A 72,089-nucleotide genomic window follows, 5' to 3' on the forward strand; every position below is an offset into this window, starting at 1 on the left:
AAGAGAATAATAAAAACGGGAAAAAGAAGATAATGATAAAATTATTTTTAAGAAATGACAAAATAGATCAATACATCAGGAAGATCTAATATATTGATCTTGGATCAAATGTGCTTGAATCAAAACTATTTGAGAATACATGGAGTAAAAATGGACAGAACTAATAGATAAGTAAATAATGTTTGGCATATAAACACCACCTCTCAATAATGAATTAAGCAACTACTAAAAAATCAGCGAGTATGTAGAAGATTTGAACATAACTAAACACCTTTATTTAAATTTCATTTATAGAATGTTGCACCCAATGGCTGAAGAATACATATTATTTTCTAGTGAACATGGAACATTTACCAAGATAAACAATATTTTGGGCCATTAACAAGTCTTTATAAATTTCAAAGCATTGATATCTTAGAGAGTATGTTTTCTGGCCACAACAGAATTTAATTAGAAATCAATAATAATATTATGACTGGGAAACCTCAAAATACTTGGAAATGGAAAACAGACTTACAAGTAAGTAATCCATGGGTCAAAAATATTTTTTAATTATAAAATATTACTGAATAAATGATTATAAAATGCAATATATCAGATTTTGTGGAATGCAGCTAAATCGATACTTTGGGAGAAATTTATAGCTGTAAATGACTATATTTTAAAAGATTAAAAATTAGTTATATTCATTTTTTCCTTATGAAGCTAAAAAGGAGACAAGCAAATTAAAATCAAAGTTAGTAGAAAAAAGAAAAGAAAGCAACAGAAATCAATAAAATAGAAAGCAGATAGGCTAGAGAAAATAAAATCAAAATGCCTAGATACTATCCTACTGAAGATAGGTCTGGAAAACTGTTGAGCCATGGCAAGAAATGCTTCCGTCACCACGTGAGAAAACTACGGGCCAGCATCACTCCCAGGACCAGTCTGCTCATCCTCACTGGACGCCACCCAGGCAAGAAGGTGGTTTTCCTGAAGCAGCTCAGCAGTGGCTTGCTACTTGTGGCTGGACCTTTGTCCCTCAATCGAGCTCCTCTGAACAGAGCATGTCAGTAATTCGTCATCCCCACCTCCACCAAAATTAGTATCGGTGGTGTGAAAATCCCCAAACATCTCACCGATGCTTACTTCAAGAAGAAGCTGCAAAACCCAGACACCAGGAGGGTGAGATTTTCAACACAGAGAAAGAGAAATATGAGATTACAGAGTAGTGCAGCTGATCAGAAAGCCTTGGACTCTCAAATTCTGCCAAAAATCAAAGCTGTTTCCCGTCTCCAGAGCTACTTCCGATCTGTGTTTGCCCTCACAGATGGGCTTTGTTCTCACAAACTGGTGTTCTAAATTTCTTGCAAAGAACCTAATTAAATAACATCTGTTAAAATTAAAAAAAAAAAAAATTCTAATCTCACACAAGTTCTTTCAGGAAACAGAGAAGGAAGGAACACTTTCCAGTTGATTTTGTGTGTGTGTGTGTGTGTGTGTGCACGCACGCGCGCGTTTTTATTGATTTTTTTTAGAGACAGAGAGTTAGAAACATTGATGTGAGAGAGAAACATCAACTGATGCCTCCTGCACACCTCTCACCGGGGATCAAGCCCACAGCTTGGGCATGTGCCCTGATCAGGAATTGAACCAGGACCTCTCAGTCCATGGGAGGACACTTAATCCACTGAGCCACATTGGCCGGGCTATTTTTTGTTCTTATAAAGACACTAGTCATTGGATTAGAGCCTGCATTAATCCAATATGACCTCATCTTAATTAATTGCATCTTCAAAGACCCTATTTCCAAATAAAACCACAATCAGAGGTTCTAGGGAGACATGAAATTTTTTTTCCTTTATTGATTTTAGAGAGATAGGAAGAGGGAGAGGGAGAGAGAGAGAGAGAGAGAGACATCAATGAGAGAGAACATCGATTGGCCACCTCCTGCATGCCCCCCACTGGGGTTTGGCTCACAACTTGGGCATGTGCCCTACAGGGAATCAAACCAGCGACCTTTTGGTGCATGGATCAACACTCAACCACTGACCCACACCAGCCGGGCTAGACATGAATTTTTGGGGAGAGGAAGACAAGATTCAACTCTGCAAAAGTGGAGTATAATTCCCCACTCCTTAAGTGAGAGATGCACACAGTGAATTTCTTCCCAAAAGTACCATATTATGGAAAAAGAGAAAAAAGAATAACTTTAGAGTGGAGAAACCTGACATACCCCACCTAAGCCAGGTGATAAAGGTCAACATTAGCAGTGATAAGCATGTTGATAGTATGTACCCTTAATATATTATGATGAAAATGGCATTTTATGTGTGTTCTTCCTCCCCCAAACCCATACTTCTAGTTGAATCATGAGAAAAATAAGACAAATTTCAGTAGAGAGCCATCCTACAAAATGCATAGCCACTACTCCTCAAAACTTTCAAGGTCATCCTGGCCTGTGTGGCTCAGTTGGTTGAGTGTCATCCTATCCACTGAGAGGTTGCAGCTTGATTCCTAGTCAGAACACATGCCTGGGTTTGGGGTTCAATACCCAGTAGAGGGTGTGCAGGAGGCAGCTGATGGACATTTCTCTGTCACTGATGTTTCTCTCTCTCTCTCTCTCCCTTCCTCTCTCTCTAAAAAATCAAGAAAAACATATTTTTAAAAAAACTAGCAATGAAGCCGGCCAGTGTGGCTCAGTGGATGGAGCACCATCCCATGTACTGAGAGGTCCCAGGTGGATTCCTGGTCAAGGCACATGCCTGGATTTCGGGCTCGATCCTTCGGGGTTGGGGAGGGAGGAGAATGCAAGAATCTGCGGGAGGTAGCCGATGGATGTGTCTCTCTCACATCGATGTTTCTATCTCTCCCTCCTTTCCTCTCTCTCTAAAATGTCAATAAAGCCCGGCCGGTGTGGCTCAGTGGATGAGCATCAGCCTATGCACCAAGAGGTCGCCAGTTCGATTCCTGGTCAGGGCATATGCCCAGGTTGTGGGCCAAATCCCCAGGGCATGCAGGTGGCAGCCAATCGATGTTCTCACTCATCGATGTTTCTTTCTCTTTCCCTCTCCATTCTTCTCTCTCTAAAAAAAAAAAAAAAAATCAATAAAAAAATTAAAAATAAAAAGTCAATAAAAACATATTTAAAAAATACTATCAAAATATGATACATTCTTATAATACTATGTTGCTATTAAAAATTAAAATATAGCCCTGGCCGGTTTGGCTCAGCAGTTAGAGCGTCGGCCTGCGGTCCGGAGAGACCCGGGTTCGGTTCCCGCTAAGGGCATGTACTTCGGTTGCAGTTTGTCCCCGGCCCTGGTTGGTCGCGCGAGTGGCAGCCACTCGGTGTGTCCCTTCACATCGATGTTTCTCACTTTCTCTCTCTTCCTCTCTCTCCCTCCCACTCTATCTGTACAAAAAATGGAAAAATATCCTCGGGTGAGGATAAAAAAAAAAAAAAAAATTAAAATATAAAATAATACCAAAAAAACAAAAACAAAAAAACTATCAAGCCCTGGCCTGTTTGGCTCAGTGGATAGAGCATTGGCCCGTAGACCAGAGAATCCTGGGTTCAGTTCTGCAAAGGGCACATACACTTAAAAAAAAAAAAAAAAAAAATCAAGGTCATCAAAAATAAAATAAAGTCTGAGGAATTCTCACAGAAAAGAGAAACCTATGGAGATCTCATGACTAAATGTAATGTAGTACCCTGGCTGGGATCCTGCAACGGAAAAAAGATATTAGGTAAAAACAAAGGAAATCTGAATAAACTATTGACTTTAGTTAATAATAGTGTAAATATATTGGCTCATTAATTGTAACAATCATACTATGCTAATGTAAGATATTAATGATAGGGAAATTTTTAGTTGAAAAAAATTAGCAACTTGCTACCAAAAGCACAACATCTAAAAGGAGAAACTGATAAATTAGTTCTCATTGAGTTAAAAACTTGTTTTGTAAAAGATTCTATTCAAGTTTGAAAAGATAAATTATAGACTGGGGGAAAATATCTGCAAATCTCACATTTTAAAAAGAATTTGTGCCCGGCTGGTGTGGCTCAGTGGTTGAGCGTTGACCCTTGCATCAAGAGGTTGCTGGTTCGCCCTGGCCAATTTGCCTCAGTGGTTGGAGCATCGGCCTGCGAACCAGAGAGTTCCGGGTTTGGTTCCCGCTAGGGGCACGTACCAAAAAAAAAAAAAAGTTGCTGATTCGATTCCCGGTCAGGGCACATGCCCAGGTTGTAGGCCAAATCCTCAGTGGGGGGGGCATGCAGGAGGCGGCCAATTGATGTTCTCTCTCATCGATGTTTCTATCTCTCTCTCCCTCTCCCTTCCTCTTTCTCTAAAATCAATAAAGGAAAAAAAAAAAAAAAAAGCCCTGGCCGGTTTGGCTCAGCTGTTAGAGAGTCAGCCTGCGGTCCACAGAGACCCGGGTTCGGTTCCCGCTAAGGGCATGTACCTTGGCTGCAGTTTGTCCCCGGCCCTGGTTGGGTCGTGTGGGTGGCGGCCACTCGATGTGTCCCTTTCACAGCGATGTTTCTCTCTCTTCCTCTCTCTCCTTCCCGCTCTATCTGAGTAAAAAATGGAAAAATGTCCTTCGGGTGAGGATAAAATAAATAAATAAATAAATAAATAAATAAAATGACACGCCAAGGTTGTGGGTGTAATCTCTGTTCAGGACACATATAAGAAGCAACCAATGAATGCATAAATTTATGGAACAACAAATCAATATATTTCTCTCTCTCTTCCCTTCTTGCTCTCTCTCTCTGTAAAATAAATAATTTTTAAATATTTAAATACAAAATAGGGGAAAAATTAATTTTAAAAAGTGGGTCAGATTTCAGCCTGTGTTGCTCAGTGGATTGAGCGTCATCCCACAGACTGAGAGGTCCTGTTCGATTCCCGGTCAGAGCTCAAGCCCAGGTTGTGGGCTGGATCCCGAGTAGGGGGTGTGCAGGAGACAGCAATGTTTCTCTCTTACATTGATGTTTCTATTTCTCTCTCCCTTCGTCTGTCTTTAAAACATCAATAAAAACATATATTTTTTTTAAAAGTGGGTCAGGGAATTTACAGTAGATAATATTTTGAACATAATGATTAGGAAAATATATTAAAACTTGTGTGATACAACTAAAACTATGCTTTAAGATAATTTATAGCTTTAAATATATAGATTAGAAAAGATGAAAGGCTGAGAATCAATGATCTCAAAAAGTTAGAACAGAAAAGTAAGCTCAAGAAAATAGAAAGGAAAAGTTAATTAGTTGACATCTGACCACTCTGCTGGTGAGAGAATCACTTAATTGACCAGGAATTTAGAACTGTCCACCTACCCATTAATCCCCAAACAATGTAAAAAATTGGGGGTACAGCCTTTATTCTAGACAAATATTTGAGTGGATTTTACACATTAAGGTTTTCTCTTATGAAATATGGTACCTCGTACCAGGTAGTTCAGGCTCTTTTGGAATGGATGCTATAATCAATCACTGGTTTATACGATGTACTACCTGCCTTCATCAAGAAAACCTGATCAACAAGATTGATATGGAAAATGACAATATCCTCTCACTACCCAGCCAGGGCCTGAATCCAAATTTTACCTCATACAACTGGTACCACCATTGACATGTTGCTTAAGCTGTTAGTTTCTTATTTATTTATTTATTTATTTCTATTTATCTTCAGATAGAGTGAAAGGAAGGGAGAGAGGGAGTAAAACATCTGACATGAGAGGGACACATCAACTGGTTGCCTCCCTAGTTTTTTTTTTTTTTTTTATAAAAATGGTTATAATATCTCCCTAATGAGAATATTCAGAGGAGGATGGAAGAAACTTATTACACATTGATTGCTCAATACGAGTAGTTAATATGGAAAGCTGTTGAGATGTCTTGGCTGGTTTGGCTCAGTGCTTAGAGCGTCAGCCAGCAGAACAAAGGGTCTTGGGTTCAATTCCAGTCAAGGGTGAGTACCTGGGTTGCAGGTTCAATCCCCAGCCCCAGACAGGGTCATGCAGGAGGCAACCAATCTATATGTCTCTCTTACATTGATGTTTCTCTCTCCCTCCCTTCCACTCTATCTAAAAATTAATGAAAAAATAACCTTGGGTGAGGATTAACCAAAAAAAAAAAGTAGAAGAAAAAAAAGCTGTTGAGACGGCAGTGAAATTTCCATGAGAATTGTGGTTACCATTTACTGAGTGCCTAATTTCAACACCTAGCAAAACAAGTATTTTCTGTTTTTTTAATCCTCACCTGAGGATATTTTTATTTTATTATTTTTTTCTTTCTTTATTGATTTGAGAGAGAGAGAGAGAGAGAGAGAGAGAGAGAGAGAGAGGGAGAGGGAGAGAGATACAAACATCGATGAGAGAGAACCTTCACTGGGGATTTGGCCCACAACCTGGGCATGTGCCCTGACTGGGAATCAAACCGGTGACCTCTTGGTGCATGGGTTGATGCTCAACCACTGAGCCATACCGGATGGGTTGAGGGTATTTTTCTATTTATCTTCAGTGGGAGGGAGAGAGAAACACGATGTGAGAGGGACACATTGACTGGTATTTTTCCACATGACTTAGACCAAGGCCAGGGACGAACTGCAACTGAACTATGTACCCTGGACCAGAATCCAACCCACAACTCTTTGGTTCTCGGGTGGACACTCTAACTGCTGAGCCAAACTGGCCAGAGTGAGACAAGTATTTTTTTGAATGAACTAATGAAGGATAAATTTTTTTATTTTTATTTTTTAATCCTCACCCGAGGACATTTTTCCATTTTTTGTTCAGGTAGAGTGGGAGGGAGAGAGAGGAACAGAGAGAGAGAGAGAGAGAGAAACATCGACGTGAAAGGGACACATCGAGTGGCTGCCACCCGCACGACCGACCAGGGCCGGGGACAAACTGCAACCGAGGTACGCGCCCTTAGCGGGAACCGAACCCGGGTCTCTCAGGACCGCAGGCCGACGCTCTAACCGCTGAGCCAAACTGGCCAGGGCGAAGGATAAATTTTGAGATGATTTTAATTTTGTATTATTTTTTTATTCCTCATTCGAGGAGATTTTTCTATTTATCATCAGATAAAGTGGGGGAGAAAGACAGAGAGAAGCATCAATGTGATAGTGCCACATCAACTGATTGCCTTTGTGTCACATGAGCCGACCAGGGCCGAGGACGATCTGCAACCGAGGTACTCGCCCTTGACTGGAATCAAACCCGTGACTCACTGGTCCGCAGGTCGATGCTCTAACCGCTGAGCCAAACCAGCCAGGGCTTGAGGGGATTTTAAAATTTTAGCTTCATTACAATGGCTTGTTAAGAACAGAAAATGGATTACAGTGCATTGAAGAGGGATAGAGCAGTTTCTCAATGGAGATGGGTTATAATCAACTCAGACTGTAAAGGGAAGGTCACATAACCACATTGGATGTGTTATTTAAACTTCCCAAGGAAGAGATGGGCTGGGGGGAAAAAACTTTCTGATCTTTAGTTTCTTTACATATAAATGATAGTTAACCTCAGAGTCTAGTTTAATAAAAATTATCATTTTCCCATGTAAGACAAGGCAGGGAGTCATCAGTCAATGCAGCGGGTCCTGAGGCAGCCAGGACATCTGACATCCCTTGTTTGGTTTTGCTGCTGATCTTCTAGGCCTGGAGCTGAATACAACTGAGCCCTAGATGTTATCTTTAGGGAGGAAATGGTCATGGGTTTAAACCACATGACTTTATATGCAAGGGGAGGATAGGTTACCCTGGGGCAAGGTTCTTGTTTTCCCAGTTTCTCCCTTTCTAGGCATCCAGGCCTTTCTGCCCTGGTGAGTGTGTGTACCTGCCCATTGTCTTTGCTCTGCTCATTCCTGCCTAACTGCCTATACCATAACCCACAACCTAGGTATGTGCCCTGATCAGGAATCAAACCCTCAGTGTTTTGGTGTACAGGACAATGCTCCCAGTCAGGGCTGTAAAGTATTCATATAAGTATTTTTCTCCACATTGAAAACCACTTTATTTTTAACTGTTCTTTTGGAAGGTGTGAGTAGCATGAGGAAAGACACAGGAAAGAGCCACTGACAAAGTTAAGAATTAATTATATTTCTCTAACCCTGATGAAGACTGATGTAGCAGATATTTAAACAAGGGCTTTTTCCGACTGGTGTGGCTCAGTGGTTGAGCATTGACCCATGCACCAAGAGGTCAGCAGTTCGATTCCTAGTCAGGGCACATGCCCAGGTTGTGGGCCTGATCCCCAGTGGGGGGCATGCAGAGGCAGCAAATCAGTGTTTCTATCTCTCTCTCTCTCCCTAATCAATCAATCAATCAATAAACAAGGCTTTTTTTTTTTTTTCAGAAGGTAGAGTCTCAGTAGAGAAACAGAACTGTTTTTATTGGCCTAATGAGACAGGAATTGCTCAGGGAACCAGTAGAAATCAACACACTTGTGTCTGATGGCTCATTGAACAGCACTGATGGAATCTGCAAAGCCTTACATAGTTTGGGGAATACTGAGTATGACTGTAGGATGAAGTGGCTGACAGAGGGTAAGAGACTTAAGGAGTAAGATGCAGGGTCTTGGGGAGGCTAAGAATTAGGAAAAATTTGGGGTTGCAGAAAGGACAGACTGTGTGGCTAATCCAGTGCAACGTGTGTTCACTATGTGGCCTGAGAATGCTCACTCTGTGGAAGAGAAAACATGAATCTATGTAACATGAGGTACATTAATTGTAGATAAATTAGTCATCAGAAAGACATTAGATTTAGATAAGTAGACACATGTACACACAACACAGAGATGGAAGGAGCAAGAGGCACCCAACCCTCTCAAATTCCATAACTCTTAAGATGGCCATCCATTGGTGACACCCATGCCAGCCTCACATGTATTCTGACCGACTAATGAAAATAAATTTCACAGCTGCTCATCAGACTAAGGAGAGCTGCTTTTGTGTCCAGAAGTACTTGTCTTCAGTGTCTCTGATAGTGCAAGCCTATGTGATTATGTCCAAGTACCTTCCTTTTGCAGAACCCTGGCCCTACTTCAACCTCAAGTTTTGGTCCTCGGTCCTTGTCCCTAGTCCTTGTCACCACATAATGCATCAGATAGATGGGCCATATGAACATTGCAACCCTTTCTACCCCACCTGCACCCTATCCTAAGTGCATTAGCATGACCAACCTCATTCCCCATGCTTCATGCCTTGTGCTTATTTTATTTGCTTCTAGCGTCTTAATTTGATCTGTAAGCTTTTATTATTCGATAGCTTGTGTAATTGTGTACATGAAGGTTAGTGCTACCTTTGCATTAAAGTCATTTTCCAGGCTTTTAACCTTCTAAAATTCTCAAGGGCACTTCCTTCTAGGACCACAGAATTTCTATCAACCACCCAGATACCAGGAATTGCTTAAAGAGAGACTGACCACCAGCTGCTGCTTCTTTTCAATCAGGTTACACTTCTACCTCACACCAAGGAACCTATTCAAATGCCTACTTTTTGGTATCCTTAGTCAACCAACTTCCTGTGCTGGAAGCTTTTGTCTGCCCCAACTGGCTTCTTTATTTAACAAATTCCCTTTATCTCCCGCTTGAGGCAAAGCTCACTTGGCCTTGGGAGCAATATTTACTAAAGGCCCTCCCCCACTTTCCTGCCTCTGTCTGGCAGTTGTCTGCCTTTACCTTGAGTTTGCAGGCATGGCCTGACTTCTCTGTTGATGCCAACTTTTCTGAGTAGTACGATTTATTTGAAACAGAATTAAATGTGTCCTTTACTGAGAGAATTGAGTGCTTGAAATGCACTTTTGAGTTTTGAATCAGACTATGCAATTCAGAAGACCCAGGCAACTCAATCCAATGTGCTTCTTTCTTTCAGGCACAAACTGAAATGGAAATGTGAGCTGAAAATGAAGGCAGTGATTTTTGAAAGCTAAAATATAGGGTGGGACAAAAGTAGGTTTACAGTTGTTTGTACAATAAATAATAATACAAAAGTAAACTCCATTTTGAGTACTCACAACTATAAACCTACTTTTGCCCCACCCTGTATAATGGAGTAACTGAAATATGGCGTTGGAAGTAACAGGGCCCGCTTCTTGGGAGGAGAATAGAGAGAGCAAGATTTTGAAGGGAAGGGATGTGAAAAGATGGAGAGGCTGGCAGGTGAATTTATAATTAATTTCATTTTTGCCTTATCTCATTCTATGATACTAGTTTATATTCTTGGTAATTCTGTGACCAAAAGAGAGAAGCTGAAAAGCTTTAAAATGGGTTCATACCTCTCCTAATTCTTTTTGGCAGCCTCTTTCAGCTTTTATAATCTTATTTACACAGATGGTGAATTTGGCTCTAATATTTATTAGCTTAATTCTCAAAGAGCAATCTTTTAGTTTCTTAGGTAGTAACTGTACGTTTTTAAGTTTTTTAAAACATAGATTATAACTTGTTTTTAAATCACTATTATCTAATCATACTTTAATAAATTAGCCAATTAATGAGTTCTCATTTAACGATGAAATCTGCAAAAACAAAAGGAATGGCTAATCCAAAAATAGTGTGAAATTTTAAGTATGAATTTAAAATTTAAAAAAATTTTTTTTTCTTTATTGATGTTAAGGGTGGGGTGGAATAGAAACATTGATGAGACATTGATGAGAGAGAACATTGATCGGCCGCCTCCTGCATGCTCCCCACTGGGGATTTGGCCCACAACCTGGGCATGTGCCCTGACCGGGAATCAAACCAGCAACCTCTTGGTGCATGGGTCGACACTCAACCACTGAGCTACACGGGTCAGGCTTAAGTATGAGTTTTAATTTCTATTGTTTATGAAAACATTTTTTTCATATTTTAAAACATCTGTCTTAACATGTTTAAAATGGCAAAATGTTAGTAGCAACAGTATTTGTGGTAGCACATAACCCAAACAGAAAAACTTAAGTGGTAGTACATCTTTAATAGATAATATATAAAGAAAATAAGTCAGATCTAAATATACTGGTGTAGCCCTGGCCGACTTTGCTCAGTGGTTAGAGCGTCAGCCCGCGGACCAGAGAGTCCCAGGTTCGATTCCTGCTAAGGTCACATATCCCGGTTGCGGTTTGTCCCCGGCCGCGGTTGGAGTCCTGTGGGTGGCAACCAGTCAGTATGTCTCTCTCACGTCGATGTTTCTCTCTTTTCCTTCTGCCCTCTCTCCCTCCCGCTCTATCTGAAGATAAATGCGAAGCCCTGGCCGGTTTGGCTCAGCGGTTAGAGCGTCAGCCTGCGGTCCGGAGAGACCCGGGTTCGGTTCCTGCTAAGGGCACGTACCTCGGTTGCAGTTTGTCCCCGGCCCTGGTTGGGTCGTGTGGGTGGCAACCACTCGATACGTTGCTTTCACGTCGATGTTTCTCTCTCTCTCTCTCCCTCCCACTCTATCTGAACAAAATATCGAAAAATGTCCTCGGGTGAGGATAAAAAAAAAAAAATTTAAAACAAAAAAGAAGATAAATGCGGAAATGGCCTCAGGTGAGGATAAATAAATAAATAAATAAATAAGCTCTAAAAACTAAATAAATAAATATACTGATGTGGAAAGATATTTATGGTATGTTCCTAAGAAGAAAAATCAGGCTACAGAACAAAATGTATATAATCCCATATTTGAATAGGGAGACATGTGTTATAATTCTATTCATGTCACGTGTATGCATGAAAATGTCTCGAAAAACATCCAAGTTAACAGTGATGTTATCAAAGTTAACTGTAATGATCTTGTTATAGTATTTTATTAGTAGATTTTTTTTTTATCCTCACCTGAGGACTTTTTTTTTCATTTATCTTCAGATAGAGCTGGAGGGAGAGTGGGAGGAAGAGAGAGAGAGAAACACTGATGTGAGAGAGAAACATCAAGTAGTTGCCACCCACACGACCCCAACCAGGGCCGGGGACAAGCTACAACCGAGGTACGTGCCCTTAGTGGGAACTGAACCCAAGACTCTCTGGTCCATGGGCCAACGCTCTAACCTCTGAGCCAAACGGGCCAGGGCTATTAGTAGATTTTTTTCTTTCTTTTTTTTTTTTTATCCTCACCCGAGGACATTTTTCCATTTTTTGTTTAGGTAGAGTGGGAGGGAGAGAGAGGAATAGAGAGAGAGAGAGAGAGAGAGAGAGAGAGAGAGAGAGAGAAACATTGACGTGAAAGGGACATATCGAGTGGCTGCTACCCATGACCAAATAGGGCCGGGGACAAACTGCAGCCTAGGTACATGCCCTTAGCGGAAACCGAACCCAGGGCTCTCTGGACTGTAGACCGACGCTCTAACCACTGAGCCATACCAGCCAGGGCAATTTTTTCAAAGGGAATGACAAAGTCACATGGAGATGTTAGGAAGAACCAAAACATTTAATCTTTCTCTTATTTTGCTATATGAATTCCACTCTTTTTTTCATATAGAAATGCTTTGGTAAAGAATATGAGAAACTGCCCTGGCCAGTTTGGCTCAGCGATTGAAGTGTCGGCCTGTGGACTAGAAAGTCCCGGGTTCGGTTACCGCTAGGGGCACATACCAAAAAAAAAAAAAAAAAGAGAATATGAGAAACTGTCAACTTTGGTTATTATATTTAGGAAAGATTGGGAATCTTACTGTTTTTTAATGTAATTATCAGTTAAGATTCTTTCAAATAAATATATTTCTAAATTCTGACACCCCAAGAGGTTGAAGATGTGATGCTAAGTGAAAAAAGTTTTCAGAGAATGTATAGTATAATCCTGTTACAATGTATTTATGAAAATTCACACGTTGGGTGGGGTAGGGGAATTGAGCAAAAAAATTAAAAAATAAGAGAGAACAAAAAATCCCACAAAAAATAGATTAAATAAATAATTTAAATTAAATTCACATGTAAAATTACCCATATACAAAACTGATGTGGGAATAGTGTTTATCACTGAATAGATGTTTTCACTAGATTCACTACATTATTTCTCTATTGCTTAAACTTGGTTTTAATAGTAACTTCTGGTTTTGCACTCAAAATGTCCAATTTTATAAAAAGATAAATCAAAATGTTCTTTAGTTCCTTGACTGTGGATTTTACTATCCTTTGTCTTAGGTTTTTTCACCTTAACTCTAATAAAATCCACCTGTTGGGTATAAGAAACAATAAATGAATAACATTTTCATAAATGGCTAATTTCCAAAAGCGACCAGTGAATGTCAGAAATCATCAATTTTTTTTTTTCATTTTTCTTTTTAATCTTTCTTTTCTTTTTCTTCCTTGCTTTCCTTTTTCTTCTCCAATATCTAACATGATACTCTTTTTTTAGAGAGAGAGAAGAAAGGAGAGATAGAAACGTGGATGAGAGAGAACATGCATTGGCTGCCTCCTGCATTCCCCTCACTGGGTATTTGGCTCACAACCTGGGCATGTGCCCTAACCGGGAATTGAACTGGCGACCTCTTGGTGCATGGGTGTATACTCAACCACTGAGTCACACCGGCTGGGCTAGCATGATGCTTTGAAGGTAACAGGTACTCCTGTCCTTTTTGCCACTCTAGATCTTTCATAATTCTTAGCCATTTCTTGCCTATTCCCAGTGTTTTATAAACCAAACTGAATCCAAAGCAAACACAAACAGTCATCAGGGACGTAAAAAATTGTTCTATGGCATGGTTCAGTACTAGAGAGTTATTCTTGGAGTTTCCTGGGCTCTATCACTTTGTAATAATAGCTGTGTTCCCAAAAGTTTCTGGACTCTGGTTTATCACTCAGTGTATTTCCTTATATTTGTTGTCTATTGTGTGCATTTAGTTAGAGCCAAGAGTTTTGTAGAAATGTCAGTGACAAATTATCTGTTTTAAAAAAACCTCTAGCCCTGGCCGGTTTGGCTCAGCGGTTAGAGCTTCCACCTGCAGTCCAGAGAGACCCGGGTTCGGTTCCCGCTAAGGGCATGTACCTCAGTTGCAGTTTGTCCCCGGCCCTGGTTGGTCGTGCGGGTGGCAACCACTCGATGTGTCCCCTTCACGTCAATGTTTCTCTCTCTCTCTCTCTTCCTTTCTCCCTCCTCCTCTATTTGAACAAAGAATGGAAAAATGTCCTCAGGTGAGGATAAAAAAAAGAAATATCTCTTATCCTTTGAGATGACATGGAGGGGTCTGGAGAGTATTATGCTAAGTGAAATAAGCCAATCAGAGAAAGACAAATACCACATGATCTCACTTATTTGTGGAATATAATGAACAAGGTGGGCTGATGAACGAAATAGACCCAGAGACATAGAAAGGAGTATGGTTCAGACTGACAAACCTCATAGTAGGAAGGCCGGAGGGGGGGGGGTGCGGGGGAGATGAGATAAACCAAAGAATTTATATGTATGTAAGAGCAACCAATGGACATAGACAACAATGCTGGGGGGACCAGGAAGGCGAAATTGGAAGGTGTCTAGGGGTAAAAAGGAGAAACATCTGTAATGAAAATAAATTAATAAAAACTGGGGACAAAAAGCATTTTATCTTTTAAATGCTTAAAGAGCAGACATAACCTTTTGTGTGTTACAAGGTGACATTCTAATATTTGTCTCTCCACCTGCTGACTTTCAGAATTCAGCCTCTACATATACCCAGGATCTTTGCTTATTACTTTCCAAATCTTCCAGATATGTCCCCTTCTTTAACGGAAAATAACTACAAATTGTGTTGTTTCAGTGATATTACACACACAGGTTGGCAATAAGTTTGCTTAGGTCTAATTCATCATATCCTTGGTGATGTTTCCTTTACTCATTTCTAAAATAGCCATCTCCTCAATGGCTAGAGAAGATTTCAGTTAATACCCTCTGTCCCCCCACCCCTTGTCAAAAATGCAATAAATATCCATGTTTAGCAAATTTTTACTCATTACACCACTGGGTGAAATCAGGGTTGAGACAACTAACAGTAAAACATAAGTTTTATTTATTTATACTTAAACTTATAAACCAATCAGCCAAACTGGTGTTATTACCATGATAAAGCAAAATACAAAACATCTTTTACAAATACTTGAGTAATAAACAAATTAGGGATTGCAGTAAACGGCAAAAGGGGCAGAGGAAATCAGTGAAGAATATTATAGCTCAACCATTCACCTGAATTGAGGTTTTTAACAAGTTTCCCAATCCCAGAAAACATGAATCCCTTTATCACACATCTTTGTACTTTTACTATTTTTGTGGTTAAGATTTTTAGATCCTTTAGTTATCCAAAATAGTATTATATCTAATTATCTACAGCCAGAGACATCTTTTATCATTTGTCTACAGCAGCAAGGCTGCAGAAACCTCTTTGATTAGACTCCAGTCACACCCCACCCTACCCCTCCAAACGGGCACAACAAGGATAAGGAGAAGCAGCGTACCAAGGCAGAGACACATAGATAGAAAACTCCTAGGAGAGGTAATACAGCCACTGCCCAAACTCAGATTGAATAACATACCCATCGTCACACTATATGTTCATGGCTGTGTGATCATTGAGTCAGGCTGTATGTTTATGGAGTAATCTGGAAATAAATCCATGCTTTGCTGGGTACTACAATACTTAGGGGTTTGCAGTATTGCATCATAGCTTTCCCCAGCAGTTTCCAAGGTGGCCTCCAAATCACTGAGAGGATTTTGCTGGAATTGGATCTGGGGCTGCAGGGATTCCTCTCCATAACTATAGAACTGGCTGTTCCAAGCCTGGTTGTTCCAGGCTTGGGGGCACCAGGTCTGACTATTCCAGGAATGGTAGTTCCAAGATGGGCTGTTCCAGGAATGGTTGCTCCAAGTTAGATTACCGCAGGTCTGGTTGGTCCACATGGAGAGGTTTCCAGAAGCATTCACCAGGCACCCCTGGTGACAGGAAGAGAGGCCCAGGTACTCTGTAGTTGCTGCGCTCATCTGAAAGAGAAGGGTGGGTTAGCTGAAAGGGTACAGGAAAATCAGAACTGGCTCTGGCTGGGGATGTATGCTTCACTGAAAGGAAAGAGCAGAATAAATGTGTCCTGTTACCTGGGTCACACGGTTGTTATTCTTTGGCCAGTTGTACTTCTGCCACCTCTTACATTTCATTCTCTGGTTCTGGAACCAGGTCTTAATCTGCAGGAAAAAGGTGACAGGACCACATAAAATAATAGCAATGCAGATGCGCTAAGGATCAAAGAATATTGTTAACACCCCACCCACCCACCCACACACCCCACCCACCCACACACACAATTACACTATCTAAAGCTCAGGAACAAAATTTTATTTCTAGAGTCTTTTTAAAAATCATGAACCAATATTCTATGAATGGATTTAAGCCCCTCAAGTCAGTTGGCAGCTTTTGCATAATAAACCTAACCAAGTTAGACAGACTGCAAATCTACTAAGTAGGAAGTGCAATGCATTTAAACGTCTGCTCATCTCCCTTCAGTTTACCCATCCCATTTGCTATAGTTAACAGTAATCTGTTTGCAATAAAAAGCACCCCCTATATGAGCACATTACATATTTCATGATAACAGTGGTATTAATTCAGAAGTTATGAAATACTCAATTAAGACAATTATTTAGAAAATATCAAGTTAGAAAATGAGATCACAGAAGGACCACAATATATTTAGAATGTATATATATATACACACACACACTTAGAAAATCCTCTATTCCATGATATATACATGTCACCAATGATAGAAAACTATAAAATATTTTACTGAATAAAATGTCAATAAATGTATAAAAAAAGGAAATGTATGAAATATGACTAAGCTCATTAGTAATGGAATGCACACAGATTAAAAACAAAAGATGCAATTTTCACTTAAAAATCTTTTTTTCTTTATTAATTTTTAGAGAGAGAGGAAGGGAGAGAAATAGAAACGTCAATGAGAAAGAACAAGGATTGGCCACCTCCAGCATGCCACCCACTGGGGATCGAGCCCACAACCTGGGCATGTGCCCTGAACAGGAATCGAACCCGTGACCTCTTACATGAGTCGACCCTCAACCACTGAGACACGCTGGCCGGGCGCAATTTTTACTTTAATGAGAACCAGTGTTAGTTAGGGATTCTCCTAACCTGGAAGATGGGGGTATATACCTCTTTTGTTAAGGCAAAATTGGAAACATTCTCACAATCTTGGTTTGTGCAACAAGGAAAAATGTTAAATGAATTAAGACATTCACACAATAGACTTTAATGAAAGGAAGATGGTTATGAAACATGTTACAAAAACATCCTTTCATATTAAATTATTTGTAGGGAGGGCTGCATAGAAACAGTGCATAGAAAGATGTTAGCAATGCTTATCTGCAAATTAGCCTTATTATTTTTTATTTGTAATTGCAAGGACAATAACAAAACAACCTTACCTGTTTATAGCTAAGGTTCAGTATGTGGGATAGTTCCTGCATCTGCTGGAGGCTGAGATACTTCTGTCTCTGAAATCTCTCATTGAGTACACAGAGCTGCGTCTGGGAAAAGACGGTTCTGATCTTCTGTTTCTTAACCTGGACTTTCTCCTCCTTCTTCCCTGTACTGTTCTCTACAGAAGTGGGTAGTAGTACGCTGGGACTGGTGGAAGAATCAGGGCTGTTCTGAATAAGCAGATCCATGGAGGAAGGAAGAGGAGAGACTGTTGGGAATAAAAACGACACTTTGTCTCAGGTTTTTTAAATATTAAATTTGCTGTTTTCAAAGTCCTCACAACCTCAGAGCTAGGTAGTAACAATTTCTAAGCAACCTAAATAATAATTTTGCCAACCCTTGTACAATCCAATGAGTGTACCAGTGTCACCATTTTGCATACAGTGGACAAGGCTTCTGTTGCTGGGGAACAGAGACTCGAACCTCTTTGACAACACCCTCGCTGTTCATTAAGGTCAAAACAGATTACTTGACTCCCACCTACTCTGTCCCTTTGTAACTTCCTTTTGTAATCTTAATTATTACCTACATATTTTTTTTATAATGACCAGCTCTTTCCAGCCAGCACTAAGCCAGGGACATCTCTTGGGACAACTGGCACAAGTGCCCCAAGACCAGGGGAAAGAGAAAGCCCCACAAGAAGTGAAAATAATGAGCGGGACGCCCTGCCGCATACACGCAGTCACCTCGCCTCGAGGTTGGATCTGGGCAGCTTCTCCTGGGGCTCGGCGTATTGTATATGCAAAACAAGTATTATTGATGTTGTCTACAATGCGTCCAACAGCTAAGACCCTAGTAAAGAACTGCATCGTGCTCACGGACAACACACCCTACCAACAGTGGTATGAATCCCTGAACCGCAAGAAGGGGGGTCAAGCTGACTCCTGATGAGGAAGGAAATTTAAACCAAAAAATGATCAAAGAAAATTTCAAAAAAATATTACGAAAGGAAAAAGAATGCCAGAATCCGCCGTCTTCCAAAGAGCAGTTCTAGCAGGGCCAGCTTCTTGCATGCATCGCTTGACGACCAGGTCAGTGTGGCCACGCTGTTGGAGGGCAAGAAGCTGAAGTTCTAACTGAGGGAAGTCAAGGCCCAGAACAGCAAATCATCCTCCTTCCTATCTTAGTGCACGTAAAAAGGTAAAAATATAAACAGATGATCAAATTCTGGGAATCCCATAGAATCAACAGTTAACTGGCCATTTCTAAATTCCAGGACTAACAGGACTTGTAACTTTCGACAGGCTTCTGTTTCAATCCAGACTTTGTCTTTATGATTAGCTCTGAAACTTCATTTCTAAAATTATTCATCCTTCACTCAGTTTCTTCAATGATTAGAAGGAGGTAATAGATAAAAACTGTCCAGCCCAAGACCCAGGTATATTGACTTTGTGACCAAAAATTAAATTCCTGTATTACCTAAATTTAGTAGGCATTTCGATCCTTATTTGCACTGAGGAATTCCCAGTTCTCAACTCCAATTCTACCCTGGTCATGGTATTAAAGCGTAGGCTTCAAAAGGCAAAAATTCACAGCTTCCTGCTTCTTGCAAGTAGATCTAAAAAGGAAAGCCCTCGACTAATGACTAGAAGTGTTTTTAAAAGCAACCATCTACACGAACGTGCACCTGGCTTGCTACGGAGGACCTGCCCGCCTGCTCATTCCCACGCTATTTCTTTTACAATCCAGTGCTGCATTCTCAACGTTTGAAATTAACAAAGTTTAGGAAAACAGGGTATCATTAAAATCTAATGCTCAAACATGGCAGTAACTCCTCCACAACTTAGTTTTACAAGTTGTAATAATAATGTAAATAGTTTTTAAGCTATTATTTTGTCCTATGCTAAAAGTGGCATTCTTGAATAAAAGTTGGTTTACCTTTTTATTTTAAACTAATTTCCAAAAAAGTGGTACTGGCTTTACATATCCCAAGCATCGCCCACACCCACAGCTATCATTTAAAAGCCAAAGTGCTCGAGTATAGGTTTTGAAACCAAACTGGATTTCAATTATAAACTCTAGCCACTTTGAGCACAGATCAAACCTTCTAGAATTATCTACCATAAAGTGGAATGAACACTTCCTTGGAATTTAGGAGATTTGAGTATAGCATGTGCTCAGAGCTTTCCATTAACACCCACCCATTCGAAGGACGGGAGAAGAGCCAACTGCTACTGCTATAGAAAGGTAAAACATTTCAACAAGGTGCGATCCATGTAATTAGCCATGCCCTTTCTGGCATTCCTGGAAGCGACTGACCTGGAAGGTGATGCTCACCCCCAACACCCTGCCCCCCAACCCCCCAAAGCTGTGATGTTACCACTTCTGGCTTAGCAATTTTTACGGTTGCTGTGTGTCCGGCACGGTGGTAAGGTTGATACATCAGCTTATTTACCACAACATAGTTGTTTCCACTGTGTGTACGCACAGAACTTTTCAAACATACAGAACTGCTGAGTCCCTTGTCCCTAGTCTCAGCCATGACTCCTGACACCTGGGACATAGTGGGAGGGCACGCACCGATAAGTTACAATTAAGAGAGGTGTTTCGAGGATTAACAGATAATGACACCTGCTTCTATGAATGGGCTGTAATTGCTCAAGAGGGAAAAGGATGACCCTTACCCACCTTTCTTTCTTCCCTTCTCCCTGAAGGAACTCAGGCTTCCAAGGATTCAATTTTTTTCTTACCAGTCTCCATGTGGAGTGTCTCAGCAGATGAGACTTGCAAGGATGCATAGTCTTCTTCAGGCTCATAAATCTCAGGCACTGGTGAAGGTTCACTAGAACTGCATGCTTCAGAGCAGGGCAGGCTTTGGGGACAAGCAGAATCCACACTCATGTTGCTGAGTTGAAGGAGAAAGAAAAAAACCCAGAGCTAGATTGTAAGAAAGGCCCAGGTTTAAGTATCTAGATAGAAGACCTTAGAGAAATACGAAGATCTCCAAATGTAAACGTACCAAAAAAGACAGGAGGAAATGAGTCAGCTTTGCAGTAACAGGGGCCAATGGGCCAATTTTGCAAAAGGTGAAATACTTGGAGTCTCTAGATTTATAAGGGAGGCCCAACCAAATTTAGACCCGCCCCTCCTGGCAGCCCCACACCCACACACACACCCTTGCGAATTCTCAGTTAATTCCGTCTGCCAGTCTCACCAAGGCCATTGTAATGCAAAAGGTAGCTGCAGAATAACCCAGACTGGGTGGGGAAGGAGAAAACTGGTGCCACAGACAAAATAAACTCAGCAGTGAAATACTCATCACATTTCCACCTTTTAAAATTAAGGGTGCACCTCCAACTCCTGAGGGTACCTCAGGTGAATGAAACTGCCACTAGGACAATTAATTTCTTGATTTCTAGACCCCCTAGAAATAGGGCTCGATATGCAGAAACTTCAACTGGCTCCGTTTTCCTCTTTGATTCACCCTGAGGTCACAATAAAACACACATTGTGTGTTGCTAAGGCTTCAATTGATGTTAAAAATAGTACTTGTTTTCAACTTCCACTGACGTTGCTTCTTGTTTTTTAGCTCTCAGAAAGACAGGCTAGTCTTTCCAACTGGAGCATTGTCTTGTTTTCAACAAAAGCCAGAGGAGAGAAGCTGCGATCTGCTAAGACATTTTGGTGCCGTTATTTATTTTGCACAAACCATTACTGTGGGAGAGTTTTAGTTTCTTTTCACATGTTACCGGATGGAATCTTGGTTCACCCACTTTAAAACGTCTCAGTTTCCTCATCTATAAATAGGGAAAAAGTACCTTCTCTGTGTTGTAAGAATGAAAGAAAACGAAGTGCTAAATGCACTATTTGATGCGTCAGTGACCTACAAATAGTGGCTGTTAACAGAAATTCCATCAGGATCCTATGCCCATGACCTTCAAGTTCGGAATTGCCTTAGGTCGTGATTTTCATTTTAATCCCATGGACAACGTGATAGAATGAAAGCACCACCCTTTTATTTTACCTGGAGAAATTAGTAGATGTGAAATAATGAAATGTATTGACCAACCCAATTGAAAGGAGGGAATTGAAGAACAACTTCTAGGCAGATGATAGTCCTATAATGGACTTGCAAAGCGTTTACGATAGGTTCTTTTCAGGGTCAGTGTTTGCAACTCCTGTCCATCTCTTTCCCAAACAGTCGTGGTTTTCTGGCTTATTTTTTCCCCCTCCATCTCTTTCTTTAATCAGCTTTTTCTTCTCTGGCCTGGAAATCCGGTCATGTCCTTCAACCCCACTCCATCCCCACACTGTTTTTTTTTGGTATGTCTTCCAAAGGAACATTTTTTTTTTTTTTTTAATCCTCACCCGAGGACATTTTTCCATTTTTTGTTCAGGTAGAGTTGGAGGGAGAGAGAGGAACACAGAGAGAGAGAGAAACATCGATGTGAAAGGAACACATCGAGTGGCTGCCACCCGCACAACCGACCAGGGCCGGGGACAAACTGCAACCGAGGTACATGCCCTTAGCGGGAACCGAACCCAGGTCTCTCAGGACCGCAGGCTGACGCTCTAACCGCTGAGCCAAACCGGCCAGGGCCAAAGGAACATTTTTTAGAGTTGGATTCCAGCACTAACATATTTATGACAAAGTTAACAGTACAGCTTTCAATTTTCCTTCCCATTTCCAAATTCAACATTCAAAAAATTTTTAATTTCTTCCCCCTTTTAATCTCCCACCCCTAAAAGTAAACCTTTAGTAAACCTCAATCATATATTTTTCTAAGATACAACTTCTGACGAATCCCCCCATGCCTTCTGCTACAGGGGTCTCTGCCTAGAGCTGCTGACTCTGCCCCCGTGCAAGCTGTTTTTCATTCACAAGACAAAGATGCCAACTTGTGAGCGTGGGCATATTGCGGGGTCGAGGCAAGGGGATGAAATTCTATGCAATTTCTTCGTTGCTTTTTTTTTTTTTATCCTCACCCGAGGACAATTTTCCATTTTTTGTACAGATAGAGTAGGAGGGAGAGAGAGGAAGAGAGAGAGAGAGAAACATCGACGTGAAAGGGACACATCGAGTGGCTGCCACCCGCACGACCAACCAGGGCCGGGGACAAACTGCAACCGAAGTACATGCCCTTAGCGGGAACTGAACCTGGGTCTCTCTGGACCGCAGGCCGACGCTCTAACCGCTGAGCCAAACCGGCCAGGGCTGCAATTTCTTCTTTGTGTTCGAAGACCATCATTCTGGAGGGGAAGGGTCTGGAAAAGAGGGTCCAATACAGGGTAAGTAGAAAGACACTGTGCTTCAGGCAGTCTCTGTCTCATTAGAAATAGGATATGATTGCCCTGGCCGGTTTGGCTCAGCGGTTGGACCGTCGGCCTGCGGAACAGAGAGTCCGGGTTCAGTTCCCGCTAGGGGCACGTAAAAAAAAAAAAAAAGAAAGAAATAGGATATGATTTCTTTAAAAAAGAGAATGTGAAATGATGGACATTAAACTTGTTATGGTAATCATTTACAACATGTACATATATCAAATTTACTATGTTGTAAACCTTAAACTAATACAATGTTATATGTCAATTTACATCTCAATAAAAATAGGGGGGAAAATAAATAAAGGAGGACACCTGACTTCCTGGCTCTCAATTAGCAGTTTGGGAAATGAGAGCAGTCAAAACCACCAGGCTTAGTTTTCCTGCAGCTCTCTAAACTACAGGTACCAGGAGCTTTGTTCTTTGCTAACAAGAGTTTTTGCATGAAAGCCTGGGACAAATTCACCCCATCCCCCTGACTCGTGCCCCATTGTATCTAGTGTAAGAGCCTCCGGAGTGAAAGGCCAAAAGGTAGGGGGTGGTAGCTAGAAGGCAGACTTACTGCATTCTTTGCCCAGGAAAGCAATTTGAATAAGGTTGAGAATGCTTCTGAAGCTGTCGGAGACCTTGGGTTTGTTTGGATAGGCTGTATGGGTGGAGGAGGGGTGTGTTATAATGTGCTAGAGTCCAGGGCTGCAAATGTAAGTGATTCAATGAGACCCTTATTTTAGATTTTACAGGCATAACTGGGAGATATTGCGGGTTCCATTCCAGACCACCACAATGAAACAAATACCGCAACAATGAGAATTACACACATTTTTTGGTTTCCCAGTGCATATAAATGTTATGTTTACTCCACTGTTATCTATTAAGTATGCAATAGTATTATGTCTAAAATACAGTGTACATGCATTAATTAAAAAAGCATTTTGCTGCCCTGGCCGGTTTGTATCAGCGGTTAGAACGTTGGCCTGGGGACCGAAGGGTCTCAGGTTCGATTCCTGGTCAAGGGCACGTACCTGGGTTGCAGGTTCAATCCCTGGCCCTGGTCGGTCAGGGTCATGTGAGAGGCACACAATCGATGTGTCTTTCTCACATCAATGCTTCTGTCTCTCTCCCTCTTTTCCTTCCACTCATCTAAAAAAAATCAATTGGAAAAATATCCTCGGGTAAGGATTAACAAATAAACGAAAAATACCTTTCCCTAAAAGTATTAACCAACATCTGAGTATTTGGCGAGTCATAATCTTTTTTTTCAAAATTTTTTAAAAATGTATTTAGTTTTTATTGAGGTAGCATTGGTTTATAACATTATATAAGTTTCAGGAGTTCAACACTATAAGTCGACATCTGTGTGCCCTACATCATGCTCACCACCAGAACTCTAGTTTCCATCTATCACCGTACAATTGAGCCCCTTTATCCCATTTCTATTTTCTTTACCTTGTTTCACTCTACCTAAGAAACTCATTCGATAAATAACTGTTCCTCGTCGATATATGTGCACACATATGTGTATGTATATTTAGTGATTTAACAAACACCTATTGGCCAGAAAATAATTATTTATTCTTTATTTCATGAAATTATAGTTGAGAGATCAGAAAGGTAAAGAAGTGACCATGGGCAGTAAAAAAAATACCTGTAACTTTTTAACTAAATCTCCTCTTGTCATTCATTTGCACTGTCCTGGTTGGTGTTCCTCCTACTAACCTGCTGGTTCTCTCTGTCTCCTTTCTGCTTCTTCCCCTCTATATCTAAAAGTGTTCCAAAGCTTAGTTCTCAAATCTCTTTTCTATTTACACTCACTACCTTGGTGATCTCATCCTGTCATAAGACTTTAAATACCACCTATAGCCCAGCTGATGTGGCTCAGTGGTTGAGCATTGACCCATGCACCAAGAGGTCACCAGTTCAATTCTTGGTCAGGGCACATGCCCAGGTTGTGGGCCCGATCCCCAGTGTGGGGCATGCAGGAGGCGGCCAATCAATATCTCTCTCTCTCTCTCTTCCTCTCCCTTCCTCTCTCTCTCAAATCAATTAACAAAAAAAAATTTTTTTTTTCTATATGCTTTTGACTTTTAAACGTATCTCTTCATCACAGACCTATTCCCCTATCTCAAGTCTCATATATCCAACTTCTTACTTAACATCTTCATTTGAATTTTTAGTAGGCAGCACAAAATATTTCCAAACTAACCTTCCAATATTCCTTCCTACACAAGTTCTTCCTGTAGTCTTCTTCATTTAATTGCTCAGACCAAAATTGTAAAACAATCTTTGTTTACTAGGCCATATATATCTAGAATCCAGTTGCTTCTTTTAAAATAATTTTTTTCCTCCACTGGTTTTCTTTTTTCACTGGTTGAGTGACCTGTTGATCATCACTGGACTAGGGCCCAGATAACCAGTAGAGTAGCAAGAAATGATCATTTCTTTTTTTTTTTCTTTTAAAGAAATATATTTTGTTTTGTTACTGCCTGAAGAGCTGGGGCTTGAAATTGCCTATGTCCTCTGGCAAAAGAGTAAGCTCACATTGGCAGGTGTTCTAATCTTTGCTAAGTATCTATAAGGTTACCACCCTATCCAAACTACCATTTACTTGTTGGATTATTCCAATAACCTCCCAACTGATCTCCTTGTTTGCATCCTTGCCTTATTTTTACTTATTGATTTGAGAGGGAGAAAGAGAGAGATAATGATTTATTGTTCCACTTATTTATGCATTCATTGATTGATTCTTCTTTGTGACCTGAACAGGGATTGAACCTGCAACCTTGGCGTACTGGGAAGACTCTCTGACCAACTGAGCTATCTGGCCAGGGCTCAAAGGCAATTATTTTAATTTTTGTCTGTTTTGTTTAGAGTAGTATCCCCAACCTTAGAAGAGTGTGGTTCAAAGGCCAGCAGCATCAGCATCACCTGGGAGCTTGTTAAGGACACAGTGGATGGGCTTTACCACAGATTTATTGAATAGGAATCTTTGATGGGAGTCACTAGGAATCTGTGTTTTAAAAGTTCTCCAGCTGAGATGTGCCGCCGCCCCGCATGTTCGCTGCCCACTCCCACTCCCTACCTGCCCGCACTGTCACCCAGCTACTCGCTCACTCCTTCACACGCAATAAAAATTTTTTTTTAAATAAATAGAATTAAAGTTCTCCAGTTGAGCCCAACCCATGCACCAAGAGGTCACCAGTTCGATTCCTGATTAGGGTGCATGCCAGGTTGTAGGTCAAATCCTCAGTTGGGGTCATGCAGCAGGCAGCCAATCGATGTTCTCTCTCATCGATGTTTCTATCTCTCTTTCCCTCTCCTTTCCTCTGTCTCTAAAATCAATAAAGAAAAACAATAAAATAAAAGTTCTCTAGTTGATTTTTTTCACTTGCTATTGTTTGAAGACTACGTTTCTAGAAAAGTGCTAGGCAAATAGTATTGCTCCATGTTACTTATTAAAGAAGGAATGGGTTTAAATGAGATCTAGGGCTTTGTAAGTAAATGGAGGGTGGGAGCCATTTCCTTACATTTAAATATTAAATTTTACTTCAATGTGATATACAAAATAACACTTGTGGACCCAGAGAAAAAAATTCACTTGATGTGATCCCCAAAAAGAAACTTATCTGCTGAGATGGATTCCCCCTGGTCAATTGAGGGCCCAAATTTTACAAATAATGAGAGTCTAGCATCCATTTCCTGGCAGGGGCTGCACATGTACCCAGTGTGCCAGGAGGAACTTCAGACCTTGCCCAGAACACAAATTTTGAAGTTCAGTGGAAGATTCATTGAAAAGAAAAACATGTGAGACGTCATTGCCATTTTCCACCACCCAAAACTTTACTTAGTCGATCAATAGCTACGTCATGATAGTTTTATTTCCTAACACTTTTCCAGTCTGTCCCCTGAATGTTTGACACCACTCCCTCTACCCTCATGAAGGCATTGCCTCTTGGCCAGACTTCTGTAGACCTCAGTAAACCTTCCACAGACTGAACCAACTGTGCACCAGAGTGATTTACCTCAAATTCAGCCATATTTTCTCTTTGCTTAAGTCTTCCCTAAATAAGTTCACAGTCTGCTCTCTGCCTGTTTGTCAAGCCATTTCAAGCTTTCGAAAATTGCTCTATCCAAGCAATCCCCTCTGTTTTTTGTTTGTTTGTTTGTTTTTTGTGGTACGTGCCCCTAGCAGTAACCGAACCCGGGACTCTGGTCCACAGGCCGACGCTCAACCGCTGAACCACACTGTCCAGGGCGCTCCTCTCTGTCTTGAATGCTCTTCTCCCCTCTCTTTGCTCGGTTCATTTTAGTTCTTTCAAGACACAGATCAGGTGTCAGCTTCTATAGCCCCTCTTCTCCCAGTGAACCAGGTGCCCCTCTTTTGTGCCCAACTCCCTCCACAGCGATTGTAACTTTACATTTTAGTTATAGTTTTTTTGTGTGTTTGGATTTCTGGCTTGGAATAAAAATTCCTTGAGAGACTAGCTTGTTACTAGAACCTAGGGCTAGTATTGCATAGTCTCACTTTCTTTTTATTGGTTTATTGATTTTAGAGAGAGAGGAATGGTGGGGTGGGCATTGATTTGTTTTTCCACTTATTTACGCATTTATTGGTTGATTCTTTTTTTTTTTTTTGTAGTTTAAAGAGGGAATTTATTTGAAGAATACAAAGGTTCTTGCAGTGATTCCAACAATGGTAATGGGTTAATAGCGAGAATCACACCTTTCTGAATGACAGATCATGGTGTAACCACAAATTTCTATTTCTGGGTTTTACAAGATCACGAAGAGAACATCCTAGAGAATGTTCTTCCCTGTAGAGTGCACAAGAGACTAGAATGTGGATTTATTTCTGCTTGCTTTTTGGTCCTTATATTCCTTTATGCTGGCCTCAAACTTGTCAAGCACATGTCGGCAGACATTCATGAGCTCATTCAGGCCTCTCTGAAATGGCTCAACAGCTGGAAGACCACTTCAAGTCTGAATGCGTAAATTAATTTCACTCTCTGAAGGATGGGTTGTAGTATATCCACAAAATTCCACTTTCGGGTTCTTCATGATCATGTAACGAAGAGAATTTCCTAGGGTATGGTCCTCCTCATGCAAAACAAATGTCACACAGTGTCTATCTGTTCCAGCTGCCTGGACCATTTCCAGGGCTGTCTTCCTCTCGCCTTCAGCCATTGAGGTCTTCAATCCAGACATTTTTCTCTCCAGCTCTTGGTCTTCTTCCATGGCAGGGGCGGCTTCTGGGATCCTTAGGTGGTGCTGTTTGACTGGAAGCTCTTTCCCATATTGCCTATTGGTTTATTCTTTTTTAAAAATTTTATTTATTGATTTTAGAGAGAGAGGAAGGGGTAAAGAGAGAAAGATCGATTTGCTGTTACACTTATTCATGCATTCATTGGTTGCTTCTTGTATGTGTCCTGACCAGGGATTGAACCTGCAACCTTGGAGTATCAGGATGATGCTCTAACCAACTGAACTACCCAGCCAACGCTTATTCTGTTTCAGTTAGAAGTGTGACCCAGCAATATTGTTTTCTAAGACTCTCTAATTCTTGCTTTTTTGCAGCGGGTTTGCCACCAGAACACAGACATCATGTAAACCACCACCCAATCAAACCCAAAATGGGAAAGGAAAAGACTCATATCAATATCATCATAATTGGGCACTACTACTGGCCATCTGACCTACAAATGTGGTGGGACTGACAAAAAAACATCAAAAAATGTAAGAAGAAGGCTGCTGAAATGGAGAAGGCCTCCTTCAAGTGTGTCTGGGTCTTGGACAAACTGAAAATTGCATGTGCCCTGGCCAGTGTGACTCAGTTGGTTGGAGCATCTCTTCATGTACCAAAAGGTTGTGGGTTTGATTCTCAGTCAGGGCACATATCTAGGTTGTAGGTTTGATCCCCAGCCCCATTTGAGGCATGTCCAGGAGGAAGCTGATTGATGTTTCTCTGTCACATAGACATCTCTCTCTCTCTCTCTCTCTCTCTCTCTCACCCTCTCTTCACTTCTCTTTAAAAAATCAATGAATGTCCCCAGGAGAGGATTAAAAATAAATAAAAGCTGAACGTGAGCTTGGTATCATCAATATCTCCCTGTGGAAATTTGAGACCAGCAAGCATTATGTGACCATCCTTGATGCCCCAGGACATAGACTTCATCAAAAACATGATGACAGGCATGTCTCAGGCTGACTGTGCTGTCCTGATTGTTGCTGCTGGTGCTGGTAAATTGGAAGCAGGTGTCTCCAGGAATGGGCAGATCCTGAGCATGTCCTTCTGGCTGACACACTGAGTATGAAACAACTGATCATGGGTTCGATTCCTGGTCAAGGGCACAAAAAAAGAAGTCAGCACTTACATCAAGGAAAATTGGGCCTGGCCGGTGTGGCTCAGTGGTTGAGCATTGACCCATGCACCAAGAGATTGCTGATTTGATTCCCAGCCAGGGCACATGCCCAGGTTGTGGGCCAAATCCCCAGTGCGGGGCATGCAAAAGGTGGCCAATCAATGTTCTCTCATTGATGTTTCTATCTCTCCCCCTCTCCCTTCCTCTCTCTAAAATCAATAAGGAAAAAAAAAAAGAAAGAAAGAAAATTGGCTGCAACCCTGACAGTAGCATTTGTGCCACTTTTTGCTTGGAATGGCAGCAACATGCTGAAACCAAGTGCTAACATGCTTTGGTTCAAGAGATGAAAAGTCACTCATAAAGATGGCAATGCTAGTGGAACCACACTGCTTGAAGCTCTAGATTGCATCCTACCACCAACTCATCCAACTTGACAAGCCCCTCCAGGATGTCTCCAAAATAGGTGGTATTGGTACTGTCCCTGTGGGCCGAGCGGAGACTGGTGTTCTCAAACTCAGCGTCATGGTAACCTTTGATTTACTCAATGTTATTATAACTGAAGTCAAGTCTGTTAAAATGCACCATGAAACTTTAAGTGAAGCTCTTCCTGGGGACCATGTGGGCTTCAATGTCAAGAATGTGTCTGTCAAAGATGTTCATCGTGGCAATGTGGCTGATGACACAAAAATGACCCACCGGTGTCTGGCCCGTGTGGCTCAGTGGCTTGAGCATTGTCCTACGGACTGGGAGGTTCTGGTTTGATTCCTGGTCAGGGCACATGCCCAGGTTGCAGGCTCTATCCCCAGTAGGGGGGCATGCAGGAAGCAGCTACGCAATGTTTCTCTCTCACATCAATATTTCTCTCTCTCTAAAAAATCAATAAGGCCCTGGCCGGTTTGGCTCAGCGGTTAGAGCATCAGCCTGCGGTCCGGAGAGACCCGGGTTCGGTTCCCGCTAAGGGCGCGTACTTCGGTTGCAGTTTGTCCCCGGCCCTGGTTGGTCATGTGGGTGGCAGCCGCTTGATGTGTCCCTTCACATCGATGTTTCTCTCTCTCTCTCCCTTCCTCTCTCTCCCTCCCACTCTATCTGTACAAAAAATGGAAAAATATCCTCGGGTGAGGATTAAAAAAAAAAAAAAAAATCAATAAGAACATATTTTTAAAAAAATGACCCATCAATAGAAGCAGCTGGCTTCACAGCTCAGGCGATTATCTTGAGCCATCCAGGCCAAATCACTGCCAGATATGCACCTGGAATGTCACACAGCTCACGTTGCTTGCAAATTTGGGGAGCTGAAGGAGAAGCTGGTCATTATTCTAGAGAAAAGCTGGAAGATGGGCCCAAAGTTTTTAAAATCTGGTGATGCTGCCATCGTCAATATTGTTCCTGGCGAGAACATGTGTGTTGACAGTTTCTCTGACTATCTTCCTCTGGCTATTTTGTTGTTTGTGACACGATACAGACAGTTGCTGTGGGTGTCATGAAAAGCAGTGGACAAGAAGGCAGCTGGAGCCCGGGCCGGTTTGGCTCAGCGGTTAGAGCATCAGCCTGCGGTCCAGAGAGACCCCAGTTCGGTTCCCGCTAAGGGCATGTATCTCCATTGCAGTTTGTCCCCAGCCCTGGTTGGGTTGTGTGGGTGGCGACCACTTGATGTGTCCCTTTCATGACGATGTTTCTCTCTCTCTCTCCCTCCTACTCTATCTGAACAAAATATCAAAAAATGTCCTCGGGTAAGGAGAAAAAAAATTTTTTTCAATAAAAAAAGAAGGCAGCTGGAGCTGGCAAATTCACCAAGTCTGCCCAGAAAACTCAGAGGCTAAATTAATATTATCTACAATACCTGCCACCCCAGTCTTAATCCGTGGTAGAAGAGAGGTATCAAAACTATTTGTCTCAATTGACCATTTAAATTTAATAGTAAAAGATTGGCTAATGACCACAGTGCATCATAAAACCAGAAAGAAAGGAGAATGTTTTGGGAACCATTTGGTTTATGTGTGTGTGTGTATGGCAGTTTTTAAGTTATTAGTTTTTAAAATCAGTACCTTTTCTTTGTTTGTTTGCTTGTTTCTTTCTTTCTTTTTTTCCTGCTTTTACTTTTATTAGCCTTTATTTTATGCTGAATTTACTCCTGGGCCTTAAGTTTTTGTTTCTTTAGTTTCTTCTGGGATATCTTTTTTTTTTGTGCACCTCCTCTTCTGGTTTAGGAACAACCTGCTCTTTCTCAGTGAGGATCATTTCAGTTGACAAGGAGAGCTCATGTGTGGGTTAATTTGCCCATGAGCTCTCTAAGTTCTACGCCGCATGTTGGGAGCTTTGTTTACCTGCATGTACTCAATGACCAGAGAATCTGCATCTAAACCCTTAAGTTCAGCATTGCTCTCTGCATTTTTAAGCAAGTGCAGCAAAACTCAGCACTCTTTTGGGGCCACTGACCCTGTGTCCAGCCCCACTGTTTTGCCTGGGCACACCTACCGACTCCACCATTGTAACTCGGCAAAAGCATACATTGCTTCTGTAAAGTGACATCCTTCAGATACTTGGTGGCTTTTCTAATATACATACCTTTGATGGCCTGGGCAGTTTCCCGATTGTTCTTAAAGTGAACATGAAGATTTGAACCTCTTGATTTGCATGATTTGGTGGGGATTTTTGGGTTAAGTGAATAGCAAACCATTTTCAGATGTTACCTCTGGACGCTTTTGGAAAATGCAAAATCAGTACCTTTTAATGGAAACAGGTTGACCAAAACTCTGTCACAGAATTTTGAGATCCGTTAAAACAAAAGAAAAAAAAGAATCTCTAACTCTTCAAGCTCTCCCTCTTAGGCTACACCCACTCCCTTCTTTCCTCTTAGGCATTCATCTCCTAAACTCTAAGGGTACCCCGTGAGATTTGCAACCCAGGGAGCATGGGCTGCAGCAGCTTGTCCAGGGATAACCCCCTAAACCTGTCTCCGAGGCCCCTTTTCTCTGACTTTCCAGTAAACTAAAGTAGCCCAGCCTAGGCTCTCCTGTTGCTTCTTCTATCCTAAGCCCTTCCTTGTGCTACTGTCCCCAGCTTTAATAAACATATTCTCAAAAAAATCTCTATTCTCACGCACCTTAAATTTCGAGAAGTACTCTGGAATATAGTGCTCACTGCTTCAGTGGCTAAAACACTGATATTCAGAATATTGGAGAATTATTCTTCAGTATTACAGAGTATTGATGAACTCTCACAAACAAACAAAAACACGAATTTCTTCCTTGTGGTTCGGTTTTAGATTTGTCAGGTCTTATTCTAACTAAAGGTTTATATTCTTTAAGGACTAAGTTATGATGTGTACCAAATCCTAAATTCTCCTAGTGGGGAGTTCAGAAAGGTAAACCATCCAACTGAATTTCCAAAGTCTTGACCCTGAGCAACACTACTGACTTCAGGGCATCACTTCCTCTTTCCCACCCTACCCTCAGGGCATCTTCGGCCCAAAGTAAAAAGGAATTTTTCCCCCTAGTTAAGTCTAGCCCCCAAGGAAGTGGAAGAGCATCTGGAAAAGTCTACCAAAGCTGAGCAGACATTTTAAATTGCTCTGGAATGATGTGATGTTATGGCATATAAATGAATAGGCTTCTCGGTTTTTCAGTAGGTGTTAGAGAATGAGGAAGAACTTGGAAAAACAGGTGATTGTGGGAGTTGAGTAAGGTGAAGTGATGGTGGTTGTGGTGAGAGAAAAGGAGAAAATCTAGCACCTTAGTTGCTTTAATTTGCTGGTGGTAGGATGAAATAAAGCTGCTAATACTAATTATAATGCATCTAAATATTGTACTTAAAATATTTCAGGTTGTGAGTATTCTAGTATTATAAAGGAATTAGAGAAAGAAGCTCGAGGTTCCTATCTCCCAGGAGTAAATAAATTTTCTTTAAATGTATTGATTTGAGAGAGAGAGAGAGTGAAACATTGATTTGTTGTTCTGTTTACTTACACACACATTGGTTGACTTTTGTATGTGCCCTGACTGGAGATTGAACCCACAACTGAGTACCCAGCCAGGACTAATAAGTTTCATCAGATGAAAGTAAGAGTTCAAAGTTAGCCCTGGCCAGTTTGGCTCAGCGATTGGAGCGGCGGCTTGCAGACCACAGAGTCCTGGGTCCGGTTCCCGCTAGGGGCACGTACCAAAAAAAAAAAAAAGTTCAAAGCTACATCAAATATCATAATGTTGTAAAAGGAATTTAAGTTTACAAAAGCATTTGTTGAAGGTACTAGAAAGGGTTACGGCAAGAAGATGAGGAAATATAACAAAGTTTCTTTCTTTTTCTTTTGTTTTTTGGTATGTGCCCCTAGCAGGAATCAAACCCGGGACTCTCTGGTCCGCAGGCCAATGCTCTAACCGCTGAGCAAAATGGCCAGGGCTTTTTTTTCTTTTTCTTTTAGTTATTTATTTATTATTAATTAATTTATTTTTGTTACAGATGTTTCTCCTTTCCCCCTCATTGACACCCTCCTCCTGATCCGCCCCCTCCCCCCAGCATTGTTGTTTATATCCACTGGTTATGCATATATGCATATAAGTTCTTTGGTTTATCTCTTCCCTCCCCACTCTCTTTTTTTTTAAATTAAAATTGAAAATTGTGTACATTCAGTGAAGTGAACAAATATCAAGTTGTACAGCTTAATGAATTTTTACTTACATATACAACTCAAGTAACAGCCACCCAGACCAAGACAGAAGGCATTTCCAGCACCTCAAAGGCCAGCTTGCATTTTTATTGATGCCAGGAATCTCAGAATCCAAGCTCCTTAGACCTTTGTCAAATTCTTTTGTGTTTCAGACATGGAGTCATACAGCTTGAATTTGAATCCCCTCTCCACCCACTAGTTATGTGACAAGCAGTTTCACAGTTCTGTTCCTTAGTTTTCTTTACATTGGAACAAGTATATGAGGCAGTACACACAAACTGACCAGAAAGGTACGTGGCATATTGTAAGTGCCCAATAAATGTTAGCTCTTATCTTCTTTGTGTATGCTGTATTTTGGGGAATCCATCAATTCATTCACTTAACAAAGGTGTCAGGTGCTAGGAGAAATAAATGACCTATGCATTTTTCATATACCAAAATATTTTATAGTGTAGTATGGAGAAGCTAGGCAAACAAATGAATGCATTAAAGTGTCACTGGAACTGTGGTATAAATATGTGTGAAATACAGCAGAAGTACAAAGGAGGGACTTCTACCTTGGAAGGAAATGAGTTAGTAATATCATCACTAAAAGGTGGACTTGCATTCAGTCTTGAAAAGCAGGCGGGCCCTGGCCGGTTTGGCTCAGCGGTTAGAGCGTCAGCCTGCGGTCCCGGTCCCGAGAGACCCGGGTTCGGTCCCGCTAAGGGCACGTACCTCGGTTGCAGTGTGTCCCCGGCCCTAGTTGGGTTGTGCGGGTGACAACTGCTTGATGTGTCCCTTTCACGTCAATGTTTCGCTCTTTCTCTCTCTCTCTCCCTCCCACTCTATCTGAACAAAATATCAAAAAATGTCCTCGGGTGAGGATACAAAAAAAAAAAAGAAAGAAAGGCAGGCGGGCAGCAGGAAAGAAAGCAGCAAGCATGAGGAAGCTTGACATCTATTTAAGATTATGCATAGTTTGGTGCAGCTATGGCTAGAGATGAGGCTAAAACTAGTAGGTGGATTATACAGATCTATGTATTGCTAAAAGACTTTGGCTATTACACTAAAGGCAGTGGAGCCACTGAAAGTTTTTTGTTTTTGTTTTTAAATACTAGGTTTTATTTATTTATTTATTTATTGGTACGTGCCCCTAGCGGGAACCAAACCTGGGACTCTCTGGTCTGCAGGCCGACGCTCCAACCGCTGAGCCAAACCAGCCAGGGCGACCACTGAAAGTTTTTTAAGTGGGGAGTGATATGATCAGTCTTACAAGAACCTAAAGAGAGGCCCCCGCCCTGCCACCCTGCGCCCCCTCGCCCCTTTAATAAAAATAAAAAAAATTTAAAAAAAAAACACAGAAAAAAAGGAACCTAAAGAGAAACTGAGGAAAAGGATGGAGCAAGTCCCTAAAAGACTAAGGCAATAATCTAGACCAGGGGTGAGAAAACTGGTCGGCTACCTGCTCTGTATGGTCCATGAAGTAAGAATGATTTTTACATTTTTAAATGGTTGGGGGGGAAAAACCCAAAAGATTGATATTTTCTGACTTGTGAAAAATACATAAAATTTAAATTTTAGTGTCCTTAAATAAAGTTTTATTGGAATATAGCCATGCTCATATGTTTTGTCTATGGTTGCTTTCATCCAACAACAGCAGGGCTTAGTAGTTGTCACAGAGATCATATGGTATTAGTCTGCTCAGGCTACCATAATAGAATACCACAGATTTGGTGGCTTAAACAAAAGAAATTAATTTTCTCAGAGTTCTGGAGGCTGGTAGTTCAAGATCAATGTGCTGGTAGAGTTGCTTTCTGGTGAGAACTCTCTTCTGGGCGCCCACGTAACTGCCTTCTTGGTGTGTTCTCACGTGGCCTTTTCTGCGTGGGTATGCACTCCTGGTGCCTCTTCCTCTTTTTATAAGGACATTGGTCCTATTGAATTAGTCCTCCCCTTTCTGACCTCATTTAACTGTAATTACTTCCTTAAAGGCCCTATATATCTGAAAATATAGTCACATTGAGAGTTAAGGCTTCAACATATGAATTTGAGGACATAATTCAGTCCACCACAGTTACAGTTATACATGTATGTATGTGTATAGCAAATATTTTTTTATGTCCATCTTTTATCTCTGTATCATCTAATATTAAGATATATTACCAAGCCGTGGCTGGTTTGGTTCAGCGGTTAAGAGCGTTGGCCTGCGGTCCAGAGAGACCTGGGTTTGGTTCCCACTAAGGGCACGTAACTTGGTTGCAGTTTGTCCCTGGCCCTCGTTGGGTTGTGCGGGAGGCAGCCACTTGATGTGTCCCTTTCACATCGATGTTTCGCTCTCTCTTCCTTTCTCTCCTTCCCACTCTATCTGAACAAAAAATGGAAAAATGTCCTCAGGTGAGGATAAAAAAAAAAAAAATGTGTTACCAATATTTAACTTGACATCGTATTTTTTTACTTTACAGAATATCAAGGAGAGCCCTGGCCAGTTTGGCTCAGTGGTTGAGCGTCAGCCTGCGGACCAGAGAGTCCCAGGTTCGGTTCCCACTAGGGGCACGTACCACAAAAAAAAAAAAATACACACACAGAATATCAAGGAGAAGCATGAACATTACTCGGACTGCATCATCTTATTGAGAAAGAGTATATTTTTGCTTTAAAAAAATTTTTTAAATATATTTTTTATTGATTTATTTAGAGAGAGATAGAAACATTGATGTGAGAGAGAAATATTAATCAGCTGCCTCCTACTGGGGATCGAGCCCAAAACCCAGGCATGTGCCCTGACTGGGAAACAAACTGGGACCTCTTAGTCCATGGGACAACGCTCAATCCACTGAGCCACACTGGTTGGGCAAGAGTACATATTTTTTATTGTACATAGGGTAGTTGTATTATGTTAGAAGTATGACTTTGCTATTTTCATTATTTGAAGATTAAATATGATTTATATGGGTGCCAAGTTGACAAGAGATGAGCCACGATGCTTAATTTTATGTGTCAACTTGGCTAGTCTAGCGCCATTATTCGATTATACACTATTCTAGGTGTTACTGTAAAACTATTTTGTAAATGTAGTTAACATCTTATCATCTGCTGCTTTTAAGTAAAGGACATTATCCTTGCTAATCTGAGCGGCCTCACCCAATCAGTTAAAGTAAGTTTTGAGTAAAACCGAGGTTTTCCTGAGGAAGAAGAAATCCTACCCGTGAACTGCAGCTCTCGCTCCAGCCTGACAAATTCTAGCCAGCTAGCCTGCCCTATGGATTTTGGATTTGCTAGTTCCCACAATCACATAAGCTAATTCCTTGAAATAAATATCTATATCTGAATAAATATATCTAGCCCTTGCTGGTTTTGCTCAGTGGTTAGAGCGTTGGTCCAAGGACAGAAGGGTTTTGGGTTCAATTCCTAGTCAAGGGCACGTAACCGGGTTGCAGGTTCGACCCCCTGCCCAGTCAGTCGGGGTTGTGTTGGAGGCAGGCAATCTATGTGTCTCTCTCACATTGATGTTTCTCTCTCTCTCTTCCTCCCTCCCTTCTACTCTGTCTAAAAACACAATGGAAAAATATCCTCGGGTGAGGATTAACAAAATAAATAAATCTATATCTATTTATCTCCAACTGGTTCTGTTTCTATGGCAGAACCCCGACTGACTGAGCTGTTAGGTATATTACCAATGAATAAAAGAAAGAGTTAACACCTAGGCATTGACAGTGGCATTTGATTTATTTGGTTTGTTAAATTAGGCATTTATTATTAACAAATTTCTTTTTTATTAGGCTTTATCAGTTTTTCTTGATCTTTAAAAATACATTAAAAACTTATTCACCTTTGATATTATTTAATTAATATTAACAAACATATATATATATAGCAAACAAACAATATTCTAGGCCTATTTTATTTATTTATTGGTAATTTAAAAAATAAACTATTTTAGAATAGTTTAAGATATAGAGAAAAATTGAAAAGATAGTACAGAGTTCTCATATATTCCATTCCTAGTTCTCCCTATTAACATCTTACATTAGTATGATACAGCATCACAATTAATGAACCAATATTGATATATTGTTATTAACTAAAGTCCATACTTTATTCATATTTTCTAAAGTTTCTTTTCTTTTAATCCTTACCTGAGGACATTTTTGCATTTATCTTCAGATAAAGCAGGAGAAAGAGAGGGAGGAAGAAGGAGAAACTTCAACATGAGAGAGACACATCAAGTGGTTGCCACCCTAACGACCCCAACTGGGGCCGGGGCCAAACTGCAACCGAGGTATGTGCCCTCAGCGGGAACTGAACCTGGGTCTCTCTAGTCTGCTGGCTGACGCTCTAACTGCTGAGCCAAACTGGCCAGAGCAATATTTTCTAAGTTTTTATCAATTTAAAAATGTTTAAACATTTTATTATAAAAAGAACACAAAGAAACACGGAAATATTGAAGAACGACAGTCATCTATTACTACCCTGAAAATGCTCCCCGCTACTTCTCTTGTAATATTCTAGCTATAATATAATAAAGGTGATGGTGATACGAATGGAAAGGAACAAGAATGCAATATAAACTTGGGTGGCATATCCGATACCTAATTCCATAATTTCTAAATACCTAGGGTGGGTGCCCATCCTGGCACCACCGAGGCTGAGGAACAGGAGCCGGGGTCGCCCCAAATGAGTGTTCAGGCCGCTGCAGCCCAGATGGGCTCAGAACAGGGGTGAGTCTCCTCACCAGGCGGTGCACGGCGGGGGGTGCACCGGACCTGTCCGGCCAAAAGCAAAGCACGCACCTGTCTTGAGTTCCGCTTTCCTGCTGCCTGCTGCCTCTAGGTAGAAGGGCTCACATCTTTACTTGGTTTCAGAATACCATCAAGGATACCACCGTACAGCTATTCACGGAGTCTCCTAAGGATCCTCTTAGCTGTGAAATTTGTCTATTTATTTTAATGGCTCCCATTTCACCCATGTCCTCATCTGCTCTATCTAGCCTTGACTCCCATGTCCCCATGCTTTCCTTTTCCTCTTCTTGTGTGATTGCCTATTTCCTGAACACATGATTTGTTTCATACTTACTGTTTTTATTTAAAAATATATTGTTATTAATTTTTTTAGAGAGAGAGGAAGGGAGAGAGAGAGAAAAACATTGATGTGAGAGAGCAACATTGAGCTGCCTGGCCCCACACTGGGGATCAAGCCTGCAACCCGGGCATGTGCCCTCGGCGGGAACGGAACCAGGGCATCTCAGTCCATGGGATGACACTCAATCCACTGAACCACACCAGCCGGGCTATATTCACTGTTTTTAAAGGCATTATTATCTTCCCTTAAGATTTTTTTTAATCCTGACCCAAGGACATTTTTGCATTTATCTTCAGATAGAGCGGGAGGGAGAGAGGAAGGAAGAGGAAAGAGAAACATCAATGTGAGAGACGCATGGAGTGGTTGCCACCCACACGACCCCAACAGGGGGCTGGGGAAGCACTGCAACTGAAGTACATGCCCTTCACGGAACCGAACCCAGGACTCTCTGGTCTGGGGGGCAGTGCTCTAACCATTGAGCAACCGGCCAGGGCTCCTTAAGATTTTTATCCTTATTTGAATGGTGACCGATCTCCAAAATGTCATAGGTTTTACCTAAAAAAGATACTATGGTCACAGTAGCTGTCTAGAATTTTCAGGATTCTGTTTTCCTCTTGCAACATTTCTTCAGATTAGTCCCATTCTTTCACCCTCATTCCTACAAATGTTGGTAGTATGATATGGTTTTTGGTAACCTGGAGAGAGATGTTAGCTTTGAGGTTAGGCAGACCTGGGTTTGAATTTGAGATCTACCATTATTTCCGCTCTTTGGATCTTGAGCAAGTTAATTTAACCCTCCGTTCTGTCTATAAACAGTAGTCTTTTCTATTATGGTTTTTATTATTATTTTTATTTTTTATTTTTTTTGTTCAGCTAGAGTGGGAGGGAGAGAGAGGAAGAGAGAGAGAGAGAAAAAAACATCGACGTGAAAGGGACACACCAAGTGGCTGCCTCCCACATAGCCCAACCGAGGCCCGGGACAAACTGCAACCAAGTTACATGCCCTTAGCAGGAACCGTACCCAGGTCTCTCTGGACCGCAGGCCAATGCTCTAACCTCTGAGCCACACCGGCTAGGGCTCTATTATGGTTTTTAATTTCTTGCTTTTCTTTATAACTTTACCACTGAATTAAGCATGCCTATAGTTCAATTTTGCTTTTAAAAAAATATACAAATGTATCACACGATATGCATTTTGATACATTTGACTTCTCTTTTCAACATTTGCCTCGAGATCACCACGAGGCCCCCCTCCCTTTGGGGTAGAACTCCTTGGACTAAGCAAAGGGAGCCCCCAAATCAGGTAACATTCATGGTAATAGAATATGCTCCCATTAACTTATTGATATAGTTACCAAATTCCAGCCAAAGACCAGGGCAAGTATCCAGTCATGGTTAGTGTGGTTACAGGGTATGGGGGAAGGGAAGGCAATGGCATTTCTCTGACTAGGCAGGAGGCAGAGAAAATGAGCAACATTACTACACAGACTGCCCTCTGGCAGTACCTGCAGGAGGCTCAGGAGTTCAAGGTACTTACTTCCTTATAGATTGGATTATTCTAGCCTACAGGGAGGCTTGGCCCAGCGAGGGTGTTCCCCTTGGGCATGTAGAATGCTGGAAATCTATAAAAGACAAATTCTTAGGAAGTTTGAAATGAAAAAGGCCATCTACACCCTGTCTTTGAAGGCCTTATTGAGTCAGCTTCACTGCAGGAATAAAAGTTGAGGTACGGAAAGTCTGTCCCCAGCACCCATGGGATACTGATATCTATGCTGAGGCTAGTTGTGAGATAAGACATTTATGAGTCCAGCTGGGGTGGCTCCGTGGTTGAGCATTGACCCATGTACCAAGAGGTCACCGGTTTGATGCCCAGTAAGGACACATGCCCAGGTTGTGGGTCAAATCTCCAGTGGGGGGCATTTAGGAGGTGGCCAATAGATGTTCTCTCTCATCAATGTTTCTCTCTCTCTTTCTCCTTCTCCCTTCCTCTTTCCCTAAAATCAATAAAGGGAAAATAAATAAATAAGACATTTATGAGGTTAGGCAATCCATTGTTGATCTGGGGAAACTGACAGATTCTGAGAATGGGTACAGACTGTGGGAAAGACAGGAGACAGAGGGAGTGCAAAAAGCCAAAAGGCTATCCCAGTTGGCTATAAAGCGTCTGGTAAAAGTAACCGAGAAGCAAATGTGGTTTGATCTCATTGCTGCAGAATCCCCACCTGAAAAGACAGACCAACAACTCAACATTGTGTTTGGCATGTGGAAAGCCTTGAAACCTTTCAGCCTTCAGATCTGCTCCACCTGTCCTACCATCCCTGATGCCCTGCCGGCTCCAGCAGAGGCCTCAGGGATACAATCCTACTTGGGTTGGGTGGCTCCCACACCCCTGGTGTAAGACACAGGGACTGCCTCCAGGTGAGGGCCCCTGGATGTGATCAGAGGTCTCACGTTGAGCTCACTCCTCATTGGTCCCCTAGAAATAAAAGGTGATGGCTCTAGTGAATATTGGAGCCAAATGTACTCTAATACACGATTACCCTGAGAAATATTCTGGCCCCCTCAGTGACATCGTTGGTTATAGAGGGCAGATAGTTACAATCAGGAAGGTCTATTCAACACTGAGTATTCTACTCCCCCTCCCCAAGAATATTAAGTTTGTTGTTGTTTTTTAATCCTCACCCGAAGATATTTTTACATTTATCTTTAGACAGAGTAGGAGGGAGGGAGAGAGAGAGAGAGAGAAATATTAATGTGAGAGAGACACATCGGTTGGTTACCACCCGCACAACCCCAACCGGGGCTGGGGACGAAGCACAACCAAAGTACGTGCCCTTGGCCAGAATTGAAATTGAAACTCTTTGCTGCACAGACCAATACTCTAACCGCTGAGCCAAACCGGCCAGGGCGAGAATATGAAGTTTTAATTTCTTCAATACCAGAGAACATATTGGACATTAATACCCTATAAAGTCCCTTGGCTGGTGTGACTCAGTGGTTAGAGCATCAGCCTGTGAACCAAAGGGTCGCAAGTTCCATTCTGGTCAAGAACATGTACCTGGGTTGCAGGTTCAATCCCTATCCCTGGTTGGTACTCGTGCAGGAGGCAACCAAACTATGTGTCTCTCACATTGCTGTTTCTCTCCCTTTCCCTCCCTCGTTCTCTTTCTCCCCTCACTCCAATTCTCTCGAAAAATCATTGGAAAAAAATATCCTTGGGTGAGGATTAAAAAAAATACCTCTAGCCCTGGCCGGTTTGGCTCAGCGGTTAGAGCATCTGCCTGCGGTCCGGAGAGACCCGGGTTTGGTTCCTGCTAAGGGCACGTACCTCGGTTGCAATTTGTCCCCGGCCCTGGTTGGTCGTGCGGGTGGCAGCCACTCGATGTGTCCCTTTCACGTTGATGTTTCTCTCTCTCTCTCTCTCTCTCTCTCTCTCTCTCTCTCTCTCTCCCCCTTTCACTCTATCTGAACAAAAAAATGGAAAAATGTCCTCGGGTGAGAATAAAAAAAAAAAAATACCTCTACAAAGTCAAACTCTGCAAACCTCTATCAGTGAATTGAGTTAGAAGAATCAAACCAGTGCTGAGGAGAAATACCAACTGGGAATCAGTAAGTCTACTGTCCAAGAATAGTGGTAATTATCTAATTATATAAACTGCCTGGGGGAAAACAAATTTTAGAAAAAGAATAAAATGAAACAAAATGAAACAAAAATGAATAAATAGGAAATAAATTTCCCGGGGGCATAAGGAAATGAGGGAAACTATCCAAGAGTGGGTATTGTACTCCTTGCCCACAGTGCTTTTGACAACCCGACATGGTTAGTAAAAGAGCCAGATGGCTCATGGTGGACGATCATGGGCTACCGAGAAGTGAACAAGGCAGCAGCTCCATCCCTGTGGCTGTGTCCAATATTACCTCCATTTTAGATACCTTGCCCATGGTCTTGGGAGTGTAGTACACTGTATTGGACTTAGCAAATGCTTTTTTCAGTTTACTTCTGGCTACCGAGTCACAAGATCAATTTGCCTTCACACGAGAGGGGCACAAGGCACTGATGAACTTTTCAAGTGCTTCCCCAGGGCTACCTGCACAGCCCCAGTGTGTCCTGGGATGGCAGCCTGAGACCTGTCCCTGCTCTCCTTCCCAACATCAGTAAAATGAGCCCGTTGCACTGATGACATAATGTTAACGTGCGAAGACTTGCCTCTGCTGCAGGACACTCTGCAGACTCTGCTGAACATCTGCGAGGGAGGAAATGGGAGAGGAACCCACAGAAAATTCAAGGCCGAGGCCCTGCTGTAAAGTTTTGGGGAGTCGATTGGTTGGTTAAGATGTGAGTTGTCCCAGAAGCTGTGATCAATAAAGTGCAAGCCTATCCAACTCCTAAGAATATGAAAGAGATGCAAGCCATCATAGGAATTTGAGAATTTTGGAAGTTTTATTTCCCACCTAGCATAGTGCCTCATTTTCTTTTCTTTTATTATTATTTTCTTTTTTCTTTTTTTTTATCCTCACCCGAGGATATTTTTCCATTTTTTGTACAGGGAGAGAGAGAGGAAGGGAGAGAGAGAGAGAAACATCGACGTGAAGGAACACATCGAGTGGCTGCCACCCGCACGACCAACCAGGGCCGGGGACAAAGTGCAACCGAAGTACGTGCCCTTAGCGGGAACCGAACCCGGGTCTCTCCGGACCGCAGGCCGACGCTCCAACAGCTGAGCCAAACCGGCCAGGGCTCTTTTTTACTTCAGAAAGAGAGAAAGGGAGAGGGAGACAGAGACATTGATGAGAGAGAACAACGATTGGCCGCCTCCCAGATACCCCACACTGGGGACCATGCCCAGACTGGGAACAGAACCGGTGACCTCTTGGTGCATGAGTCGATGCTCAGCCAGTGAGCCACACTGGCCAGGCATGCCTCCATTGTCTCTACTGCCTGATAAAGAAAGGGCACGTGTGGGACTGGGGAGCTGAGCAGCAAGCTGCCTTTGAGAAGACAAAAATACTAGTGAAGCAGATTAAAGCTCTGGGCATCTCCCAAGCAGGGCTACCATTTGAGTTAGCTGTGTCTGTGACTCAGGACGGTGTGGGTTGGGCACTGTGGCAGAAGCAACAGAAGGAAAGAGTGCCCTTAGGACTTTGTCCCAGCTCTGGAAGGGGACAGAAACTCTATAAAGCAACAGCTCCTAGCAATGTACACAGAACTCGTCCAGGTAGAGCCTCTCATGAGGAATAGTGTACCATGGTAAGAACTTCCCTTCCTATCAAGTGGTAGTTTGGAATATGCTTTTATTGGACTCATCTCTGCTTGAACCCCCACTTTGACTAAGTGGCATGTCTATTTGCAGTGGAGGAGCACCCTGTCTGCCAGCTCACTATCTCTAAAAATGTGAGTACTCTGAGGCCCTGTAGAGTATGTAGACCCTCCAAATGCCCCCACCCTTATTCTACAGCCTCCTCTCTCTACAGGCTGCAGCCTCTGCAGCCTATAGAGAGAGGAGAAAAATCCCCACTGATGCCTGATACCTAGATGGGTGGAGTTGGGGCAATCCATCCACAAGGACCATAGTCACTATTCAGCCCAACACTGACACCATCTGGATGGTAACAGTAATGAACCATAGCAGCCAGTGTGTTGAATTCAGTGCTTGGGACCTGTCCATTAAACTTTGCACTCACAGTTTGGCCTTTCTATTTTATTTTTTATTTTTTTTATCCTCACCCGAGGACATTTTTTCATTTTTTGTTCAGGTAGAGTGAGAGGGAGAGAGAGGAACAAAGAGAGAGAGAGAGAGAGATAGAGAGAGAAACATCGATGTGAAAGGAACACATCAAGTGGTTGCCACCCGCATAACCCAACTAGGGCCGAGGACAAACTGCAACCGAGGTACGCGCCCTTAGCGGGAACCGAACCCAGGTCTCTCAGGACCGAAGGCCGACGCTCTAACCGCTGAGCCAAACTGGCCAGGGCAGTTTGGCCTTTCTAAATGGATTAACTCCATTGCTTAGGCCGTGGGAAGCCTAGGTGTGAATGATCATGAGTAAGCCCTTGGGTGGTCAGGATGTGTGGAGGGACATTTGGGTTCGCTTGCAAGAGCCTGAGGTATTCCTCATGCTTTCCACATCCTGGCTCATAAGGCACTGACACCTTCTGGCAATCAGGAAGCTGATGCTCCAGTTCAGGTATGAGTGCTAACAATGAACCCTTCAGTAGACACAGTAGATTGGGTGCATAAGAAGAGTCTGTTGTGGTGCCTGGGTAGGAGGGCATATTGCCAAGGATGCCAGATTGCTCTTGAAATACAGTGACTTGGTTAATGCAGTAACAGCATGTCCTGTGTTTTCTTTTTTTTTAATCCTCACCCGAGAATATTTTTTCATTTATTTTCAGACAGAGTGGGAGGGAGAGAGAAAGAAATTGATGTGAAAGAGACACCTTGCTTGGTTGCATCCTTCGCAATCCCCACCAGGGCTGGGAACCAAACTGCAACCGAGGTACATGCCCTTGACCAGAACCGAACCCGAGACTCTTTGGTCCGCAGGCTGACACTCTAACTGCTGAGCCAAACCTGCCAGGGATCATGTCCTGTGTTTTCTAAACAATGCCCAAGGCAACTGCCATAGGAGTCTGGGGTCATCCACTGGAGTTCTGAACTGGTGAGGAATTGAAAAATTGATTTTGTTGCCCTCACTCTCCACATGAGGGTTCTAAATATGCCCTGGTTTGTGTTGACACTTTATCTGGCCTAACCAAAGCTTTCCCCTGTCACCATGCAAACCTGGCTGCCACCATTAGGGGATTAGAGAAACTGAGTACCATGTATAGATATCCTTGTTGAATAGACAGTGATCAGTACTCACATTTCAAAAGTCATGATATGTAAAACTGAGCAAAAGGACATGACATTGAATGGAGGTTCTATCTCTTATAACTCACAAGCAGCAGGGATGGTAGAAAGAATAAAAGTGATTAAGGCAGCAGAACAAATTACTAACAGGTAACACCATCTTGACCAGGAGAACTAAAGTGCTGACCTAGGCTTCGAGTGATCAACAAGTATGGTTTACTGCCCATGTGCCAGACTGGGGACCCCTGCCGAGGCATCTCTCATAAAGGCATGGAAGTTGAGGGAAGGAGCCATTGCCCCAAATCTCATGGATCAACATGTTGTGCTGTGGAGAACACTGAGCCCTATCAGCCCTGGAATTAGCCATGGGACATCTTACCAAAATGGATGGGTTACTTTGTACCTTTGGGTGAGAGGCAACTACTCAATCTCTACTGGGATCAGATTGTCCATCTGTCCTGCTGCAAGCTGGACCTGTTGTAATGCCCTATCCCTGGGATGGAACATATACCATTGAAAGAGGGGAGGAAGAGGGGTTCTTCTCATTAAGTCAGGCACAGACAAAAATACCCCTTCAGGAGCACAGTCTGGTTTTTAGACAAAAGGCAGAAGGGGCCAGTTAGAGAAACACTGGCAGATGGCATGATGCACTTAACCCATTAGATTCTATAGTGGGTTTCCCTTTCACTCTCTGAACATTTCCACAGAAGGGAGTCATTTCTTCACTGATTAAAAAAAATTAAAATAGAGGAACTTATAAAACTGCAAATTCACAGTGGTGTAAAAATAGAATGTTTAGAAACTCCTCTGCACTCTGTTTAGTTTTCCTCAGAATTAACAATTTTTTTTTTTATCCTCACTCGAGGACATATTTCCGTTTTTTGTTCAGATAGAGTGGGAGGGAGAGAGAGAGAGAGGAACATCGACGTGAAAGGGACACATTGAGTGACTGCCACCCGCATGACCCAACCAGGGCCAGGGGCAAACTGCAACCGAGGTACGTGCCCTTAGCAGGAACCGAACCCGGGTCTCTGGACTGCAAATCGACACTCTAACCTCTGAGTCAAACCGGATGGGGCGAATTAACAATTATTAATACATTTTTGTTTATTTCCCCAGAACTCCATTTATACATGAGATTGGTGTTATACAAAAAGGTCCATAGAATAGTTCACATACTTAACGTATATCAAAATGTTAAATTTGGGAAACCATTCCCACTGAAGAATAAGGGGATATTTCTAAAACACATTTAAAAAATTCAAAGCCCTGGCCGGTTTGGCTCAGCGGTTAGAGTGTCGGCCTGCGGTCCGGAGAGACCCGGGTTCAGTTCCCGCTAAGGACATGTATCTCGGTTGCAGTTTGTCCCCAGCCCTAGTTGGGTTGTGTGGGTGGCAGCCACTCGATGTGTACCTTTCACGTCGATGTTTCTCTCTCTCTCTCTCTCTTCCTCTCTCTCCCTCCCACTCTATGTGAACAAAAAATGAAACAATGTCCTCGGGTGAGGATAAAAAAAAAATAATAATAAAATAAAATAAAAAATGCAAAGAGGTGGGAGAGCATAATTGCCAATGATATATCAGATAAGGGGTTAATTCCAATATATATAGAGTACTCATATAACTCAACAAAAGGAAGACAAAGAACCTCTCAAAAAATGGGCAGAGGAACTAAATAGACACCTCTCCAACCAGGACATACAAATGGCTAAGAGACATATGAAGAAATGTTCAACATCACTAATCATCAGAGAGACACAAATTAAAACAACAATGAGGTATCACCTCACACCTGTCAGAATGGCCGCCATCAACAAATCATCAAACAACAAGTGTTGGCGAGGGTGTGGAGAAAAGGGGACTCTAGTACACTGCTGGTGGGAATGCAGACTGGTGCAGCCACTATGGAAAACAATATGGTGTTACCTCAAAAAATTAAAAATTGAACTTCCATTTGACCCAGTGATTTCACTTCTAGGAATATACCCTAAGAAGCCTGAAATACCAATCAGAAAGAATATAAGTACCCCCATGTTTATAGCAGCACTATTTACAATAGCTAAGATCTGGAAACAACCCAAGTGTCCATCAGTAGACGAATGGATAAAAAAGCAGTGATACATATACACAATGAAGTACTATGCAGCTGTAAGAAAGAAAGATCTCTTATCCTGTGGACAGCAGGCTGACGCTCTAACCGCTGAGCCAAACCGGCCAGGGCAGATCTCTTATCCTTTGAGACGACATGGAGGGACCTGGAAAGTATTATCCTAAGCAAAACAAGCCAAACAGAGAAAGACAAGTATCATATGATCTCACTTTTTTGTGGAATATAATGAACATAACAGTCTGAGGAATGGTGTAGTCCCAGAGACGTGACTACAATCCCCAGAAGGGAGAGTGGTGGGGGAGAGATAAACCACAGAACTTATATGCATGTATGGATGTACAATGGGCAGGACAACAAAGCTGGGGACAGAGCAGGGAGGGTGAGGGAGAGGGGTATCAGTGGGGGGAAAAGCAGAAACATCTGTAACAAAAATAAATTAATTAATTAAAAAATAAAAATAAAATTTAAAAAAACTTCAAAGAGTTAAAGAAGTTATAGAGGTGGAGAAGGTACAAGAAATTTGAGATATTTTCACATTAGAATTTTAATAGAGAAAATTAGGAGTATATAAACATTACATATGAAACAAGTTGCCATAGACTGGAATGAAAATGCCTGAGAGATAAAAATAGCTTAGACATTTAGAAACTGATACTTGCTCCTTTGTGGTTTAGAGTGATGATCAGTGAGGTAATAAATAAATATATGTATATAAACATACATAATAACATATAAAAATTTGTATTCTGTCTTGTGCTATTAAAAATACCGATGTTCTTTTCTTAATTTCTTTCAAACATGTGAAGTTCTGCCAATAGAAAAAAAAGACAAGCATCAAATACATTTAGTATCTAAGAAATAATAAAGATAAAATTATTAATTCTATACTGCAATCAATAAAAATGTAATGGCTGTAGCTGTATATTTGCCAGTATGTCTACAGAGTAAATAGTGGCCCGTCAATGTGTGCATAGGCATTTTTGTGTGTTGAGAAGAGTAAAAATAGGGCAGTCAATGTTATTTGCCACTGGCTAGAAACATGAAAATGTTTATGGGATATCCAATAACTATGTGAATACAATCTGTTCCCAAAAGTCAATATGCAGAGTGGGGCAAAAGTAGGTTTGCATTTGTGAGTAAGCAAAACACAGAATTTATTTTTGTATTATTATTTTCCGTAGGAACAACTATAAACCTACTTTGGCCACACACCATATTCTTTTTTACTCCCTTACAATTTAATATTCTATATATAAAACATTCTTACTTCTTGAACTTTCCCTTGCATTTTCGCTTATACATTTCTTTATTGAATTTCTTCCTCTTTTTTAAAAACCACTGATTTACCTGAAAAAACACACAAAAAAAACATGAGGTGGAGGAAGTGATTAATCCAAGAATAAGGTACTGGTTTACATGGGCAATAGTGCTACACAAGTAACTCTGTCAATAAAGAAATTTGTTGTCCTACCTGTTTTTCTGTCATGTTAAATTCAAATGCAAGAGACAGATTGTCTCCTTTTGTGGGGCATTTGTTTAACTTAAACTTTGCCCAGAGAGTGTCCATGAGGGGTTTACTGACTAATCTTTTCTCTGGATATTCTTCCTCATTTTTCATTTTTTCTTCTTTTTTCTCCTCTTGCTCTTCTTCCAGTTTCTCTTTCATATCCTTTTCCTTTTCTTCTCCTCCTCTCCATTTTTTATTTTTTCTCCTTCCATGTTTACTGTAATTCCTGATTGATTGCTCTGGATTTTGATCACAAAGCACAACTGATTCTTTCTGTACAGCAAGATCTGTGGAAAAAAGATCAAACTGCAGCTAAATTTGACTTTGAGATCATAGTCAACATTCTTCAGTGTGAGAATTTGTGGTTGTTGTTGCTAATCCTCACCTGAGGGTATTTTTTCCAGAGAGTTTTAAAGAGAGTAGAAGGGAAGGAGAGAGAGACAGAAAGAGAGAGAAACATTGATGTGAGAGAGACACATCGATTGGTTGCCTCCCACATGTGCCCAACAGGGATCGGAGATTGAACCTGCAAGTGAGGTATGTGCCCTTGCCTGGGAATCAAACCCAAGACCCTTTGGTGCACAGGCCTACACTCTAACCACTGAGCCACATAAAGTAGCAATGTTGTACATTGGTGGAAAGCAGAGAGGAAAGAAAAAGTACAGTTAATCAAAATCAATGAAGATTTTTATGAAAAGAACAATTTAAAAGTAATTTACTTTTGGATTTAAATGCATACTAAGAAAAAGGTTCTATATTAAAGAAATATATCTTATACTATTAATTAGTAAAAACTAAGTTACTTTAAAATGATTACGTTATGAGTGACTTTACTGCAAGGATTACCCGCAATATATCTTATACTATTAATTAGTAAAAAATAAGTTACTTTAAAATGATTACGTTATGAGTGACTTTACTGCAAGGATTACCCAGGCTTTCTATTTCTTCTTCTTCTTTATTTCTTTTAAAATTTTTATTTATTTATTTATTTATTTTTCATTGATCTGAATTTTCACTCTTTTCTTTTTAATTTTTATTAATTTATTTTTGTTACAGATGCTTCTCCTTTTCCCCCTCTAGACACCCTCCTCCCAATTTTATCCTCCCCCCCACCCCAGCATTGTTGTCTATGTCCATTGGTTGCTCTTACATGCATATAAGTTCTTTGGTTTATCTCATCCATCCCCCCCACCTTCCTACTATGAGGTTTGTCAGTCTGAACCATACTCCTTTCTATGTCTCTGGGTCTGTTTTGTTCATCAGCTTATTTTGTTCATTATATTCCACAAATAAGTGAGATCATGTGGTATTTGTCTTTCTCTGATTGGCTTATTTTGCTTAGCATAATACTCTCCAGGTTCCTCCATGTCATCTCAAAGGATAAGAGATCTTTCTTTCTTACAGTTGCATAGTATTCCATTGCGTATATGTACCACAGCTTTTTCATCCACTCATCTATTGATGGACACTTGGGCTGTTTCCAGATCTTAGCTATTGTAAATAGTGCTGCTATGAACATAGAGGTACATATATTCTTTCTGATTGCTGTTTCTGTTTCTTTTTGAGAGAGTTTTGGTAAGGCATATAGTTTTTGGAAACTTGTCCATATGTTTCAGTTTTCCCCACATCATCTGACATAATTATGACTCTTAATACCACTATCTTTAATCTAAAGCACTCTGATTCTCTCCCCCCCTTTTTTCCAAGTTTTAAGTACTTAAAACTGATGTTTTTTTCTTAAAACTTTTTTCTTTATTGATTTTCAGTGAGAGAGAGGAAGGAAGAAGGAGAGAAACATCTCTCTCTCTCCCTCTCCCTTTCTTTCTCTCTAAAAGTCAATAAAGAGAAAAATATTATTTACTTAAATTCAAGTTTACTAATTCTACTTTAAAATTTTCTTAAAATTTTTTTTTCTTTATTGATTTTAGAGAGAAAGGAAGGGAGAGGGAAAGTGAGATAGAAACATTGCTGAGAGAGAACATTGATTGGCCTCCTCCTGCATGCCCCCCCCCCATATGTTTGGCCCACAACCTGGGCATGTAACCTGACCGGGAATCAAACTGGTGACCTCTTGCTGCATGGGTCGATGTTCAACCACTGAGCCACACCGGCCAGGCTTTAAAACTCTCTTGAACCCTGGCCGGTTTGGCTCAGTGGATAGAGCGTCGGCCTGCAATCCGGAGAGACCCGGATTCGGTTCCCGCTAAGGGCACGTACCTCGGTTGCAGTTTGTCCCCGGTCCTGGTTGGGTCATGTGGGTGGCAACCACTTGAGGTGTCCCTTTCACGTCAATGTTTCTCTCTCTCTCTCTCCCTCCCGCTCTATCTGAACAAAATATCAAAAATGTCTTCGAGTGAGGATAAAAAAACAAAACAAAACAAAAAAACTCTCTTGAATTCCACATCCCTTTGTTACCATTCCATTTATTTGTTTTCTTTTACAGCAAAACTCTTTCAATTTATTTATTTTATTGATTTTAGAGAGAGCCTCCTGCATACCCCCTCCACCCACCGGGATCTGGCCCACAACTTGGGCATGTGCCCTGACTGGGAATTGAACCAGCAACCTCTTGGTGCATGGGTCAATGCTCAGCCACTGAGCCACACCAGCTGGGTGTACAGCAAACTCTTTTATTTATTTATTTATTTATTTATTTATTTTTTATCCTCACCCGAGGATATTTTTCCATTTTTTGTACAGATAGAGTGGGAGGGAGAGAGAGGAAGGGAGAGAGAGAGAGAGAAACATCGATGTGAAAGGGACACATCGAGTGGCTGCCACCCGCACGACCAACCAGGGCCGGGGACAAACTGCGACAGAGGTACGCGCCCTTAGCGGGAACCGAACCCGGGTCTCTCCGGACCGCAGGCCGACGCTCTCACCGCTGAGCCAAACTGGCCAGGGCTACAGCAAACTCTTTTAAAGAGTTTTCTATATTTGCTGTTTACATATTGGTGATTCTTTACCTCCTTATTCACTCTTGAATTTGCTCAAATCCAACTTTCACATCCAAACCCCGTGGTCACTCCTCTTGTCAAAGTCACAAATTAATTAGCTTAACATTGCAAAAATCTAATGATCAATTCCCAACTCCCATCTTACTTGACGTATGAGAAGCTTCTGAACTACGAAGGCATCTCTCCATCTTGAACGAGGCTTCTCAAGGCTTCCAGGACACCATCCTTTCCTGAGTCTTCATCTGTACGAACGGCTGCTCCTTCAGCGCTTTGTTCTTCTTTCTCCGTCCCCCTCTCCAATCTTGGTCCTACTGAGTCACTCAAGACTAAATCCCCATTTATTTATTTATCACCCTTTACCCCTCACCTCATGCCCCCCTTCCCTCCGAGAGAGGAGACTTGACTTGGGGTGGTCAACACACAATACAATATACAAATGATGTATTATAGAATTGTACACCTAAAACCTATATAATTTTATTAACCAATGTCGAGCAAATAAATTCAATAAAAAATAAAAAGACTACATCCCTAGGTTTTCTTTCTTCTATATATACAGTCCTAGCCTCGGTAATTTAATCTCAAGATTTTTAATACCACTCAAATGGTGATTAGTTACAGATTTTTATCTCCAGCCTTGGATACCAATTCCCAATTCAGAATCTCTGCTTGAATATCTAACAGGTAATTTAAGTCAAACTTAAAATTTACAAACTCAGTCATGATCCCCTTCACGGAACCCGGACCCAGTCTTCGTTCTCTCCTAAATGCCAACTCCGTTTGTCCAGTTGATTGAGTCAAAAACCTTAGCAGCATCTGGGCTCCTCTCCTGTCTCCTGGTCTGAACTCAGTTTGTCAGAAAAATCTTGCCTTTTTTTTTTTTCCTTCAAAATATGCCCAGAATACTACAACTTCTTACTGTAACAGGATAGTAAGAAGCAAGAAAAATTCCTGGGCAAGTGGAATAAAGAAACTGAGACAAGAAAAGTAAACAAGGCCAAACAAAATTTGGGCAGCTTGCAGCAGGAACTTATCTTGCCCAACCTTGCTTCTTTAATAAATCTGCTTACTTTGCTTCCTTATTAAATCTGTTTGCTTTATTACAACACTGCTGTCCAGTGTCAGTCGTTTGAAATCTTTTCTATGAGATTGACAAGAACTGAGGAAGGGACAGCCTTCTCCCTTCAACTCAGGGGGCTGTCCAGTAACATCTTTTCTGGTGTTTCTGGTGTACTACCCATTATCCCATCATCTCTAAAGTAGATAGATTTTATAACTCTGCTTTTGCCTTTGTTCTTCTACCCCATAGTCTATTTCCAGCATAGCAGACAGAGTAGTCCTTTTAAAATGTAAATAATATAATATCATCCTATGGCTTAAAATCTGACAGTGGCTTTCCATTTCTTTCAGAGTAAAAGTCTAAGACTTTACAATGGCTCATAAAATCCTATAGGATTGGGTCCCTTGGTACATTTCTAATTTCAACTAACTCTTTCATTCACTTTGTTCCATCCCTTGTGGTCACCTTGCATTTTAGCAAACAAGTCAAGCATGGTCCCAGTTGGGGTCTTCGCACTTGCTATTTGCTCTGCCTACAAAGTTAGCTCCAGATAAAAGTACAACTTATTCTCTTACCTTCAGGCTACACTCCAAACATGTTTATTGGTTAGGCAGTAACCAGAAATGAGACTTTACTTAGTATTTAAGACAATTTGGGTTTTTGAATTAGAGTCTGAGGGTAAATAGAAGTTATGGGGGAGTTTTAATCTGGGCTGTGATCAGGTAAAATTTAAATCAAAGAATTGATTAGAGCTGTTCTAAACTGAAGACCAATCAGATGACTGAAGTTTTTTCCAACTTAGACTAAGGGTTTTGTGCTATGTACTTAAGATGATTAGATCCCATTGAAGGATTGTAAATGATGAAATAAACTGTGGAGTAGAGAATAAATAGGATTAAAGAAATTTAGAGACAGACCAATTATTCCCTGGTAGTGGAAGTTACAGAGATGATGGTGACAAGAACTAAGATGTCATCTATATCTTGGATGTCAGTGAGCCACAAAACTGATCACACAGTGGTAGAGTAAGCAAACAGATTAAACAATAATTTCAAAAAAAGAACATATTTCCAAAAGGCATATAAAAAATGTATATATAATGATATAAAAATATTATTTGCTGTATGATGCAATTTTTATAAATAAATAAATTTAATAAATATTTATTGACCACTTACCATGTAGATGGCAAAATTGCTGAAAGAGCAGACTAGTAGAAAAGTCATTTGATTTCCAAAATGTATTTCTTTCTATTACTCCTGAAGATATGGAAGAGACAAACTATGAGTCAAAGTAAACAGTGTGTCAGGAACCAATCTTCGGAGAAGGCCTTTCTGGTACAACTCTGCTTCCCACTCTAGCAGACCATGTAGTACATGGGGCTTTCACTTGTTTCTGCTCAAAGGAGCCAGACACCTTTTCTGCTTGATGCTTTGGTATCACAGAAAACTGTGTGTAATATTGTGATTTAAAATAAAAAATATATATCTGGTCTGTATTCCATTCTTGGCCCAGAGCTCCTAAAATCTTGGGAATTTCCTACTGAGAATGTTCAATGTATCTTTTGTTATGTTAATGAGGCAACTGGAATGTTCCTAGGTAATCTGAAGGTGGACTCGTTGCCAGGGAAACCAACCAGGTGATTAGAGGGTTGGAATTTTCAGTCCCACCCTCTGACTGACCTCCAGTAAGGGAGGGGGACTAAAGATGGAGTTCAACCCCACCCCAGTAGCCAATGATTTAATCAACTACGCCTGTGTGATTGAAAGAAGATGACTTTAGGAGAGCTTCCAGGTTAGGGAGTCAGGAGGTACCCATGTCTGCCATGCAGGGCCTATACTCCACAGGGACAGAAGCTCCTTTGTTCTGACCTCTTCCTGTGTCTCTTCATCTGCTGTTGACTCGTATTCTTTAATATCCTTGTAATAAACTAGTAGTCTAGTAAGTAAACGGATTTCCTGAGTCCTGTGAACCACTCTAGCACATTAGTCAAACCCAAGGAGGGGTCATGGAAACCTCTGATTTGTAGCTGGTTCCTCAGAAGTACAGGTAACAACCCGGATGTGTGATTGGCATCTGCATTAGTGGTCACTCTTGTAGAAACGAGGCCCTAACATGTGGAATCTGATTTCTGGGTTGATGATGTCAGAACTGAGTTGTAGGACACCCAGCTGGTGTCAGAACTGCTTGATGAGGGGGAAATACTGCACATTGGAATTGGTGTCAGAATTGTACTATGTATGCATTTTTAGTGTTTCATGTTAATTCTATCTACTCATTTGCACAATATAATTAGAGGGAATTGAAACTTATGAAATGTGGGGCAGATCTTGTGACCTTTTCAGGTGTTGAATGTATAAAGGTATAATTCTAACTAAATATGTTGTATCAAATGCAAATTTAACTTTTATATTTGTTTCGGAGTTTTATCAGAGGCCTCCAGAACTCTGAACAGGAGTAGATATATGTTCTATGTAGAACATATTAAGAGATTATGAAGCAGGTTTTGTTATTATTAAGTTACCCTCCAACTGAAGTATCTATAAGCAGCAAGAAAAATGATCAAGAAAAGTAACAGGATTTTTAAATTTATTTTTAAAAAATATTTTTATTACAACTGACATTCAAGATTACATTTTTTTTTTTCTGGTATGTGCCCCTAGTGAGACCAAACCCAGAACCTTCTGGTCCACAGGCCAACACTGCAACTGTTGAGCCAAACCAGCCAGGGCAGTAGTAGGATTTCTTTAAAGAGAGGTTGGTGGTGGGCTCTGCTTTCTTTCTCTGTTGCACACACCACTCTGGTGGGAGAAAATGTTGCCACTTTGCCAATCTCAGCCAAGTGCAGAATCACTCATAGAGTTTGACTTTTGTATTTTAGAATACAAGAACTGGCACATAACTCAAGCCTGACAGTGGATAATGTGGGAGACAATTGGGAGCTGTCCATGGTAGTTTGGTGTGGATTGAAGGTCTTACGGGTAGTGGATTCCTAATCAGGGTAGGTAAACCAGATGTATGAGCATTTGACAGGGACAGTAATGTAGAATTTTGTCCTTTTTTTTCTTAATCCTCACCCGAGGATATTTTCCCATTTTTTGTTCAGATAGAGTGGGAGGGAGAGAGAGGAAGAGAGAGAGAAACATCGACGTGAAAGGGACACATCGAGTGGTTGCCACCCGCATGACCCAACCAGGGCCGGGGACAAACTGCAACAGAGGTACGTGCCCTTAGCAGGAACCGAACCCGGGTCTCTCTGGACCGCAGGCTGACGCTCTAACCGCTGAGCCAAACCCGCCAGGGCTTGTCCTTTTTCTTAAATCTGCCTATCATCTCCCTGAGTCAGACCCTGTCAGATTGGGGAGACACCAGCGCTCTCATAATTTTTTAATGCATATCCTGAGATATTTTTAAAATGTCCTTTGATTATAAAAGGAATGTCTCTTCGTGGTTGACCAGTCTATTATTTGGAGAATATATTAAACCTTAGACAAAGAACTCTCTTGACAATCTTAATAAGCCACTGATTTAAATAGCATATTCCTTAAAAGTTTGAGCTTTGAGGTCCAACATCCTTGGGAACACAAGTAGACAACATATTCAGGCACCATACCCTTCTTCAAGTCCACCCATATTCCTGCAGTCTTACAATATCAGCCATCTCTGCTGCACAGCAAGATTAAGGAATCAGCTAACTTCACATATGTTACTCTTTATTAATGAAGCTGAGATCTATCTTTAAACAAACATGTAAAGCCAATAGAAATTCTCAAGTTTTGCAGCTACTTCAGGGTGAAAAAGGTGATGAATCACCATTGTTTCCACCTTGACTTGTAGCCAATCTCTTCCTTTAAAAAAAATTCCCTAGGCTATTATTTTCTTCAAGTTATATTTTCAAGTAAAAAAAAAAAAATCCCCCTAACCCCCCATGAAAACCTGACAAAAACAGAACTGCTGTTATTGAAGTGTGAAAATTGGCTAGAGAACCTCGGAACTCCTAGGTATTCTAGGAGCATAGTTACATCACAGAACTAAGGTGTCCAACAAAATAGTGTTTATTTTTTTCCTGACCTTGTGTTGAGAGGGAACATCAAGAAGTCTGGAGCATGATGCCATATCTAAGGACTTACTTAGAAAGTGGGTCATGGGTTGTCTCTATTCTCATCTCTTAAAAGAGGGTGTTTATCTCATATTTTCAAATCTTGGACTTTATCTAATGTAAAGTCAAGATACAAGGTCTCCTTCACCACATTATACTCTTGATGGGTTTCAGCACTACCCCAAAATATGGCACCTTGCCATATTAAATATTTTAAACTGAAGGAGTTTGAGAAAACAACAGAAACAGAAAGGTCACTCTGATGTGCCCTCTAGCCTCACTTTCTTTCTTGAAATAAGTTATAAACCCTCACGTGAGAGGTACCCTTCCTATATGTGGAAGAAAGGAACATGTTTATCTCTTAAGACAAACAGATGCCAAAAAGAATCTGAACAAACAGACCTTGCTCAGTTTTCCCCAGTTAATTACAATTACTTCATACTCTTTAACCCATAATATGTCCACTCTTTATCAAACATAGCCTAAAATTACACTGGTCTGTTTCTTTGGGTTTTCATTTAATTATGAAAACTCCTGTGTCACATAAAACTTATATTCACTGTCCAGTCAGTGTGGCTCAGTGGTTGAGCATCGACCCATGCACTAAGAGGTTGCTGGTTCAATTCCCAGTCAGGACACATGCCCAGGTTGTGGGCCCGATCCCCAGTGTGGGGCAAGTAGGAGGCAGCTAATTGATGTTCTCTCTCATCGAAGTTTCTATCTCTCTCATCAATGTTTCTCTCTCTCTCCCTCTCACTTCCTTTCTCTCTAAAATCAATAAAGGGAAAAAATTAAACAAACAAACAAAAACATATTCAGTAAATGTGTGTGCTTTTCTCCAGTTAATCTCTCTTTGCCAATTTAATTTTCAGAGCCATTCAGGGACCCTAAGAGAGTTGAGAAAACCTTTCTCCTCCCCTACACTCTATTACATAGACTCCAAACTCTGTCTCCATATCTAAATGGTCTTTGATTTATATGCAATGGAGAAGAGGAGTGAGTCAAAGTTAGTTCTGCTTAATTATATCTCATTTAAAATCTTTTATATCTTAAACCAGATTGCACATTTTGGACTTAGAAACCAAGAATTTGAACATTTTTATTCTCTGATTTTCCCTGAGCTGACAAATTGGTGCTGACAGGGTAAACAAGGAGGGGACACATCTGTTCATTCTTTGTGTATTGTCCTATGTCAGTGGGGCTAATGGTGGAATTCTGGTTTCTAGCTTGATGTATGGTGGTCCCACTAATGGAAACAGAAACATTTGGAGGAGAAACAAGTGGGTGTTCAAATTAGTTTCAGACATTATGAATTTGTAGGTACAAAATAAATCATCACTGACAGAGATGAGTTTAAAGATGTCAGGAAAGGTTAGAGCTACACAATAAACTTGTAAGTGATCAACACGGTACTGAACTATTAGTTTGGATGAGAAACATCCAGTGGGATTGCTTAAAATGACAAGACTGGTGATCAGAAGATACATCTTTTGGGAGCAATGACATTAAAGGGGAAAAAATCAATCTGTATGAAGATGATCACTGGTAATTTTTTTTATTTTAATAATGTTTTTATTATCTTGATGGTTTTTTTAAAGTCTTTATTGTTGAATGTATTACAGTGACCCGTCCCGCAGTACAAGCAACGAGGACTCTAGAGGGGGAGTGAGGATGAGGAGGGACAAGAGACACGAGAAATGGAGACAAGACAGGGTTCTGATCAAGTCTCATTTATTCAGGGGAAATCCACACAATATATAGGGGAAGAAGCAGAAAAACAAGATCATTTTTTGAGATATCCTGCCTTGGGGCAGGAGATGGCAGAGCAGATTTTAACAAAATGTATGCCATGCAAAAAGTCTCCCACATTACAGATGTTCCTCATTTTTCTCCCATTGACCCCCCCTCCCCCCTCCCGTCCCCTTCCCACCTTTTCCCACACTGTTGTCTGTGTCCATTGGTTATGCATATAAGTTCTTTGGTTTATTTCTTTCCATCCCCCAACCCCTTTCCCTTTGAGGTTTGTCAGTCTAGCAATGAATTTGTACTTCTTAATCCCTTCACCTTTTCTACCCATTCCCCCAGCCCCCCCTTCCATCTGGCAACCAACAAAATGTTCTCTGTATCTATGAGAATGTTTCTGTTCTGCCTGTTCATTTTGTTTGTAGATTCCATTGTCGATAGATATGTATTCATTGCCATTTTGTTTGTTCATATGTTTTATCTTTTCCTTCAAAAAGACCCTTCATCATTTCATATAATAAGGTTTGGTGGTGATGAACTCCTTTAATTTTTTCTTGTCTGGGAAAGTCTTTATATGGCCATCGATTCTAAATGACAGCTTTGTAGGATAGAGTAATCTTGGTTGTAGGTTGTTGCTTTTCATCACTCTGAAGATTTCTTGCCACTCCCTTCTGGCCCGCAAAGTTTCTTTTGAGAAATCAGCTGACAGCCTTATGGGAACTCCCTTGTAGGTAACTAACTGCTTTTCTCTTGATGCTTTTAAGATTCTCTCTTTGTCTTGAACCTTTTGCATTTTGATGATGATGTGTCTTGGTGTGGGCCTCTTGGGGTTCATCTTGTTTGGGACTCTCTGTGCTTCCTGGACTTGTATATCTGTTTCCTTCATCAAGTTAGGGAAGTTTTCTGCCATTATTGTTTCAAACAGGTTTTTGATTTCTTGTTCTCTCTCTTCTCCTTCTGGCACCCCCAAGATGTGAATGTTGGCACGCTTGAAGTTGTCCCAGAGGCTCCTTACACTATCCTCATTTTTTTGGATTCTTTTTTCTTTTTGCTGTTCTGATTTGGCATCTTTTGCTTCCTTATATTCCAAATCGATGGTTTGCTTCTTGGATTTACGTACTCTACTATTGAATCTGTGTAAATTATTCTTTATTTCAGTTAATGCCTCCTTCATTTCTGACTGTGCATCCATAATTTCTGACTGGTCCTTTTTTATGCTCCTGAGGCCCTCACTAAGTTCATTGAGCATCCTTATAAGCAGTATTTTGAACTCAGCATCTCTTAGGATGCTTATCTCCATTTCACTTAGTTCTTTTCTTGGGGTTTTGTTCTGTTCTTTCATTTGGGACCTGTTTCTTTGTCTCCTCATTTTGGCTGCCTCCCTGTGTTTGTTTCTGTGCATTACTTAACGAGCGGTATGGGGCTAGCTGAGACCAGATGTTGCTCGTTTGAAAGAATTTAGGAAAAACCTGAAGCAGGATCCAAGACCGGCCAATCCTATGGTTAAGCAAGTGGCAACAGCTTGGATGGGCCTGAAAGTTGGGTGGTGCGGGGCAGGGCCTCAGGGAGTCTCCAGGGCGGGGCTACCAGTGTGAGCCAGGTTGCTGGAGTCCCAGATATGGCTGCTGTCTGCCACCCCAGGGAAGGGCTCACCAAAGGAACAAAGGCCTCTGACAGCAAGTTTGTCCCAGAGAAAGCCCCCTCTCCAGCCCTCGCTCCAGTGCCAAACAGCTCAGTTCTTCCCTGTGTGTCTCTGGTGCCCCTCGAGCTGCCTCCCCTCCAAGCTTAGAGGGAGAGAGCCCGATAAGTTCGTGCGCGGGCCCTTTAAGGAGCTGCCTGGGGCTCCAGCTGCATCAGCCTCCCTGAGCCTCAGTTCCCGCTGGTTTTTCCAGCCAGAAGTTATGGGGATTCTCTTCCTGGCACTGGAACCCTGAGCGGAATGATGTGGAATGGGGAACACTCAGTCCTCAGGGAGGACCTTCCCAGCTGAGGTGTCCTCCTGATTTTTATCCGCCACACGTGGGTGTGGGACCAGCCCGTCTGCCTCTGCCCCTCCTACCAGTCTGGATGTGGCTGCTGCTTTAATTCCGTAGTTGTAGGACTTCCATTCAGCTTGATTTCAGGCGGTTTTGAATGATGGTTGTTCTGTAGTTTAGTTGTAACTTTGATGTGGTTGTGGGAGGACACAATACCGCGTTTACCTACCCGCCATCTTGACCAGGAGTCCGATCACTGGTAATTTTAACATTTACTATCACATTGGGGAAAATGGACAAAGAAATATAGATAACCCTTTTAGTGGTTTGAATGCAAAGAAGAGGAGAGGGATAGGTGAATCTTTTGTTAGTACAGACTTGAGCAAGTTTAAAAGAAAGGAAGGAAAGAGAAGGAAGGAAGGAAGGAAGGAAGGAAGGAAGGAAGGAAGGAAGGAAGGAAGGAAGGAAGGAAGGAAGGAAGGAAGGAAGGAAGGAAGGAAGGAAGGAAAAGAAAGCAAGAAAGCAAAGCAAGAAGGGAAAGCAGGAGCCCTGGCCGGTTTGGCTCAGCGGTTAGAGCGTCGGCCTGCGGTCCTGAGAGACCCGGGTTCGGTTCCCGCTAAGGGCGCGTACCTCGGTTGCAGTTTGTCCCCGGCCCTGGTCAGTCGTGCGGGTGGCAGCCACTCGATGTGTTCCTTTCACATCGATGTTTCTCTCTCTCTCTCTCTCTCTGTTCCTCTCTCTCCCTCCCACTCTATCTGAACAAAAAAAATGGGAAAATGTCCTCGGGTGAGGATAAAAAAAAAAAAAGAAGGGAAAGCAGGAAAGGAAGGAAGGAAAGCAAGAAAGCAAGCAAGAAAGAGTCTCTGGACCAGGCAGAAGGGAAGGAGTTCAGGCTCAGGTGAGTGGTTGGCCTTCAACAGAGGAAAGCAAAAGAGGAGTCCCTTAGCCTTTCTATTGGACCCCAGCAGGTTGGAATGAAAGTGGACTAGGTAACTTTATGAGAGGGGGAAGGGATTGAGGAAAATCATATGTAATGGCTTCGATTATTCTTTTTCTTAAACCCTCGCCTAAGGATATTTTCTTTTTATCTTCAGATACAGTGGGAGGGAGAGAGGCAAGAAGAGGGAGAAAGAGAGAGAAACATCAATGTGAGAGGGTCACATCAATTGGTTGCCTCCCACAAAACCCTAACCGGAGCTGAGGACAAACTGCAACTGAGGTACTTGCCCTTGGCTGTAATTGAACCCAGACTCTTTGGTCTCCGGGACCAACGCTCTAACTGCTGAACCAAACTGGCCAGGGCAGCTTTGGTTATTTATTTATTTTTTTTCTTTATTGATTTTAGGGAGAGAGGAAGGGAGAGGGAGAGAGAGAAACATTGATGAGAGAGAACATCGATCGGTTGCCTTCTGCATGCCCCCACTAGGGATTGGGCCCACAACCTGGGCATGTGCCCTGCCGGGAATCAAACTAGTGACCTCTTGGTGCATGGGTCGACACTGGTCGGGTGGCTTTGGTTATTCTTAATGAGTTAGGAAAGAGGACATCTGCTTACAGAAAAGGGGCTGGAGTTCCATGGGTGCTATGAAGTTTATGAATAACAGCAACAATATTAACGGTTTATTGAATGTTTATTATTCAATAATATGCTGTTTAGGTAAGATTAAGTAATTTTATTTAATGCTTAAAACAACCCTATGAGAGAAACTATGACAACTGTTCACTTTGTGAATGACGAAGCTAAGGTTCAGAGTGGGTCAGTAGCTTGCCTTAGGTCTCAGCTTCATTAAGTGGCAAAACCTGCAGAGGAAGACAGGCTGTTTGCCCTTAAATCCCAACAGTAAGTGGGATGTCACCCAGGAAAATGAAAGGATCCTCCCAGGAGGTCTGAGAATCACGATGTGTGGTATTTCTGTTCTGATCTGCCTAGCTGTATGTGAATAATAACCTTCTGTAGTTAATGCATCAACAGAAGGGTTTACACTGCCAGGATGCAAAAGAACAGTACAGGAAAGTTATAAAAAGAAGAGATGTGTCTGAACCATTTTAGCTGGTATGGAAATTCTGCCAAAATGCAGGCTAACAAACTTGAACTCTTTGTGGGACACATTTGTTCCAAGGACCAGTCTGCTTCACAACAACTTGATTAAGGGTTGGGCATGAGGGGTGGTGCAGAGGTTTTTGTACAGAGGTTTGCTAGTACATTTTCTTTCTTACAAATGCTCCCTTAGCTATTTCACTGGAAGGGAAAGACATGGAATTATTATTATTATTATTTTAGCAAGAGAAAATACATTAAAAAAATTTTTTTCTTTATTGATTTTGAAAGAGAGGAAGGGAGAGGGAGAGATAGAAACATCGATGAGCCCTGGCCAGTTTGGGTCAGCGGTTAGAGCGTTGGCCTGCGGTCCGGAGAGACCCGGGTTCGGTTCCTGCTAAGGGCACGTACTTCGGTTGCAGTTTGTCCCCGGCCCTGGTTGGTCGTGCAGGTGGCAGCCACTCGATGTGTCCCTTCACGTCGATGTTTCTCTTTCTCTCTTCCTCTCTCTCCCTCCCACTCTATCTATACAAAAAATGGAAAAATATCCTCGGGTGAGGATAAAAAAAAAAAAAAAAAAAAAAAAAGAAACATCGATGAGAGAGAACATCGATTGGCCGCCTCCTGCATGTCCCACACTGGGGTTTTGCCCATATCCTGGGTATGTACCCTGACTGGGAATCGAACTGGTGACCTTTTGGTGCATGGGTCGATGCTCAACTACTGAGCCACACCAGCTGGGCTAGAAAATAAATTTTAAAAAAATGTTTTATTGATTTTTTTTAGAGAGAGAGAGATAGAAACATTGATGTGAGAAAGAAACATCGATTGGCTGCCTCCTGCACACTCCCTACTGGGGATGGAGACCGAAACCCTGGCCAAGAATCAAACTGCGACCTCTCAGTTCATGAGATGATGCTCAATCCACTGCGCCACAGCGGATGGGCTTTAAAATATTTTTTCTTTTATTGATTTTAGAGAGAGAAAGGGAGAGGGAGAGAGAGATAGAAACATCGATGAGAGAGAATATGGATTGGCTGCCTCCTGTGTGCCCCCCACTGGGGATTTGACCCACAACCTGGACATGTGCCCAGAGGAAATTGAACCAGCAACCTCCTGGTGCATGGGTCATGCTCAGCCACTGAGCCACACCAGTCGGGCCAAGAGAAAATAAATTTAATGCATACATATGTATGGGAATTCCACGTACATGAGAGAGTCAGAGTCAGAGACCCCCACATGCAGGAGAGGGCAGAGACAAAAAGGGAACATAAGTATATGAGACATTGTGAGCTAGGGATGAAGTAAGATGTTTTGGGGACTTCAAGAAGTCATTCCAGGATGATAACACCTGAAATTATTGAAATGAGGCCAGCAAAACCCCTCTGGCAACATACTCTACCACCGGCCATTCCCAGTCCCTGAGCCCCCAGCCTCCATGCCCACAGTGGTTCTTAAACTTTATCATGCGTAACAATCTCCAGAGACCTTGTTGAAACTGAGGTTCCTAGGTCGCCCCCCTAAGTTTCTGAGTCAGTACTTCAGAGGTGAGGCTCAAAAATCTGCATGTCCGCCCTGGCCGGTTTGGCTCAGCGATTGGAGAATGGGCCTGTGGTCCGGAGAGAACTGGGTTCAGTTCCCGCTAAGGGCAAGCACCTCGGTTGCGGTTTGTCCCTGGCCCTGGTTGGGTCGTGCAGCCACTCGATATGTCCCTTTCACGTCGATGTTTCTCTCTTCCTCTCTCTCCCTCCCACTCTATCTGAACAAAAAAATGGAAAAATATCCTTGGGTGAGGATAAAAATAAAATAAAATGATACAACTGTTAAAAAAAAAGAAAGTGGGAGACATCTATAATACTATCAACAATAAAGTAAAATTAAAAAAAAAAAGTATCAAAGGAAATGAGGTTTGGAAATGAGGAGAACACAGGAAAAGCAACTTAGAATCACCTTTGCCCCACCAGTTAGATACACAAGTATTTATTTGGAGGTTTTCTTCTTTTCATTATTTTTAATATGTATCCACTTCATTTTTTTTTTTTTTATCCTCACCCGAGGACATGTTTGCATTTATCTTGAGATAGAGCAGGAGGGAGAGAGGGTGGAAGAGAGAGAGAATCACTGTGTGAGAGAGGAGACACATCGATTGGTTGCCAACCACACAACCTCAAGGGGACCAAGGACAAATTGCAACCCAGGTACATGCCCTTAGCGGGAACCCAACCTGGGACTCTCTGGTCCGCAGGCCAACGCTCTAACCACTGAGCAAAACCAGCCGGGGCTCCACTTCATTTTTTAAAACCACTTCTTTATATGTGCCATACACACAAAATTGTGAAAACCATATACATGCTAATTCATATACTGCTTTGGGGGAATTTTTAAATTTGTTTTGGGGAATACTAATGAATTCTTAAACCTTCTAGCAATTTTCTCTTTTTCCTTCCACATATTATATCAAGCAACATTTTAAAAAATATATGAGTTTTTTTTGTTTTTGTTTTTGTGGTACGTGCCCCCAGCTGGAACCGAATCCAGGATTCTCTGGTCCATAGGCCGATGCTCCAATCACTGAGCCAAACCAGCCAGGGCTCAAAATATATGAATTTTAATGAGGGTGTAATTAATTTATTTTATGGATCTCTAGCATCATCCATCAGTTCCTTATGGTAAAACATTTGTGTTATTTACAATGTTTTATTTGTATAAATAATCTAATTACCTGTCACATACATTATTGTGACATTAATTTATAATTCAAGCCCGGCCAGTGTGGCTCAATGGTTGAACATCGACCCATGCACCAAGAGGTCACCAGTTCAATTCCTGGTCAGGGCTCATGCCCAGGTTGTGGGCCAAATCCCCAGTGGGGGGCATGCAGGAGGCAGCCAATCAATGTTCTCTCTCATTGATGTTTCTATCTCTCCCTCTCTCTTCCTCTCTCTCTAAAAAATTCAATAAATAAAAGACAATTTAGCCCTGGCTGATTTGGCTCAGTGGTTAAAGTGTCGGCCTGTGGACCAGAGAATCCAGGGTTCAGTTCCTGCTAAGGGCACGTACCTTGGTTGCAGTTTGTCCCCAGCCCCAGTGGGGATTGTGTGGGTGGCAGCCACTCGATGTGTCTCTCTCACATCGATGTTTCTCTCTCTCTCCCTTCCTCTCTTCCTCCCACTCTATCGGAAGATAAATGCAAAAATGTCCTCAGGTGAGGATATAAAATAAAAAAAAAGAAAGAAAAAATAATTTATAATTCAAATGAGAGGTGATACTTTATGGTTTAAACAGTGTTCCTGGGCTTAACCACCACATTTTTCTAACCACGGTGCAAATTGGCAAAGTAGCACACAATGCCAGCTTGGAAAACAAACAGGAAGACCTGGATGTAGCTCACGTCATTGCACACCCCGGGCTCCGGGACTGATAGTTGAAACACCAGAAAAGCCAAGTAACCAGGAAACAACATGTCGGCTGGGGTGCCAGTGTACATAGGCCCTTTGTGTGCTCTGCGCTTTGGCTCATGCCTTGAGAACGTGAGGCCCCCTGGGCATCCTCTGTACCAGAACTTATCTGCAGTGCTTTTCCTGTCCAGATTGTCATATCTGGCCGTTTAGGTAGTGGAAATTACAGTGATCACTTGCCCAAACAGTGAGGATCCTGCAGTTTATTTATAGAAAGGTATTGACCAGACTTGGTAGGTTAGAAATGGGGACACAATTGTCCTACTAAAGAGTAAAAACATTTAAGAGTTTGACCGTATGAGGGGATATTGTGATTGGTTCCTTGCACTGTAAGTTGATGAAAGTCATGGTTCAGGAGCAAACGGTTTCATGGACCTGACTATAATAAATTTAATAACTCTTAATACAGTTTTCATATTTGGTATAACTGTCAAAATCCTTAGTGTAAAGATTAAGGCTTGGGGCTGTTGGCAAGAGCAGGCCATGCCAAGATAACCCACAATTGCATATTGACTGCTTTGAATTAAAGTTACTTAAGAAACTTCCTGTGCAAGAAGAAAACGCTGACCTGTCTGTCTCCCTAAAAGCAGGAGATAAATCTCCATCTGACAGGCTCTCCCTGCTCCTAAGTGTTGAGAGACAACCTTATCAGGAGAATTAAAATAATCCAAAGTCAAATCGTGTATAAACAAGCCTTGTAAATCTTTATTAATTTACTATACAAGCCCAACCTTTGCTTAGATTCCTTTCTGTCAAGTCTCAAGAATTTATTGTTTCTGCCCCAGCAGTGTGGCTCAGTGGTTGAGCATCAACCCCATGCACCAAGGTCACTGGTTCGATTCCTCGGTCAGGGCACATGCCCAGGTTGTGGGCCCAATCCCCAGTGGGGGGCATGCAGGAGGCGGCCAATCGATGTTCTCTCTCATCCATGTTTCTATCTCTTTCTCCCTTCTTCTCTCCCAAATCAATAAAGAAAAAACCATTTTATTGTTTCTTTGTCTAAAAAATATAAAAAGATGCCTGGTTTGATCACTTCTTTGAGCCTCATTTTATGATCTGAGTATCATGTTGTGATTCTCTGGTGTGCACATATTAAATTGGTTTTTCTCTTGTTAATCTTGTCTTGTGCCAATTTTATTATTTTATTATTAATTCAGCTGTAAGAACTAAAGAAATGTGTGTGGGTGGGTGGGGGGGAGGTGAATTCTCCTTCCCCAAAGGACTAGTTAACATGTGTTATTACATATTTTATCTCTTTTGCTCTTCAAATCCTTTTGTTCTTCTCAAATGTGTCTGTACATCAAGTATAAAAATGATGTGCAAAATTATTGTGCTCACAGAGTCGTGTTACTCTGAGACATTTTCTTCTGCCCTAGGTATTAAAAAAGGCAGTCTCCAGTGAGAAAGTATTAAGCTGTTTCTTTTTAACTACAGTAGTTTCCCCCTTATCAGCTGTTTTGTTTTCCATGGTTTCTGTTACCTAAGCTCAACAGTGGTCTGAAAATATAAAATGGAAATTCCAGAAATAAAAAATTCATAAGTTTTAAATTGAGCACTGTTCTGAGTAATGTGATAAAATCTCTTGCTGTCCCTGGATGTCCTGCCCTGGAGTGAATCATGGTTTTGTCCTGCGTAACCACGCTGTACACACCCACTCCCTGCTCCTCCAGTGACTGAGCTCCTGGAGATGAGCTGGATTTGATAGTGGATTCCCCTTTTGATGAACACTCTCCTCTACCTTTTACTAAAAAAAGGCACTCTCCTTCCTTTCCCAGCTTTTTTTTTTTATCATATGGTAATTTTATTTTTAAGTTTTTGAGCAATCATTCCAGTTTCCATAGCAGCGGAACCATTTGATATTCCCATATAGTTTTATTATGGTATCAAAAGTGAAACACTTCCACCCTGGCCAGTTTGGGTCAGTGGTTAGAGCGTTGGCCTGCGAACCAAAGAGTTGTGGGTTTGATTCTGGTCAAGGACAGGTACCTCAGTTGCAGTTTGATCCCCAGTCCTGGCTGTGGTCGTGGTCAGCCGGGAGGCAGCCAACTGATGTGTCCCTTTCACGTTGATGTCTCTCTCTTTCTCTCTTTCTCTCTCTCCCTCCTATTCTATTTTTCTGCCATTTGGGCAGGGCTCAGCAGAGATAGCTGATCTCTCGTCCACACGGTATGAGGCACGCAGCTTTGTTTCATCAGTTCACCTGGTGGTGTGGTGCAACCGAGCCAAAGAAAGACCACTAGAGAATTAAAGTCCAAATAAGAGCCGTTTATTAGCCGGCTGGCGTCTGATTCCGAACACCCCTGTGACAGAGTCTTCAGAATCAGCCCCCAGCTTTTTCTTTATCCTCACCTGAGGACATTTCACCATTTTTTTGTTCAGATAGAATGGGAAGGGGAGAGAGGAAAAGAGAGAGAGAGAAACATTGACGTGAAAGGGACACATCAAGTGGCTGCCACCCGCACGACCGACCAACCAGGGCCCGGAACAAACTGCAACCGAGGTACGTGTCCTTAGGGGGAACCGAACTCTGGTCTCTCTGGACGGCAGGCCGACGCTCTAACCACTGAGCAAAACTGGCCAGGGCCTTTCCCAGCTTTGAAGCCACAAAAAACATGGTCACAGCTCAGATCCTAAAATGACCTAATCCCCCTACAGCCCACCTCCAATTCCCTTCTCCCACCATGAGTTTAAATCTTTTTTTTTTTTTTTTATCCTCACCCGAGGACATTTTTCCATCTTTTGTTCAGGTAGAGTGGGAGGGAGAGAGAGGAACAGAGAGAGAGAGAAACATCGACGTGAAAGGAACACATCGAGTGGCTGCCACCCGCACAACCGACCAGGGCCGGGGACAAACTGCAACCGAGGCACGCGCCCTTAGCAGGAATCGAACCCGGGTCTCTCAGGACCGCAGGCCGACGCTCTAACCGCTGAGCCAAACCGGCCAGGGCATGAGTTTAAATCTTAACGAAGTCTGAAATAAGACAGTATTCTCTCAATTACAATCTATGAAGGCCAATTTAAATAAACAGTATCATGTCTAAAGTAAAAGAGCTACTTATTAAACACATTAATTGTATTATTTCAATGCCATTTTAATTTATTACTTTAAATATATTTAATATTTGGAGCATATATTTTTATTTAGTATAAAATCTTAAAACTTATAGTTATGACACTTCCTACACATGCACATGCATTCATCTGATCAAAAATCGTATATAAATTAACAAAATAAAATGTGTGTGTATATATATATACATATATATATATACACATTTTTTTATCTTCACTCAAGGACATTTTTTATTCAGATAGAGCAGGAGGGAGAGAGAGGAAGAGAGAGAGAGAGAAACATCGATGTGAAAGGGACACATCGAGTGGCTGCCACCCACATGACCAACCAGGGCCAGGGACAAACTGCAACCGAGGTACGTGCCCTTAGCGGGAACTGAACCTGGGTCTCTCTGGACCGCAGGCCAACACTAACCGCTGAGCCAAACCAGCCAGTGCATAAATGTGTATATATTTTGCTTCTACATGAAAACACCTGCTTTTGCATATTTTTTTCTGACCAGGAAAAACATGCAGGTAGACTTTCATGCCTCATATTCTTTTCAATGCAAAATTTCTCCAGTGTATTCCACTCGAGCACCTGTAAAGTTTACTTACTCCTTCATGAGGAACCTCGCAAAAAGATAACAGAGTGTGCCCACACACAACGACTTGGCAAATGAGAAGGTTTATATACTTTCACTAGGGAGCTAGCACATACAGCTTCTCCACTGAGCACAAGTTATTATTGACTACTGCTGTTTTATTTTTCACAGTCATAAAAATGCCATGTTTTTGTTAATTGACCTGAATTAAATTTAGGATATGTCCATTAGGAGCTGTCTTCCCAGAAGTACTATTAAAAGAAATAATAATGTATCTGAGAAGCAAGTTGTAAGCAGATTGATCTGTGGGCGATCCTCAGTTCCAAGCAGCAGGGTTTGATCCCTCACCAAGTGCCTATTTTTGCAAAGCACCAACAGTGTCCAGGAGAGTTCTGTTCACAGAGGTGTGGGATCCTAGCTTCTTTTTCAAGCAATTATCTATCAGTCTCCTCAGCATTCAGTACAAAATGCAGAACCAGCATTTGCCCATTTCTAAGTTGGAGAACTAAAATTTTCTTTCTCAATTTCAACTTGTTAAAAAATAACATCTTTTGCCCTGCCCTGTATGGCTCAGCAGTAAGAGTGTCGCCCCTGGACCAAAGAGTCCCGGGTTCGATTTCAGCCAAGCAATGCACCTCGATTGCTGTTTCTCCCTGATTCTGGTTAGGGTCATGCAGGAGGCAACCAGTTGATGTGTCTCTCTCACATCGATGTTTTTCTCTCTCTCTCCTTCCCACTCTATCTGAACAATCCTGGGGTGAGGATTAAAAATAAATAAAGTACTTTTAAAAAAAGAAAAAATTGTCATGTTCTCATCTCACACCTGCCAGTATGGCCGCCATCAGCAAATCATCAAACAACAAGTGCTGGCGAGGGTGTGGAGAAAAGGGGACTCCAGTACACTGCTGATGGGAATGCAGACTGGTGCAGCCACTGTGGAAAACAATATGGTATTTCCTCAAAATATTAAAAATCGAACTGACATTTGACCCAATGATAACCACTTCTAGGAATATATCCTAAGAAGCCTGAAACACCAATCAGAAAGAATATGTGTACCTTTATGTTCATAACAGCACTATTTACAATTGCTAAGATCTGGAAACAGCCCAAGTGTCCATCAGTAGATGAGTGGATAAAAAAGCTGTGGTACATATACACAGTGGAATACTACTATGCAGTTGTAAGAAAGATCTCTTATCCATTGAGATAACGTGGAGAGATCTAGAGAGTATTATGCTAAGCGAAATAAGCCAACCAGAGAAAGACAAATACCACATGATCTCACTTATTTGTGGAATATAATGAACAAAATAAGCTGATGAACAAAATAGACCCAGAGACATAGAAAGGAGTACGATTCAGACTGACAAACCTTAGAGGAGGGGGATGGGGGAATGGATGAGATAAACCAAAGAACTTATATGCATGTATACATGACCAATGGACACAGACAACGATGCTGGGGGTGGAAGGGCGGGTTCAGGGAGGAGAGTGTTTAGGGGAGAAAAAGGAGAAACATCTGTAATAAAAATTAATTAAATAATTTTTAAAAAATTGTCATGTTTTTCCCTGGCCTGTTTGGCTCAGTGGTTACAGTGTCAGCCTGTGGACCAATGAGTCGCGGGTTAGATTCCTGTCAAGGTCATGTACCTCCGTTGCAGTTCAATTCCCAGCCCTTATTGGGGTTGTGCAGGAGGCAACCAATCTAAGTATCTCTCTTGTATCAATGTTTCTCTCTCTCTCTCCCTCCCTACTTCCCACTCTATCTAAAAATCAATAGAAAAGTATCCTCAGGTGAGGATTTAAAACAAACAAACAAATAACAAAAAATTGTCATGTTCTAATATTCTTATTACAAATTATGCTGAAATGAAAATACTTGAAACAAAAAATT

The 72,089-nt window shown here is 41.6% G+C and overlaps 1 protein-coding gene and 2 pseudogenes across 1 annotated transcript; all 3 read right to left on the reverse strand.

The window, feature by feature from the left end:
* Positions 1-15,457: 15,457 nt before the first annotated feature.
* Positions 15,458-20,237, reverse strand: NANOG (Nanog homeobox). The gene is made up of 4 exons (XM_036250833.1): positions 20,087-20,237; positions 17,342-17,604; positions 15,995-16,081; positions 15,458-15,883 (listed from the first exon to the last, which is right to left on the reverse strand). Exons 1-4 carry the CDS (start codon positions 20,235-20,237, stop codon positions 15,458-15,460), a joined length of 927 nt encoding a protein of 308 aa, XP_036106726.1.
* A 7,248-nt stretch (positions 20,238-27,485) lies between these two features.
* Positions 27,486-27,887, reverse strand: LOC118624667 (annotated as a pseudogene).
* A 3,249-nt stretch (positions 27,888-31,136) lies between these two features.
* On the reverse strand, positions 31,137-31,688 carry LOC118624534 (annotated as a pseudogene).
* Positions 31,689-72,089: the final 40,401 nt, after the last annotated feature.

This window comes from Molossus molossus, unplaced genomic scaffold (assembly GCF_014108415.1).
Source record: "Molossus molossus isolate mMolMol1 unplaced genomic scaffold, mMolMol1.p scaffold_m16_p_10, whole genome shotgun sequence".
Classification (NCBI taxonomy): domain Eukaryota; kingdom Metazoa; phylum Chordata; class Mammalia; order Chiroptera; family Molossidae; genus Molossus; species Molossus molossus.

Excerpts from the sequence above, each read along its gene's own strand:
- NANOG (XM_036250833.1), bottom strand. The coding sequence starts at position 20,237 with ATGAGTGTGGATTCTGCTTGTCCCCAAAGCCTGCCCTGCTCTGAAGCA. Across the intron at positions 17,605-20,086 it reads GACACTCCACATGGAGACTG|TCTCTCCTCTTCCTTCCTCC; the intron begins GTAAGAAAAAAA and ends TATTCCCAACAG. Across the intron at positions 15,884-15,994 it reads ATAACAACCGTGTGACCCAG|ATGAGCGCAGCAACTACAGA; the intron begins GTAACAGGACAC and ends CTTCTCTTTCAG.